The 60948-nt window shown below is 56.4% G+C and overlaps 1 protein-coding gene across 4 annotated transcripts; it reads right to left on the bottom strand.

The window, feature by feature from the left end:
• Window positions 1–24801: 24801 nt before the first annotated feature.
• Window positions 24802–59609, bottom strand: GRM4 (glutamate metabotropic receptor 4). 4 transcript variants are annotated; one of them, XM_058039930.1, is made up of 12 exons: window positions 59533–59609; window positions 52772–53554; window positions 46594–46810; window positions 40412–40547; window positions 37912–38066; window positions 37385–37525; window positions 33932–34132; window positions 33108–33244; window positions 31728–32663; window positions 27268–27300; window positions 27054–27189; window positions 24802–25618 (listed from the first exon to the last, which is right to left on the bottom strand). In XM_058039930.1, exons 2-12 carry the CDS (start codon window positions 53288–53290, stop codon window positions 25569–25571), a joined length of 2661 nt encoding a protein of 886 aa, XP_057895913.1. In that variant the 5' UTR covers window positions 53291–53554; window positions 59533–59609; the 3' UTR covers window positions 24802–25568. The 4 variants fall into 4 exon arrangements, with proteins under 4 accessions (XP_057895913.1, XP_057895910.1, XP_057895911.1 ...); XM_058039927.1 differs by having other exon boundaries at window positions 27054–27300; XM_058039928.1 differs by lacking the exon at window positions 59533–59609 and adding an exon at window positions 58598–58704 and having other exon boundaries at window positions 27054–27300.
• Between the last annotated feature and the right edge of the window lie 1339 nt (window positions 59610–60948).

A 60948-nucleotide genomic window follows, 5' to 3' on the forward strand; every position in this document is an offset into this window, starting at 1 on the left:
TTCCTCCGGGCCTGGTGACTGATGGTGCGGTCGGAGCTGCCCATCTGTTAGGATATAATCCTCACCGAAGGAACAAAGAGGGGCATTAAAATCCAAACCCTGCTCCATTTGAACACAGATTGGAGATTTATGGGCGTTTCACCGGCCCCTTGTTCCTGTGGTGATTGCCCATTCCGGGCGCTCTTTGTTTTCACAAACAACCGCCCATTCTCTCCGCGCCACCGCTTCAGAGGCAGGGAAAGGGACAGGTGCCAAAGACAAAGTTATTTAAAGTGTCGTTCTAGCATCCCCTGGAACGGACAGGAGGGACGGAGCCAGCCTGAGGCCACGGTGCCAGCACAGATGGGATCCACTCCCATGCCCTGGCACGGCCACTCCTGTGCTGGCACAAGCAGGGCTGGCACTGGGCATGGGGAAGGGCTGCCATGGGGGATCCCATCCTGTCCATCCCATTCCATCCCATGGATCCCATCCCATCCCATGGATCCCATCCCATCTCATCTCATCGATCCCATCCCATCCCATGGATCTCATGCCATGCCATGCCATGCCATGCCATCCCATCCCATGCCATGCCATCCCATCCCATCCCATCCCATCCCACCCCACATCCCCTGGGGCTGCTGGGGAATGCAAAGATTCCTCAGGGGACTCTCTGGCCTCATCCCACGGTCATGCCCAGGGCCCTGCAGGAGCAGGACAGGGAAGGAGGAGGCTGAGAGGGATGCAGGAGGGTGGCATCAGTGACTCAGCCACCCCAGCCTGGCCATGCCATCACTGCACAGCTCCAAAACTTCTCCTTCTGGGTGAGACTGAACGAGGCCAGGGAAATGGCCCCATTCCCCCTCATTCCCCTTCTAGGAGGAGGAGGAAGCGCAGGTCAGCTGAAGCTCAGCTCCAAGGCATGAACAGAACTCTCCCGTGCTAGCAGCTGGAGGCAGAGACACACTCAGGGGCACATCCCGGCTTTGTCACCGATCTGCTGTCCCTCAGCTTCGCTCTCATCCTGTGTTTACCCTCCTTGTCCCTCCAGACTGGGGCATCTTTCACACCTGCCGAGAACTCACAGCCTCCCCACCACGGACAGCTCCAGTCCTCCCCGCAGTGGAGTCGGTAACACAAATAAAAAGGAGAATAAAGAGCAAGAACGTTCCCTTGGGGCGGTTTCCTCCCCATGCCCAGGGCCAGCAGCCCCAGGCAGAGCTCAGAGTGCTGCTGCAGGTCTGTCCTGTGCAGGCAGCCAGGAGCAGACAGAATTCCCAGTCCCAGGGCAGCAGCAGCAGCCCAGGCTGGCTCCGAGGGCACGCCAGGATGCAGAGAACACGCTCCTGCCTTCAGATGAATTGGAAGTTAACCACAAACTGCTAAAAGCGTTTGGGGGATGAAAGAGGCTCTGCTGCTGACTAATTGGAGCTCAGGAGCAGCCCAGCTTTGGGTGGTTTTGCCAGAGCTGCCATGGGCATGCCTGCCCTGGCAGCTCCAAGGTGGGTTTGCTTTAAGCCCTGGTGCATTTGCCAGCCTGGCTGCCCCAGCCCTGCCCTCCCGCGGGGAGCTGAGAGCCCAGGGCTGGTGCTGCAGCCACCATGGTCCGTGCCATGCACAGCAATCGCTGCAGCTGCTGTGCCAGGAGCCAGTGCCTCTGCTGGCACCCCCAGCCTGCTCAGCCACGACAGCTCCTGATGCTCCTGAGCACCACGGACATGCCCAGCCCATCCCGGAGTGACCATGTCCCCTGTCTGCTGTCCCCTGTCCACTCTCCTTTGTCCCCTGCCTGCTGTCCCCTGCCCACTGTCCTCTGTTCCCTGTCCCTTGTTCCTTGTCCCTGTCCCCTGTTCCCTGTCCCTGTCCCCTGTCCCCTGTTCACTGTCCCCGGTCCCTGTTCTGTTCCTTGTCCCTGTCCCCTGTCCCTGTCCCTGTCTCTGTCCCTGTCCCTGCCCCCTGTCCCCTCTCCCTGTCCCTGTCCCTGTCCCTGCCCCTGTCCCTGTCCCTGTCCCTGTCCCTGTCCCCTATCCCTGTCCCTGTCCCTGTCTCTGTCCCTGTCCCTGCCCCCTGTCCCCTCTCCCTGTCCCCTGATTCCTCTCCCCTATCCCCTGTCCCTGTCCCTATTCCTATCCCTGTTCCCTGTCCCCTGTCCCCTGTCCCCTGTCCCCTGTTCCCTGTCCCTGCCCCCTTTCCCCTTTCCCCTTTCCCCTTTCCCCTGTCCCTGTCCCTGTTCCTGTCCCTGTCCCTGTCCCTGTCCCCGTCCCCGCTCCAAGGATCGATGGGGATGAATCAGGCATCTCGCATCTCCGTTTTTCTCGAGCGCTGCTGGCGGATCACGGAGCGCATCCTCCCTCTCTCGCTGCCAGCAGAGCACTCCAGAGAGCCTTCGCAAGCAATTAACGTCGCCGGCCCCCCGCGGGCAGCGGGGACATTCGAGGGAACGAGCTCCGCAGCCGCACAAACTCCCGTTAATTTGTTGACACCGCGGATCGGTGTTTTCTCCTCGCTCCCGCTTCCCAGGGAGATCTCCATCACAAGGAGCTGAGTCAAAACCCAAATCTGTTTTTTTTCCTCTCAAGTTCCTCTGAGCTTGCTCCATCCTCAGAGTTGTCTCCTCGCTCCGGTTTTGCCAAGCTGGGGCTGATCGTTGATCCCCAGCCTTGTCCATCACCTCCGGGCCATCCTCGGGGCCTGTGTCCAGCCCCGGAGGGCAGGCGGGACATCCCCACCGCTGGCCCTCAGAAAATCCAGCTGTGCTCCCGGACCTCAGCAAGACACCTGCTCCCATTGCTAGGAAAAGTAATCCACAAACACCAGAGGTTTGTGTCCAAAAAAGAAGACAGAGGAGTCCTTTTTATTTGAATAAAGGGAGAGGCCATGGGAATCTCTCAGTTTTTTGGAGGACACAGCCTCCTTTTTATCTCAATTTCCCGGCCACATTTCCCTTCTCTCTTTCCCCATTTCTGAGATACCTGAGAGGTTCAGACTTCCCAGAATATCTGATACCAGAGATTCCCCTCTAATGTACAACCCTCCCTTTTCATTTTTAATTCTTATGGAATTTAGGGGTTTTTCTTCCCCATTGTTTTATCTCCCAGCGCTGGTTTTATCTACCAGCAGACCCAAAGCTTGTTGCAAAGACAAATCCACGATTCATCTCACCATTGACCCCACACCCTCAACTTCCCTCCTGGCTTTAGGATTTCATAAAGAACCAAGCAATTTGTCCAAGCAGTTGATGGGAAGAGTTGAAACTTCAGTGCCCCCAAGCCCCAGACCATCCTCTCCTCCCCTAAATCCTCTGATTTCTGCCCTCCCTCCATTCCTGGGGAGGTGCCCAGCAGGCACAGGGTGATGCTGCCAGTGCAAACACCAATAATTACAGCATATTTACACCCCACGGCTTGCACTGAGCTGGATGAACTCATTTAAGTCAGCAAGCACGGGTCAAGCCAACAGCAACTTGTCTCCATCAGACCCTCGGCAGGGCCAGGGGAGCTGCGGGAGGGAGAAACCCTTTTATCCTAATTAAAGCATAACCTGGCAGAGCTCAGCTCCCACCTTTCCAACACCTTCCACCAAACTGCTTAATCACAGGCAAATGAGTTGCTGTAATTACAGCAGGAAGGGATTTATCTCGGGATGCAGAGGTGGAGAAGCACGACCTGCAGAGAAAGGCGGTGTCAGCAAAGAGGCTGCTGGACCTGCAGGGGGATCTCCGAGCTCCTAAATCCCTCCCTGATCCATTCCAGAGCCAGAAAACATCAGTTTCTGTGTGCTCAGACTCCGGGGATTGGCTCTGTGTGCTCTCTGGAACTAAAAAACTTCTCCAGGAGGGAGCAGGAGCATCCCTGGGAAGGGAAGGATCCACACCAGGTGGGCACTCACCTGCTCTGTGCTCAGGGAGTTTTGTTCCTGGCTGAGAATCAAACCCCAAATCTGTTCTTTTCCTCTCAAGACAAATGAAGATGTTTTTCCAAGCTGGAATGGGGTTTGATCACTCAACTGGGTTTTTTTTTCCTGCAGCACTGTTCCCTCTCCTCTGGAACTTTACCTGCAAAGCCCTTTGGGAACAAGGGACAGCCAGAATGGAGAGGAGAGGAGAGGAGAGGAGAGGAGAGGAGAGGAGAGGAGAGGAGAGGAGAGGAGAGGAGAGGAGAGGAGAGGAGAGGAGAGGAGAGGAGAGGAGAGGAGAGGAGAGGAGAGGAGAGGAGAGGAGAGGAGAGGAGAGGAGAGGAGAGGAGAGGAGAGGGGCTGCATGGAGCTGTGGGGATATTTCTTCCTTGGCACAGCTCTGTAACATCATGGGCGATGCTTTGAGGGCTCAGGCTGGGCAGGGAAGCCACAGGAACCTTTTGGTTGTTGCACTGAAGCAGAAAAACCAAGGAGTCACAGCCTGAGAGAGCCAGAGGGGCGACGAGGGCACTGGAAAGGGGCTCCTGCAGCAGCTCCCCCTCCTCTGCACCCAAACCCTGCCCCTGCACACAGCTGGAAAAAGGAATTCCTCAAATTCCTTTTTGAGGAATTCCGGGGTCTCATCGCAGCAATTGAGTTTAAATCAATATTTATTCACTGCGTATGGCAACTTCAGTCAGGGACTCGGGAACACAAACACGGCTCAGTGCCTGGGAAAGGCAGGGGTTGGCTTTGCACCATCCCCATCCTGGGGAAAGCTTTGGAGCTGGAGCTGCCCCTGGAAAGCTCTGGAGCATTCCACTGTCACCAGCAGCATGGGGACCTGCCCGAAGCCACCAGGATCAGCACAATGTGTGTTTTTCTGGCAATTGAACCCAGCAGAAGGGGCTGCAGCCCCCGGCCAGCCCGGTCTGATCGATGCTTCTCACATGCAAATAGGCAGCACGGCCTCTCTCTGAAAGCTCAGCAGGATTTTTCCATCTCCGTGGGCTCTCCAAGGAAAACTGCACGGAATTCACTCACGACAGCCATCACCAGCTCCATTGCCCAGAGCCTGGCTGCACGTCCCTCAAAATCAAGAGGAAAAACATTTCCCTCATGCCCTGGCTTTGGAATTAAGTGCATGCAAAGCACTCGGAGCAAGGCAAGGAAGGGGCTGAATGTTCCCAGTGCTGCCCATCCAAGGCTGCCCCCAAAGTCCTGACTGGCAATTGTTTGGGAGCTGCAGATCTCTGCTTGCTTTCTGAGCACATTTCCACAGCAGCACCCTGGCCTTGCCCAGCTCCTTCCCCTTCTTTGGCCACAGATTCTTCCCTTCCCACAGCATTCCCCACCTGAGCAGGGTCTGGGCTGCACCCCCTTGTGCAATCCATGGGCTCGGTGGGGAGCAGCTCCAGCCTTTGGATTAAACAGGCAGGAACATGAATAAAAAACCAAAAAAAACACTCAAAGACCAAAACTGCAACAATAACAACAACAAAAATCAGAAGCTTCTGTTACACCCAGAAGCAGCAGGTTCATGCACTTTTGGAAGCACTTCTGAAAGGCAGATTGGATCAATGCAGAGATGGAAAGCACACAGGCAGCAGTCCCTTGTTTTATTCCACACAGACTCACATTAAAAAAAAAAAAGAAAAAAGAAAAAACCAAAAAAAATCGCCTGAACCAAAAAAAATTACAGTCAGAAAAGCAGAGCAGGAACAATGATTTTTTGATTTCCCATATTTTATTTTCCCCACCAGCGACTTCCAGATCAAACCCACTCACTTTCCAAGCCCCAGCGAGGGCTCTTTGCCCCCCCAGCTCAGGCTGAGCTCTTTGACTTCACAGCCCGACCCCAGCCGGAGCCTGCGATGGCTCCGTGCCCGAACCGGGCAAAAACAGAACCCAAAACCCAGCCAGGTTCATTTTCCTGCCCTGGGACAATGCCCCAGGGTGCCGTTCTGGGGGCTCCGGCAGCACTCGGTGCTTTCCCCATCCATTCACCCCCTCCGTGCCCAGAGCTGGCACCAGCGCGGGACCCTGCGCGTTAATTAAAGGTTAATGAGCGTGCTCAGAGCGCAGACATCAGTGCCCTCTGCTGGGACCAGTCAGAAGGTCTGTGGGGAGCGCTGGGCGCCCTGCGGGGGTGGATGTGCCCTGGCGGGGGTGGATGCCCCGCTGGGTGCGGGGGAGGCGCGGTACCCGCTGGGGGAGTGCTCCTCGCACGGGCTCTTCCATCCTCATCCTCATCCTCATCCTCATCCTCATCCTCATCCTCATCCTCATCCCCATCCCCATCCCCATCCCATCCCCATCACCACCCCTGTCCCCATTCCCCTCCTTGTCCCCATCTCCATCCCATCCCCATTTCCACCCCTATTTCCATCCCCATCTCCATTCCTCTCCTTGTCCCTATTCCCATTCCCATCCCCATCCCCATTCCCTTCCTTGTCCCAATTCCTGTCCCCGACCCCATCCCTGTTCCCATTCCATTCCATCGCCATTCCTCTCCTTGTCCCCATCCCCCTCCCCATCCCTGTCCCCATCCCATCCCCATCCCCATCCCCATCTCCATCCCCATCCCCATCCCCATCTCCATCCCCATTCCCATCCCCATTCCCCTCCTTGTCCCCATTCCCTGTCCCCATCCCCATCCCTGTCCCCATTCCTGTCCCAAACCCCATGCCCATCCCATCCCATCCCATCCCATCCCATCCCATCCCATCCCATCCCACCCTATCCCCATCCCATCCCATCCCCTCCTTGTCCCCATCCCTGTCCGGGTCCCCATGCCCGGCTCTGCCGCCCCTCAGGGCTCCCCCAGCCCCAGCACTCCGTGTCCCAGCCCCGGGCTGGTGGCATTGTCCCTCGGGGAGCGCAGGGAGGAGCTGTCCCTTGTCCCCAAGCCGGGCTCCTCCAGCGCTGGGAGCGGGATGGGCTCTGACAGCGCTCGGGAAAAGCAAATCCCCAGGGCAGGGAGGGAAGGGGAAGGTGGGCTTTACAATTGCTAAATCCACTCTCAGTTTGACTGCATTAGCTTTGCCTTAGGCTCCAAAACACGACGAAAGCCAAGCAGGGAGGGGGGGAAAGGGATTGGGGGGAGAGTGGGGATGGCAACGAAGGAGAAAGCTGTAATTGCAATTGCTGGAATTCACTTTTAATGCTGGCTGCTGAATACAGTAAACACACTCTCAAGTCCAGGGAATAAGCATTGATTTTTTTTTTTTTTTTTTTTTGCAAGTGTTCCAGTGAAAAGCTTCAAATCAATCCTGTTCTGTCAGACACTTTTTTGCCTCTTGGCCTCCAATTACTCACTGCCCACATCCACCCTTCCCAGATCTCACCTTCACAGGCACACCTGATGCTGAAGAACTGTTTGATCCAGAATTCACCCTGCTCAGTGGGGCCGGGGAGGGATTCACAACCTCAGCACAGGAAGGGCTTTGCCTGCAAAGCTCTCTTGGGAACAAGGGACAGCCAGAATGAAGAGGAGAGGAGAAGGGCCGATGGAGATGTGGGGGTATTTCTTCCTTGGCACAGCTCTGTAACATCATGGGTGATGTTTTGAGGTCCTGTTGTCGCACAGAGAGGGAACACAGTCTCCTATAAACTCAAGGCTTACTCAATGATCTTGGAGGTTCTTTCCAACCTTTTTTTTTTTGTGACGATGAGGCAAAGCTGATTCTTTGTCAGGTTTTACTTTCAGGCAAGGCTTAAACAGCTTCTCTGCTCCTGTGGCAGAGGGAAGCTCCAGCTGCCCACACTCGTGACAGAATCCCACACTGGAAGCACAGTGGGACAGGGCTGTGCCAGGGAAATGCCACCCACGAGGGGGACAGAGCTGTCCTGGTCAAACACATCCTGCCAGGGAGCCAGAGCTGACATTTCCTAGCACAAAACTTCCTCCAAAGCAGACACAGATGGAAGCAGACACATCCCACAGCTCCTGCCACACGTTCTCCCGTTTCCTCCCCGTTTCCCCCACATGGATCAAGACCTCCTGGCACAGAGGATTTGCTCTCATTCCCAACACCCAGCACAAGGAAGAGCTACCACTGCAGTGACATGACCTTCAGCTGCTCACAGCCCAGACACTTCCTTCTGACAGCTCCCACATTCACCCTCAAATTATATGTACTGTATATGACTGTTAAGAATAATCACAGTATTTGCAGTGGTGTGTTAGGCACCAAATTATGTATAGGCAAAGCGATTAGAGAGCAGAACAAAGTGGTTGTTCATGCAGCTAATGGCCAAAGTACCACTATTTTCCATCAAGACAATTTGCAGCCAGCGTAGCATCTTCTCACTCCCCAGCCAGGAGCAGCTTTGCATGAAATCTTCAAAAACAACTCTTGTTATCACAAGTCTCAACAGCAGAGCTCGGAGGGGGTTGTAACAGCCTTGATAGTCTTTAATTCTTCTCACCCCACCGCCTTCCCCTCCTGTCCCAAGTGCCTTCCTCTGGGAGATGCGGCTGAGCCTTGTGGCAGCCAAGTTGTGTATCCAGCACTTAATGGCATTAAAACTTGTGCTGACTCCCATCTTTAGATAAAAACCTGCTCTTTAGGTTTGTTTACTAAAAATCAAAATCAATAACCATCTCAGCTTGCTGTCCTACAAGCCTTCAGTCTCAGCCAAGCATCCAGAGCCCTGGGGATGCAAGAATATGCTCAAACCATACACAAAATCTGTGCCCTTCACTGTCACCAAAGTGTTTCCATGGGTAAAATATCCTGGTCCAGCCCCTCCTGATGTCCTCCTTCCTTTTTTCCATGGGTCTTGACCCAAAGCCAAGCACCTGCTTTATAAAGCCTGTCCAAGCCTAGAAGGAACTCTCCTGTGCCAGGCCCTTGGAAAGAGATCCAGCACAGTAATTACTCCAGCCAGACCAACAGGGAGATTATTTTAACAGCAGATTGTCCCGTGGGGTAGGAAGGAAACACCAGAACTTCTAGGGAAAGGAGGAACCTCAGGCTGGGGCTGATGAGAACCTCAGACAAAGGGTGGAGAAGGCGCAGGAGCTGCAGGGAGGGAAGGGATGAGGCTTTGGGAGCAGGAGAACAGGAATGCTGGTGCCCTTGATAGCTCTGGCTCCAAGGTTGATGGAGCTGCCAGGAGGTACAGCATGTTCTCTCCTATTGATCTATCAATGTCTGCTCTCCAGAGGAGGGATTACTCACTTCTGATAACACAGCAAGGTTGCCTCTGATGAAAATCAATGGCTCTGACCAGCCAGCCTTCGTTTAATTACATCACGCTGTAAATCCGGCGGGAGCAGAGCGGGGACATTCTCCACCACCACCACCAGCTCTGCCTCGTGCTCCTCTCCCCAGTTTTTCACCAGTATCTTCCTGGGATTGTCAGGATAAATGGCCTCGACGAGCAGAGCTTTGCTGTCTGTTCTGCAGCCAAGGAAAGGACGCGGGGATTTCTCCATCACCTTGGCCCACAGCTGGCAAAGCTGGCCAGGAGGAGAAGGACACCAGAGATGTGCAGGCGCATTCCTGGCAATTAGCTTGGTGGGAAGGAGGAATGGATTAAGACCGAGTGCGAGATCAGGCAGCTTTTTACAAGCTAAATAAGCAACAAGCAGTTTGAGAGAGATTTCTCCCCCTGTTTACAAGGCCAAGCAAGGCCAGGTTAATTAATCTCTCTTTCCAGCTGCCCTTCTCACTAGGGCTTGTTCTTCACTTTGAGCAAAACACCCGAGACAGCTGCTCAGATCTCTCACATTGCAGGGTGATGAAAACAAAGGCACAGATGAAAATTGCTTTAGAGCTTAGCCTCTCACAGAAAACAAACGTGCCCGTGCTGTAATTAGGAGTAAGCATGCGAAAAAAGCACCAGATCTTTGACCGGTGCTTAACCAGGGATAGCAAATAAAAATAACAACAATCCCTTCCCACACACACAGAGCACACACAGAGGCACTAAACCAGGCAGGGCTGTTTTCCCGGAGCTCACAAAAGAGGCCGGTTCAGTCTCTTGATGTGGCACAAAGGCAGATCCCAGGCTGTGGCTCTGTGCATGCTAAACCCGGCAGCGAGGCCCTATCACAACAAGGCGTTCAAACACACTCTGCTGCCCCTGGGGAGGGTTTATACCGGCACAGACAGCAGCCAGCAGAGCTTCATGAATGGCTCAGAGCTGCTCAGCCAAGGCTGCAGTGCAGAGCATCATCTGAAGCTGTGCCACAGCCCCAGCCAGCAGCTGGACGTGCCAGCATTGCCATTTGGAACTGCCCTGCTGCCTCCTCCTCCTCCTCTTCCTCCTCCCCCAGACATGGTTTAAGGCATTTAGGGGCAGAGATAAATTCTCCCGTGTTTATTTTAGTGGAAAGGCCCCCAAGATGTTTTCTTTCCCTCACCATTAACAGCACAATTAGAGCTGTGAGGCCTCAGCCAGCTCTCCCCACACAAAACCCTCCATCCTCAGCCCATCCCTGCTCCTTTCCCAGCGCTCACGCAGCAAACAGAAGGCAAAGGCACAGCAGGCACCAGCAGCAGACACTTGCACAGCCCTGCAGCCAGCCATGAGCTAAAGCCAGGAGCTGTGGTGCTTTAACACAGCTGGCAAACATCTGTGTGGATCTCCTGTCTGAAACTCCCCCAGCTTATTGGGGTTTGGGTAATGGGGCAGCAAGATCTGTCTGGCTGTCCAGAAATCTCAGTCAGCACCAGGCTTTGCCCTGCCCCAGGCAAACATTTCTGATCTCACCAACCCCACGGACAGCAGCCACAAAAGGCCAAAGAAACAGGTCAGGGAAGTGCAAGAGCTGCCTGGCCGTGGGAGAGCCTGCAGGCCCTGAGCATCCCTCACCAGAGACGTCTCCCTTCCTCCTCTGTCAAGGTCTCCTCTCCAATCTCGTCCTCCCTGCCAGCCGGGCACGGCTCTGCAGCCAGGCTTGGAGCAGGAGGCAGGTGCCAAAGCCTTGAGTCACAGGCTCAGAGCCCTGCCAGAGCCTGGCACGTCCCTGAGAGCTGGGCATGCAGGGAAGGAGCAGTCCCCATGTGTGCTTGCTGCTCCTCAGCATCCAGACGTCATCTGCAGCCCACTTGCTAAGGCTGACGCGTTCCAGGGAGGAATCAGACACCCTTGGGAACAGCTCTTCCTCCTCAGCAAGGGTGTCCTGAAGGAATTGCCAGAAATATGGTTTTCTTTGGGTTTTTCTGAGGGCTCTGCTGGCAAAAGGACAGGCTGCAACTCCAGGGAGAGGGGCTCTGGAGCCAGGCATTCATCCTCCAAACACGGGGGCAAAAGGTTTTCTGGTCAGGAGCTGTCAGCAGCTTTGGGTTGGAAGGATTGTGGCAGGGATTCTCTGGAGAGAGCCCTCTAAGAAAAAATACAGGGGAAAACACCCTTAATTTCTAGATTATCTTATTTCTTAGCCCTTTGCTATCAATTGCTTTGAGATGTGGCCATGGATATCAGCAGACAGCTTGCACTCCTTATCCCCGGCTGTGGAACAACTCCAGACCAGGGAAACTGCTCCTGGCCCAGTGACCTCGGAGATCAACTCCCCTTTCTCTGCTGCCAACAGAAAGACAGGGCTGAGTTACCCACAGCACATTCCCAAGATTCTTTCCTCAATTGTGGCTCAAATTGGCTAATGCATTAGGAGATTACAGGGTGGAAAGGGCAGGGGAGATGGAAGGAATGCAATCACCAGGGCCTCATTGCTCCTGGAAGCTCCATTAATGGACAAGGAGCCTTTTGGCACCCAGATAAACCCCAGGCAGGGGGTAGCAGTGAGGAAGGCAGAAGGAAAATGCCTGCAGGGATTGATGCTTTCCTGTTCCACTGGCACCTTGTCCCAGGCCTTCCCTGCATCAGCATTCAGGGGACAGCTCCCTGTCACACACAGCAGCAGCTGACCGCTAATTAATCCCAATGCCAGCGCTGCCCAACCTTTCCCACTCCTCCCACGTTAATTTATTTAATTTATTGCTGTATTACTGCCAGACCCATGAGTTAACTTCTCTCCAAGCAACTGCAAAGGGGGGAAAGATCTGGAAGTTATCCCAGGGCCGTGTAAGACAGGAAATCATTTCCCACATCAGGTCCTGAGGCTCATTTTGATCATGTAAACACACACAAATCAATTGGCTGCAGGACGGATGCCAGAGGTGGGAGACAGGTATTCCAGGGAGCCACAGCCACGGCTGCTGGAGCCTGTGCTCTGGGAAGAACATCCCTTATCCTGGCTGACTTTGATGGAGGGATGCCAGCTGGCATCAGGGAAGATTTATCCCTTGTCACACAGCTCCTCTGCAGAGCTCCACAGCAGCGCTGGGAACGCTCAGGCCCGGGAGCAAAGCCTCGTTAATGGATTCAGCAGACCCGGGCCAGCTCCCAGCTCCAGCAGCCTCTGGCCTGGCCCGGCGTGGCCCAGAGCGTGGCACAGCCCAGTCTGGCTGGATTTAGTTCGGAGCTGCACGCTCGCACCCTCTGCCACGCCGATCCCTTGCTCCGAGCCCTTCCAGCCCAGCTTGTTAAGCCTCATCACAAACTGTAAAGCTCAACGCTGAGTTCCAGCAGTGCCCCGAGCTCGCCACCCGAGCGTTGGGAGATCTCTGCGGGGCTCCAGCAAATCATTTAGTCTCTGTTCCTCGAGCCCTCCAAGGGATCATTGCTCCTCCTCTGTTTCCCAATCCCCAGATAAAAACCAACCCCAGATTTAATGGCTGGCACTGGGGCCCCCGACCCACACAGATGGGGCCCAGCCATTGATGCCTTAGGATTCTAACTTTTATATATTTCATATATTTGTAATCCTGTAATTCTTTAGTGTATAACTCTAAACTCCATGTACAGTGTCAGCTGCTGCTTTCCCAATATTATTATTATTATTGTTATTATTATTGTTATTTTTTTTATTATTATTATTATTTTTTTTTAAATTAAGTCCACTTAATGAGACTTTGCTCCTGGGCTGTTGAGCTCTGCAGAGGAGCTGTGTGACAAGGGATAAATATATTTATATTTATAATTATAATTATATTTATATTTATATTTATATTTATATTTATATTTATATTTATATTTATATTTATATTTATATTTATATTTATATGATTATTTTTATATTTATATTTATATGATTGTTTCTATTATTTATGTTTATATTTTATTTATATTTATATTTATATTTATATTTACGTAATTATATAAAATTATATATAGTTATTATTAGAAATGAATTAATAATGAATAACGAATAATTAATAATATGTAATAATTATAGCTATTAATAATAATAATTTAAAATAGATATAATAATAGACATAATAATGATAATAAATTAGCAATATAATAATAAAAATAATAACACAAAAATAAAAATAAAATTAGAATAAATTAAAAATAAAAATAAAAATTAAATTAAGAATTAAAATAAAAATAAAAATAAAATAAAATTAAGAATAAAAATAAAAAAATAAAATTAAGAATAAAAATAAAAATAAAATAAAATTAAGAATAAAAATAAAAATAAAAATAAAATAATTAAAAATATAATAAATATCGCCACTTTTTATTTTCCTAATTTTATCTGGTCTCTGTTTTTAGGTAGACCCCAAAAGGCATCCCCCGATGGAGATGCAGCCGGAGCCCACACGCGCACACACAGACAGACAGACAGACAGACAGACACACACACACACACACACGCCCCACACGTGCTGCCGCCGCACGCGGCGCTGACCCCGCCGCTTATCGCCTTCCCCCGGCTCATCACACCTCGGCCGCTTTGTGGCAGCGAGAAAGGAGCGCCGCGAACCCGTCTGGAGCAGGGCTCCGAGAGCAGGGAGCTGAGATAAACACGGGCCCGCATTGTCAGGGGCTCCTTATCAGCGCGGGGCTCTGCGGGCAGGGCAGGAGCCCGCTGGTATCGCAGCAGAACACTCAGGCTCTGTTCTGGCAGCTTTGCGGGAAAAGGAGGTTTTTATTGCCAGGAGAAAAGGCAGGTGTGCAGCAGGAGCGTGAGTGGGGTCAGCAGCCTCTGCCCAGCACCCCCTGGCACCGTGTGCCCGCAGTTTAGGGGAACAGAAGGATTTGGGGGGTGACATTACATCCTCAGCTTCCAGGGAGGTGTGGGAACAAGGGGAGATTCTCCTTACCCTGGAGATCCCAAGGGGAGCATCCCTGAGGGGATGGTGCAGGGACAGCAAGGCTGGGCACAAAGAGACAATCCCTAAAGGGATGGTGCAGGGCAGCAAGGCAGGGCACAAAGAGACAATCCCTGAGGGGATGGTGCAGGGGCAGCAAGGCTGGGCACAAGGGGAGCATCCCTGAGGGGATGGTGCAGGGCAGCAAGGCTGGGCACAGTGGTTCAGCTCTGACTGCTGAGCAGAGGGGGCAGGAGCAGGTCCCTGTCACCCACAGGGCACAAGGCTGGGCTGTGGCAGCTCCCTCCCTGCTCCCAAACCAGCTCCGGTGCCAGCATGGATCAACCCATGGAAATGAGCTCCAATACGGGCACAGTGTTGGAATATGCTCAGAGATGCAGTTTAAGGAAATCAAGGCATCCTGGAGCCCCAGGCAAGCTCCCTGCAGAGAAAACACCAATGTGGTGTAAAACAGATTTTTCCTTTTATTTTGGACCCCCTTGGGCTGAGGTGAGGGCAGGTGGGCACTGCCCCACACTGGCATCACCACCACGGCCTCAAACTGCAGATGAGCTGCCCTGCCTTGTCAGCAGAGAGTGTAAGGGGAGTGTTTCTAATAAAAAAAAAAAAAATCAGAAAGCTGCCTCAGAAAGAAATAATTTAAAGAAAAAAAAACAATTAGGAAAAAGAACCCCGACCATATCTCAATTGCAAAGTTCCTGCCTGAGCGTTTCATTTCCATTTTGCACCACAATAGGAAGAGAGAGCAAACAATGGCTGAGAGGAAGCAGCCTGATTGTGGGGAGGCAAAGTGCCACCAGGCTCGTTTTTCATCTAACGTGGGTGAAGTCGATTTAAAAAAAAATTTAAATATAAATATATATATATATATGTATTCCAATCTGAGCACCGATTGGTTTGACCACAACCTCCCAAAAGACTCACTTCCTTATTAAACCAGGACAATTATAAATTATATATATTATAAACTATATATATTATAAATTGTATATATTAAAATTTATATATATTATAAATTATATCTAAATATTATATATATATGTATGTATGTATGTATGTATGAATATGTATATAAAATATGTAAATATTTTCTCACTTCATTGTCTCCCCCCCAAATAACCCCAGACCCGCAGGACAGCTCATTGCAGCTCCTTCCCAGCCTCAGACCTGCTCAGGCTTCTTCTCTCCCCCCTTCCTCCCCAGACTGGGAGGTTTGGGGAGGAAAGGGACATTCCAGTGCCACCATTCCCAGTGCCACCAAAGTGCCACCTCTGCCAGGCTGGAGCTGGGGGGGACGAGCTCATCCCACCCAAAGAGGAGGAGAAGGAAGAAAATTCCGCCAGCATCACTTGCAGGAGGGCCGTGAGGGCGTCCCTTGGCAGCAGGGCAGCTGCTCGGGGTGACAGCTCCGGGTGACAGCGATGGAGAGGCGCCACCAGCGCGGCATCCAGCGTTCCCATGGCGACGGGCGCTGGGTACCGCCGCTGAAACACTCCATCCGCTTATTGATTGAGCCGCCGTCAAATTCAATCACAAGTGAAAATGGATTTTTTAATGCGACTATTAGCTGCTTTTGAAAGGCAAATTGAGTTCAGTTATACCGAGCCAGCCATCAGAAAACAATTTGCCGTCAGCCAGACGGGCCGGAGAGGAGCGCGGCCGGGAGCAGCCCGCGGGTCGGAGATCCGACGCGGGAGCCATGGGGAAATCCGGCTTTTCCCCCCCAAAAATGCCCTGGATCAGGAAGGTGAGGCAGGTGAGGGGCTGGCATGGACACGGCTGCTTGTGGGATCCATGGCTGGAAGGGAGCAGGGGGAGAAAGAGGAGAAACTCAAGGAGAAATTTTAATGGGTTCATGCCAAAAACCCAAGCAGGGCTTATGGGGAAGCACAATGGGTGCTGTCCCCAAATTCTGGGGTGCACAAGGGGAGCCAGGAGAGAAGGACACATGAACCACAGTGCTGTGGTGAAGCCCAGGCAGTGTCACCCCCTCCCTGTGCCACCCCACTGCCACCACAAGCCAACCGAGCTCATTTCCTTCCAGCCGCTGGAAAATAAGATTTTTCCCTCGCTGATTAGGGACGCAGATTCTCATTACTATGTTAAGTGAGGATCAATATCGCAGCCAAGTTTGAAATCAGCCCTGTCTGGCGAGGTGATGAGCACACCAGTTTCCCCAGTTTGGGGTTGAGTACCATCTCTGGGAGGCATTCACAGCATTGCTCCAGGATGGGGATGGAGGAGGGAGGTGGGACAGGACAGAGCAGTTTTTCACTTTATCTGAATTTGAAGTTCAGATAAAACTCTGTCAGATGTGGGAGGACTTGCCTGTACACACATATTTATAAATAAAACCCTCTATATATTAAAAAATCCATACAAAAATAAATACATTTTTCCCCCCACAGAGCTCAGGGAATGTAATAGACCCTGTTAATTAAAAACCCATCATTTTCACCCCCCCGAGAACCCTCCAATAAAGAATTAAAAGTCCAGCTTCACTTTGGGGTGCCAGCTTTCCCAATCCTCCTCTCAATCCCATGAACGAACTCACAGGCCTTATTAAACACTTGCAGGAGCAGTCCAGGAATTTCTATAGCAGCATAATCCAAAGATCTGCTTTCAAAGAGCCTCTGCTTCCCACAAAGCTCCAGCCTCGGCTAATGAGAGCTTAACCACATGTTTGTGGTGGATGAAATAGTATCATTTTGCAATTATTATCATTCAAACATTATTTATTTAACCCGCAGCCACATTATATTGACTGCAGAATTGCTGTCATTTTTACTTTTGATGGCTCTCTCACTGAGCTGAGTGTGAGGAATTGCGTTCTGTGTTCCCACTGTGGGGGAGGCTCCCCCTGCTCCCTCAGCCTCTCTGCAGGCAGGTCCAGCTCTCTGCCCCAGAGCTGGTGGTGTTTGGTACCAGAATCCCCAAAAAAATGGGCACTTTCCCATCTTTTCCTCTGCTTCGCCTTCCCTCACTGGTCATATTTGGGGAGTTAATCCATTCTGACCACCAACACAAAGCCCTGCGCACCAAAGTGCTCCAGGTAAGGACAGAAGGTGGATGTGGTGTCACCTTGTACCCTCCCCCCCCCCCCCAGCAGCTCTGAAAGCTCCTTTGTAAGAGCTGGAGAGGGAAGGCAGCAGCTGAGGAGCAATGTGCATCCCACAAAGCCCAAATGTGGGCTTGGGCTCGGAACCCTTCTCCAAGGAAGCAGCAGGGTGAGCCCCAGCCAGCATCCCTGGGGTTTGCAGAAAAATAAACACCAAGGGGTGCACAGCTCGAGATCTGAATGTCAGCAGGGTAAAATAAAAAAAAAAAAAAAAAAAAGTCTGGCCTCCCTCTCCCTCCTGGCCCTGGTTCTTCTCTCACACACGTCACTCTCCCGAAGCCTTGCAAGATGTATTCACACAACAGGAAATCCAACATTCCCCTTCGCCTTCTTCTCTCTTCCTCTCCTTTAATTTTCCCCAAATGTAAATGAGGAAGTCATCTCTCCTCCGGTGATGAAACATCTGCCTGGAGAAGCTTGCAGTGCAATGCAACATATTTTGATCACTGCTCCATCTAATTACAGAGAAGAGAAGAGAAAAATCACAAAGCAGAGTTTGGGACTTTTTATTTTTTCCCCCAAAACACAAGGCATCTGGAAAATAATAGAAAAACAGCAGCACTGACAATGAGAGCAGAGGCAGCTTCCCCATCAGCCTTGAAAAACAGCACTGGAATACAGAGCCTGCTTGGAAGGAGAGGGATCTCAGGGCGAGATAGGGGAAGATTAATTGCTGGTGCCAAGGACACGTGGTAATGGAACTGGAATCTCAGAATCCTCAAAGGCAGAGGCTGCTCCAGCCAGGCCACAGGGATCTGGCTGCACATCCATCCCTTGGGGCTCAGCAGCTGCCTCACACCCACTCCAGAGCAAGGGAAAGGAGGGACGCAGGGGAAGAGCCTCAAAGAGCAACTGATGCTCATCAGGACCCACCAAACACTTGATGTTCAGGAGCCAAGATGCAGAAGGAGAAAGGCTGAAGCTCAAAACAGGGGTGGAATGGCTCAGCCAAGACGGGAACAAGAGTTTTTCTCCAGGAGCAAGCCCAGGTTCTTCCATGGAAGCTCTGGAGATGCTCAGACACAGCTTCAACCTGGCAGCAGCAGGGGCAGAGCCCTCGAATCGGCCTCGGCTCCTGAAGTGACAACGGGAGAGGTCTCAAAGGCACAGCAGGCAGCACCACCCACACCCCTCGGCATTCCAGAGGGGCTGATTGCTTCCCTTGTTCATCTCAGAAAAAAAATCCACCGTGCAGCACCGGTGGGGCCCAGCCTCCAGCCGCTGGAGGAGGTTGTTCGCCGCGGGGAACGGAGCGCTCGGGAGCTCCAAATAAAACCCTAATCATAATCGTTGCTGTTTCCCTGTCTTGCTCTTCAAGCTCCGAGGGAGTCCATGGCTAAGCAGCAGCAAACAGCACCTCTAACGAGATCCTGCATGGCAAGGAACCAAGCCCAGCTCCAGGGGAGCCTGTTCAGCAGCCTCACTGGAGGAACGCTGACAGGTTGTTTATAGCAGCTTAGAGAAAGGCAGTGCAAAACAAACAGGAGGCTACCTGCCTTCCACCCCTCTCCCACCTGGATTTCCAAGGGAAAACTTGATTTCTCCTTTCTGAGCGTTTCAAGTTTCCAGAAGAGGAAAAACAAAACGCTGCCTGTGATGAATGGGGGTTGGCAGCTGGTGGGGACAGGTACGGCACTTCAAGCCGTGGGAAGGCGGCCCAAAACGTTCAGGAAACAAAAAGAGCTGATGGGAAGGATGCCCACAGGCAGGCAGGGGGGTCCCAAGCCCCCGTTTTTATTCACAGAGATCTGTCAGCAGCGTTCTGCTGGCAAACAGGGCCCCGTCCATCCTGCCTGCCAGCTCTGCTCCAAAACAGCTCCAAGGGTTGTCCTCGCCGTTTGTCATCCTGCCTGAGCACAGACACACACAAGTGAGCAGCAGGTGCCTGTCTGGAGCCAGCAGAGCACAAGGGTTTAATCCAAGTCCACCTGCACGTGGAGAACAGGGGGGGAAGAGCTGGAGCCTACAGAACTCGTCACTACCACCAGGAAAACAAATGGATCCACTTCAAAATCCTGCCTGCCACGGACACCCCGAGCTGCTCCTGAAAGGTCACATCTCTCCTCATTGTGGGTTTAATCCAAGTCTTGGCTGTCAGAGAGAGAGAGAGAGAAAAACACAGGCCTGGGGCTCTCCAAGGTGGAATTAGAGCTCAGAATTGTCCCCTGTGGGCACAGGCACGTGTGCTCGGAGGGAGTGCTGTTGTCACCTTGGCGAGCGCCGTGTGCTCCTCCGCGGGTACAGCTGGTGCTGACAAGGTCAGCAGCAAGAGGAGAACTCACCCTGGGCTAACGGGAGGCAGAGAGTTGGAAGATTAGTCACCATGCAGAGATCCACGTTTCCTGGCAAATGAACCAGCTGACAAGGAGGACAGCAGAGACGCAGGGCGGTGTGGGACTCTGATGGAATTCAGGCCTTGGCTCTGCCCCAAATCCACACAGCCTCTGCCTCCCTCTCTGCATGTCCTGATTCACCTCCAGCTCCTCTGGGGCACCCGAAGCTCTCTGGGCTTTGCCAAGGGCGAATTCTCGCCAGCACAACCAAAATCCCCCCAGGGTCAGAGGGAGAAGTGGCCCCGACCCCAGGCAGGACAGGCAGAGAGGGGCTCCTCCCCAGATATCCCTGCTGTCTCCCAGGACACAGGAGTGCTCCCAAACGGATCTGCGGGTCTATTTGGAGCACCAATGTTTGCCTAAGCAAATAGCTCGGAAAGCTCCACAAATAGCAGGAGGGCTGGTTAATTGGGAAGAAGGCAGAGAAGCACAGAGCAAAACTCAGGCAGGCAGCACCAGAGGCAGGGCAGAGCACGGCTGAGGGGATCTGGCCACCCCAAGGGCGCGTTCGCCCTCCGTCCATTGCTGTCCCGGTCCCAGCACCACTGTCAACAACACTTTCTGCATATGCAAATAGGACCGTACTCCCGCAATTACACGGCAATCAGAGGCAAATTACATTCTTGCTGTTTACTTTCAGTGTCCTTAATTAATCCGGTTATTAGACGATTAATGAAGCTTGTTGGGTGAAAAACTCATAGCATTTACAGCGTGTGCAGCCGGCTGGCATCTCCAGCGCGTGGGGCTGGGGACAGCGCCTGTCCCCAAGGCCAGCAGGGCAGGGTGACACCGACATGGTCCCCACAGGGCCCAGGGGGTGCTCAGGGTTGGCTTTTCCAGCCGTGCCTCCTCTCAGCGCTCTCCAGGAGCTCCAGCCGAGCATCCCTTCCCACCTCCCTGTCTGGAGTCACAGCCCCCGCATCCCTGCTCCTCTCCAAAGGCAGCAGGACCCACACCAGCGGCTCCCACCGCTCTGGAAGCTGCTGGAGAAGGTTCCCAGGTCCCTGCGGCCGCTGGACCCCCTGCATCCCTGTCCTCAGCCGGCCCCCAAGGCACCCTGCCCTCCCCAAAGGTCACCGCAGCTCGTGTTTGGTTAAGCTGCCGATAATGAAGTGGCGTGTTCATCTAATGATGGAATTGCCGCACCGCGAGCATGAAAGGCTGAGGAGAACTAATTAAGAAGCTCATTTGCATACTCCGGCGTTTCCGGTGCACGCATGGGGTTCCCATAGCAACCGGTACAAAAGCGGGCGATGGTGTGTGGATTTTAGGGGGGTTTGAAGTGCTGTTCCTTCCCTTTGTCATCACCAAGGCTCTGCCATGAAGGTGCGGGGACAGCGGGCTGGGGAGGGACATTTCGGCACACCAGGGGTGGGGGACAAACGAGCTGCGACAGTGGCAGGGGGCTGAGCCTGCTCCCAGTGCCACCAGCTCAGGTATCGCTGAGGGGAGCAGGGATTTGGGGCTTGAGCAGAAATCCTTGGCCTGGAACTGCTCTATCCAAACTTTCCTGAGTCACTTTGGCCTCAGCTCGGTGAGGAGGGGAGGGAAGTTTTTGCAGGGCACTGCGGCAAATCCCGCAGCATCCCAGAGCCCTGAGGGGACACCGGCTGCTCTGGGTGACACCTGCAGGACGTGGGGACACTGCAGGATGGCACCTCAAAGGGAGGAATGCAGGGTGGCCAGGTGAGGGTGGCAGCTCCATCCCGGCGGGTTCCCCGCAGTGCGGCGCAGTCCAGCCCCGGCTCCTTCCATCATGTCACTTTTCCTAAGCACCGAGGTTTCTTTTCTGCTTTGTATTTCTGGCGAGAAACCTTTGCATTTAGATAAGGAATAAAGCCTGGAATCAGATCTGAACTCTGCGGCAGAGATCAACATTTTAATGAATTAAATATATTCCAAACTAAATGTAACCTCTTAGCGCTCGCATTTTCGAGTGAGGCTAACTTAAAGAAAAAGCCAACAATCCAACTCATTCCAGCTCTCCCCGGCTGTGAACTGGCCACAGGCCAATCAATTATCTCGAATTTATTCGTTATTCAACTTCCCTCCGACAGCCAATTTCCAGGCTGTGAATTGCAGGTGAGCGGCTCCTGCGCTCTCCCGCCAGCCCAGTTCGCTGGTTCCACTGGTTCCACTGGTTCCACTGGTTCCACTGGTTCCACTGGGCTGCCCAGGGGCACCGCCTGGCCCGGAGCCACCAGCCAGGCAGGACACTGGGGCTGGCACGTTCGGTGTCACACAGGGATGGAGGGACAGCGGCTGTTTGACACCCAGGGCGGCGTTGGGAGATGCAAACCGAGCCCGAGCATCCCCCGAGGGCCGCGCAGCGCTGCCAGGCCTGGGAAGAAGAGATGTTTAATTAATAACTGGTGGCTGTGCAGGGAGGGCAGAGCTGCCCCGGCTGGATGGAGCCCTGAGTGCTCCAGATGTTTGCTGCGCCGGGAAGGGCAATTTTGGGAGTGGGGAGGGCAGGGATGAGACCTCGGCTGTGCTGCCCCAGGCTCAGCCAGCAGAGCTGAGCGTTTGGGGGCAGGTGAGGGATGCCCAGGAGCAGAGGAAGCCCAGCTGGTCCTTCCTGCAGCCCCCACCACGCTCAGAGCTTGAGGAACACCAGAGTTCTCAGCCCTGCACCACAAACACCTCACCCAAACCTTTTCCTCTGTCCCCAGCCTACCCAGCATCCTGGAACGAGCCCCAAACCCATCAAGGTGGAGCCCCAGAGCTGTCAGCTCCCTTCAATTCAAACACTTCACTATTTCCCACTCAAACCAGGAGCTCTTCCTCTGTCCCCAGCCTACCCAGCATCCTGGAATGAGCTCCAAACCCATCAGGCTGCAAGAAGTCCCCTTGCCCGTCCAAAGCTTTCTCCTCCCCTAACATTGTTTTCGTTTCTCCCCCCCCCCCCGCCATTTTTTATTCTCAATAAAAACATAATTACAGGCTTTTAAAAAAAGCAAATTATAGTGACATACTTTAATTATCTCCAAGCAATGGAGGACTAAATTACACAGTCAGGGAATCGGAGGTTACCTAAAAATAAAAGCAAGAAGCTTCATTAAATGCTAATTGCAGCTTTCACCGCTGAAGTGAGATTTCAACACAGACCACCATTGACTCACTGGGCCCTACAAGAGAACATTGGGGCTGGGGAGAAGCCCTCAGATACACAACTCGTGCCTCCATCCGTGGCTCCAGACACAGGGATTGCTCCAAAGGGAGCTCCAAAGGCTCCACAGCTGCTGGACCTTCCCCAAGGTGCTGCCACCTCCCTCCACTGTCCCCTCAGAGGCATTTCCCACCTTCCAGCAGCACTGAAGGGCTCATCACAGCTCCTCCAATGCTTTGGAGCAGAGAAACCAGCTCCAGTTTGTACCCAGAGCTGCTTCTGCACCGTGGATGGAGCCACAGCAGACTCTGAGCCTGAGTCCCACCTTGCTCTGAGCATCACTCTGCTCTCCTGGGGTGAAAATGGGTGAAAATAGGTGGAAATGGGTGAAAATGGGTCCTTGGGGCTCTCCTGGTGGGAGAGGAGCTGAATGGATGGAGCCCTGTCCTGTCCAAACCATTCTCTGCTCTAACCCTGCTCTCCCCATCCCTTCCTCCAGGTTTCCTCCCCAAGCAGGATCAGGAGATCTCCCCAAGCCCAGAGGGGCTGATTTCCCCCAAGACACAGGAAGGGAGGCAGGAGGTGGCAGGCAGGCTGGAGAATTCGCAGGGAAATTATCTTGTTTTTCCATTTCCCATCGAGCTGGCCTAATTATGCCACCGAAGTCTGTAATTTGCCTCTCACAGAAGAGAGTTAATGACTGGTTCCAGGCTGCTGCTGCTCCAGGCGGGGGCACAGCTCCCACTGCAGCCCCCAGCTGTGCCCTGGGACCCCGAAAATTCCTGTTTGTCCCTGGAGAAGGGAGCTCAGGAGGAGAGCTGGCCACTGGGAGCAGCAGCCAAGGACAACAGAAAGTTCCAGGAGGGAGGAAGAGACACGGGCAGGGCATGGAGGGAGCTGGCACCAGCCCAGGTTTTTTCCTCACTGCTCCTCAAAGTCCCAGGAAAAAAGTGAAAAAATCTGCAGGTCAAGCACTCGGGGAACTCAGGCAATTATCGTTGTTTAAATTCAACAGCCCTTCACAGAAATAAGAGGAAAATCACACAAGGGCTTTTAAAGCTCTGAGGGAGGTGAGGAGGAGGAGGAGGAACGATGGCAACAATTTCCAGATACCTCATTAAAAAAAAAAAAAAAATACCCAAAATACCCAAAACTAGGAATGTGATATCCAGGAATCAGTATCCACTCTGCTCTTCTCCCCAAAAACATGAAGCAAAGCAGAAAAGCAGAATGTGGATCCTCACAGGCCCCTCCTGCAGCACCCACGGCGGAGCCTGGCTGGATCCCCATCCACCTCCATGGCTCACAGGCTGCTCCCTTTGAATTAACTCCTCATCATCAAAGAGCTGCTTGGAATTAAACAGGATAAAACCAACCAGCTGTGCTGGCAGGTCACTGGAAAGGCTTGGGAGGGGCAGCAGCTCAGGTTTGGGGTGACAAAAATGGGGCATTTCCACAGGGTTTGGAGCACCCCCTCACGGGCACGGCGAGGGGAGGCAGGTGGGGGCTGGAATTCAGTCAGAATCTGCCTTTCCACTCATTATCGGGCAGAATTCAGGGCGAGAGCCGCTGGTGACACCCTGAGAGCAGAACCCTGAGGCAGGAGCTGCAGCAGAGCCATCAGCTCGGGTTTCCTCAGAGCCCTCGGAGCCAGGCAGGGCCTCACATCCCGCCCGACAGTGATGGATGCGCTGGGAGCCGGGCAGTTTTTCCTCCTGAGAAGCTCTTTTGACAAGTATGATCTTATCAAAGTTCCCAGCTTTTCATTACGCTGCTTTATTCCTCCCTTTTTTAACTCTTGCCTTCAAGGCAGGCTCCGTCCTCCGTGCGTTTCCCTCTGGCACCAATTCCTGGCTGGGGCTCCTGTGGGGTTCAGGTGCCCCCCAAACAGCCCAAGGGGAGAGCAGGGCTGTGATTAACACACAAACAGCTCTGGAAATGTGCAAAATACAGGGCTGACATCCCACAGGCTCAGAGAGGGGGAAATAGCAGCATTTTGGGGTTGGGGAATAGGCACAAAGGGACAGGGAGCCACCCCAGCACCCCATGCCAGGCCAGGTCCAGCTCCAGCATTTATTGGGCTTTTTATTGAAGCAAAGCCTGTCCAGAAGCTTTGGGCTAGATATATTATTGTGGGCTATATATATTATTGGGCTTTTTACTGAAACAAAGCTTCCCACCAAAACTTCCCCTGGCACCTCCTGAAACCAAGTCACCAAGAGACAGCAAACGCCGAGTGCAAAACCAGGGTCTTTTATTAGAAATTCTCCTCGTATAAAAATGATCATGCTCTACACAGTCATCGAATAATTCATAAACATCCAGGCACTGAACTTTGTTTTTTTGTGTGTTTTTGTTTTTTGACTGGTCAGTACATAAAGCAGACATATTTCAATCCATATGGTCATCACATACATTAAGGAACCACCTATAGAAATCAGCACTTTGAACACAGTCTAGGTTTTATTTTATTTTATTTTGCTGTCTGTTTTTTTTTTTAATGTAAATTTTAAGTATTTTTATTTATTTTTCCTTTTTGCAACATATAGAATTTGGTAGGATATGGGGGGTTGAGAGTGAAGAGGGACGGAGGAAGACAGGAACGAAAGAAAAAGGAGGATTAAAAAAAAATAAAAAGAGAAAACAGAAGGCTCTGCACAACCACAAACAATCTCACAAATTCCAGAAAAGGGAAAATGCTGGGGCTCTTATTTTTTTTTTTTCCTCTTTTTTGCCAAAATACAGGAAAAAACAAAACCCAAAGACTTGCTGAAGTCCGTGCCCTCTTGCCCGTGCTCCGTCCCCCCTCCGTGGGAGCCATGCATCGCCACCGTGGGCGCTGGAAGAGTTTTTGTGTTTCTTTATGGATTTTTTTGCTGCTGTTGATGGCGTTTTTCCCCCAGGATTCTGCCCTGGGGGCTGTCCCCTGGCTGCCACCTGCCTGTGCTGTGGTGCTGTCCCTGCCAGGCCCAGCTCGCTCCTGTTTGCTGCTCCTGGAGCTAAATGGCGTGGTTGCTGTAGCTGACGTAGGTCTGCTTGGTGGCCAGTGCTGGAAGGAGACACAGAGCTCGCGTGGGTCATCGGCAGAGCCACCTTCCCCTCCTGGCTCCTGTCCCACCCCTGATCCAGCTATTGTGCCAGCAGGGATGTGAGAGGGTTTGCTCAGGGATCTGGGCAGTGCTGGCACTTGGGGTCCTTCCCCGAGCCCCGCAGCAGCTGTGGGTGCTCCTCAAGGACACTGCACCCCAAAAACAGCCCCCAGGACGTGCTGTGAGCAGGGGGGATGTGGTCTGAGGCTCCTGTCCACCTCCCACAGCCACCTCCTACAGACAGACCCGGAGGTGCTGCACCTTCCCAAAGCTCAGCTCGTCCCAGCCAGCCCTGCCTGGCACAAATCGTGGGGTCCCAGAGGGTTTTGGGGTCCCACACCCCTGTTCCCCATTCCACAGCAGCAGCAGGGCACAAAATCCACCACCCTGGCTGTCCCCTCACGCACAGGGTGCCACAGGGACACAACCCTGCTGCCACCCCCAGCTTCCCCAGCCCTCTGACGCACCAGGAGAGGAGGCAGCGATGGCTCCAAAGCCACCACACGTCCCAGGGTGGCACTGGGGGCACAGCAAAAGCCACAGAGCAATGAATTCCCCCAATCCCTGCAGAGCTGTGCCACTGCCCTCAGTGGGGACAATGCTCTGCTGATGTCCCCAGGGTCAGCGGGCACAGGGACACCAGCCAAGGGCACGGGCAGGTGCTGGCACAGATGGCACAGCCTGGGACACCCTGAGTAGCACTAAGGGGTCCCCACAGGGAGGGGACACTGGCAGCTCACAGTGCCTGGCTGGCAGTGGAACCTTGCTGCAGGTCTCCAACTGGTGTTCCCAGATAACAATTAGATAGAGCAGAAGGAATTGGAGCTGACAGAGCTATTTGTTAGCCGCGATGTTTTCCTAGCTGATCTGCCCGTATCAAAGCCCCGTGAATTATTTATTCTGTTGTTTATTTAAGGCTACGTGACCCGGCAGTGACAGAGTGAAAAATGTCCCCTCGGTGCCGCGCTGACGTCCCCTGCGCCTCACACCCCCAGCACAAGAAGAGAAAACGAGGAGGGATCAGCCCTTTCCACCCCAAAGCTGCCCCAGTGCCCTGTGCCAGGGAAGTGCCAAGCTCTCCTCTCCCACAGTCTGCAGCTCCCTGCAGTGCCCATTCCTTCCTGACACCACAGGAGCTGCCAGCCCTGCTCAGTGCCAGCTCCCCCAGCCCTCTGCAGCCAGGGGTGTGCAGATGGAGCTCAGCCCTCCCCATTCCCATTTATGATCCTCTCCCTGCTCACTGGGAGCTCCCCCAGCCCTCTGGAGTCTGGGGTGTGCAGATGGAGCTCAGCTCTTCCCATTCCCATGATCTCTCCCCATTCCCATGATCTCTCCCCATTCCCATTTATGATCTCTCCCCATTCCCATTTATGATCCCTGCAGGAGCCACCTCACCTTGCGTCTCCAGGTTCTCGCAGAGCTCCGACTTGGCCTCTCCGTTGGGGCGGAACCCTCCCTTCTGGGAGAACTTGTTGGACATGGTGGCCGCTGTCACCACGGCCTTGAGGCTCCTCTTGCGCTTGGGGACGTTCTGCTCCGGGTGGAAGAGGATGATGTACACCTTGGGCATGTAGAGCATGCCCAGGGACACCGAGGCACTCAGACTCACCGAGATGGTCAGCGTCGTGGTCTGGATGTACATCTGCAAGACACAAGGCCAACCAGCTGAGAGCCCAAAGCCTCTGTGGGATCCAAAAGGGAAAGGAGGAGATGGGGGAACGAGGGGAAGTTGGGGTTAAATGAAAGGAGTGGGGAGGCAGTGCTGGAATGGTGTTCAAGGTGAGGTTTGATGCTCCAGCAGCCTCAGGGCAGGAGCTGCAAGGCACAGCAAGGACACCTGGTCCCAGGGCTCAACCCACTGCCCTTCTCCCTCCAACAGGTAATTCCCATTCCCCAGCTGACTCCTGGGCTCTTGTCATGTCAGTCACATATTACACACCGACGCTGCCTTTTCGCAGTCAAAACTAATTTCACGCTCACTGTCCAGGACTAACAGTGACAGATGTTTTGCAAAATGAAAGCCCATTAATCTGACTGTAGAATAATCCATTTTTCTATGGAGAGCAGTTTGGCAGGCTCCTCTCAAGACGGGGCATCTGAAGCAGGTGGCAACTGGAAGCAGAGACCGCCTCCCTCTGCCCATCCCACCTCTTGGGGAGGCCAGGAGGACAGGTCCCTGCTCCGTGGGCATCCCTGCTCTGCCAGCATCTGGCTCCTTCCTCTCCAGCATCCCCTTCTCTACCAGGCTCTGGGGATGAGCAGGGAGGGGGCTCGGGGTCTCCAGATGCCTTTGCACACACGTGTGTGCAGGACACCCGCAAGGCTTTAAAAGGAGCCTTAAAGCAGTTCCTGAGCTTCAATATCCAGGGGTTCCCCGGGTGGGATTTCATGTCCTCGGAGGAGACAGCACCTGGAGGAGCCAGGGAAGCCTGGGGGCTGCAGCAGCAGCCAGAGCAGGCTCCCCATGTCCCCAGGGGCACACCTGAGGGTTTCTGAAGAGAAAAGGTGATGGAGAGCACCCGCAAGGCAGAGGCTCTGCACGGCTCCCAAGAGTGAGAGCTGGTGGGACACAGCATCTCCAGGACCCACAAGTCCCACTTGTGACCCTGTAATGCCAACCAGCACCTGGCCCAGAGCCCAGAGCGTTCAGACTCAGCCCTGGGGGGAAAATGCCACCAAGCTGGTTCTGAGTCAACTGAAAAACTTCGGTTTGTCCCCAGAATAAAACCTCCTGCTGTCACACGCGCCGGTTTGTTTGTTCCACCTTCTCTCTCTAGGCAGTTTTTGGAAATAAAAATGTCATTTCATCAAGCAAAGTCAAAACACATCTCTGTGCCAGAATGTGTGTGCTTTTTTATTTCTTCCTTTTTTTTCTTTTTTTTTTTTTAATCTACTCCAACTCTCCAGACTCTGCCACGGGCGTCCTGGACCAGCCAGGAATGAGGGAAGCACTGAGAGCCCAACTCCAGGCACCCCCAGCCCTGCCTGGGAACCAGCCCAGCGTGACCCTGGTGGGGCACAGCTCAGCTCAGCACCCTCAGCTCCTCGGCCAAGCCAGCCATTTCCATATTTTGTGTCTCTGCAGAGAGTCCCCATCCCTGTGCCTTGGGGGCGTTTCGGCGAGGAGGGAGGGAGGAACTGAGCCAAGCTGAGCTGAGCTGAGCCGAGCTGAGCCAAGCTCAGATGTCTCCCTGCATGCTCCCTCCTTGCTCCTGGGCCAGTTCTCCCAGTGCTACCAGGGATCCCCTGTGCTGAGACCCCCCGGCCCCAGCTCCCCACCCCACTCTCTGCCTCCTGCAGCGCTTTTGGGGTCTCACAGGGCCACTGTGGCAACCTCTCCCCCATTATCCGTTTGCAGGAAGCGTTTTCTGCCCACTCCAGCCCCCGCAGCCGTGTCTCGCCAAGCAAACCCCTCACCAGCTCAGACAGGAATATTTTTAGCCTGGAGCCTCCACAGCTCTGCTCAGTTAACCTCTTGCCACTGCAAAAAAATGACCATTTCTCACAGTTTCACTTCCCACTCCCTTAATTGGCTTCCAGCCCAGGACCTCGCTTTGCCCCTCCGTTAATGACGCTGGAGCTTCCTCCGGAGCCCTGGGAGTGTGAGCTGTGCTCATTGAGCAAGTTCCAGCTCCTGCTGCCTCCAGGGCTGGATCAAAGAGCACAGGCAGCCCTGGCTCAGGGCAATGACGCTGAGGGACAGCAATAACCCAAAATGACCCCACAGCAGCCCGCAGATCTGTGCTATGTTCAGCTTTGGGTGAGCTCATCCTGCCCAAGGCAGCAGCCCAGGCTTGAGGCACAGCCCAGGCTTGTGCCTGTCCCACAGCAAATCCCTGCATGAATGGGAAGCTTTAAATGGGAATGTGCCTGTCCCACAGCAAATGGGAATGGGATGCATGAATGGGAAGCTGCCCCCACTCTAAATCCACACCTGGCCCCACTCCAAGGGGTTTAGCACCGTGGTGGGTGCTGGGGAAGGGCAAAACCTGCTCAGCATTCTGAACACCACAGGACAGTCCCTCTCACTCCTTCCCTTCTCTCTTTTCCCCGGCTAAAAGCGAATGTGATAAACAGGGAAGCAGACAATGACTCCACTGTTCTGCCGCCACCTTATCAGTGCAGGAAATTGTCTCTTTCTTTAGATGCTCTGTTATTGCTATTCCTGTAATCCGCCGGGATCGGCGGGGATGAGAGGCTCTGCTCAGAAAAGGCTTGGGGGACTTGTTACAATAATGTGCCACCTCCATGCAAAGCTGTGGGCACGAGGTAAAGCAAATAAAAGCAAAAATGGGGATTGTAATCCAACTCCTCCACACCACGAGGAAGCCTTTGCTGCAGCCTCAGCTGGGGTCACGGGTGTGGGTTTGCCCTGTGGTATCCTCACGACCTCAGCCATGAGATAACAGCCCAGATAACACTCCTGGATTTTCTGTTCCCAAGGGTGCAGAAGCTCCACAGAGCCCAGGAGGCCAGCAGTGGGGTGAAGGGGATGGGATTCCTCCCCACAGCGAGCTGGGGGTGCCCCTGGAGCATCCCAGAGCACCACGGGGGTGATGCCAACACCAGAGCCCCCAGCTGTCACCCTCAAAGCCATGCCCTCTGTGCAGGCTGTGTAACAGCTCCTTCTCCACCTTTTTCTCCCCAAGAGTGCAAACCAACAACTAAAGCACTGAGGGAGCCCCAGTCACCTGCTGCTCCCTCCAGCCTCATCTGAGCACATCCATCATCTCTCAGCTGTGGCGCAGGGACACTCGGAGCCCATTCCCACAGCCTGGGGACACTCGGAGCCCATTCCCACGGCCTGGGGACACTCAGAGCCCATTCCCACAGCCTGGGGACACTCGGAGCCCATTCCCACAAGGGCAGAGCAGAACTCCAGCCTGGAATCCCCAAGCCCCTCGAGGGTTGGCTCAGCAGGCTCGAGGCAGGGCCGGGCTGTGAGACAGAGCTCCACGTCCATCCGAGGGGAGTTGGGAACATCACTTTTTCCGCCTCTAATCAGCTTGTTAGCAGCCTAATAACAGAGCAGGCCTGAGCATTACAACCCCCAACGAGAGGCACAGCCTATTGTGGAGCTGCTGCCTGACAGGCAGCGTTCAGCAGCCCTAAATTATCCCGTGACAAGCTGCAGTGAAGAGGTGAGCAACCTTGCGCATAATCTACAATCATTATCATTTCCATCTTTATTACCCACAGTATGCCAAGCACATTAAGGAGGCTTTCAGGGAGCTTTTGTTTTGCAATAATTTCTTTAAAAACCTGCTTTCTTGTTAGTATCTCCCCTGCCATCTCATCAAAATGGAAATGCTGCAAAAGGCTCCATTTATTTCCTTTAATTCTCCTTCACACTTCCAGCCAGAGAAGGCCTGGTGGGACTTTCTGGTTTGAGCCAAGGTCAGAGGTGGCTGGGCAGACTCAGCCTCCTCGAGGGATGTGGATGCTCTGAGAAGAGATGCTCCAAGGCACGACCAACTCAGCAGAAGCTCCCTCAGCAAACCTTTGCAACAGGTGTGTCCGAAAGCCATGGTGTCAGCAGCATGGGGACACACTGGGGGGATCCAGAGAGGAAGCTGGGTGCTGGGACACCCCAGGGATTTCCAGGGAACAGCAGCTCCAAGGTTTGTTCATCAGAGCAGCGCTGGGCTGGCAGGCGGGAGCTGTTTGCGTTCGACAGAAACGCGATGATTCCTGTTTTGGCTGGCAGGCAAAGGGATTTGGGTCTCATTCATGAGATTTTTATTCTTTGTTCTTAATCCCTCGCACTTGAGCACGGAGCCTCATCCAGGCTGGCCTCGGTCCCATGGGAACTCAGCACTGGGAACAGGGGCCAGCTGGGCAGCACCAGGTCCCTTTCCACGCAGAAATTGTGCCCATGACACCCTGGACCTGCCCTGGGGGCTCATCCACCCCCAGCCCACCGGGGGCAGTGGGGCCAACAGGGAAAACTTCCCACCCTAATTCCCAAGCTGACCACGCTGCAGGGAAGTTCTCCTCTTGCTCAAGGCACCACAGCCTCTCCCAGCCCTGAACACCAGACACCAGCCAGGCTCTCCCTTCCTCCCTTACCTTTTCCGCCGACTGCGACGTCCCAAAAAATATCGGGATGAAGGCTAACCACACAATGCAAGTCGTGTACATGGTGAACCCAATGGGCTTGGCTTCGTTAAAGGTCTCCGGGACCCCGCGGGTCTTAATGGCGTACACAGTGCAGGTGACCATGAGGAGCATGCTGTACCCGAGCAAACAGATGAGGGACAGGTCCGAAATGTCACATTTGAGGATGCCCCGGGCAAAGTGGGGGTTTGTAGTCCGCTGGTCCTCGTAGTCAATGACAGAGTGGGACGGGTCCACGATGAACCAGATGCAGACGCCGACGAGCTGCAGGGAGATGAGGCTGAAGGTGATGACCAGCTGCGAGGCGGGGCTGATGAAGCGCGGGGCGCTCACCGACTTCTTGCCCTGCTCGAAGATGCGGTAGATGCGGTTGGTCTTGGTGAGCAGCGCGGCGTAGCTGATGCTCATGCCCAGCCCCAGGAAGATGCGGCGCAGCGAGCAGGTGCTGAGGTCGGGCTCGGCGATCATCAGGAAGGTGGTGGCGTAGCACAGGAAGATGCCCGTGAGCAGGACGTAGCTGAGCTCCCGCCCCGACGCCTTGACGATGGGCGTGTCGTTGTAGCGCACGAAGGTGATCACCACGAACAGCGTGGCGATGATGCCCACGATGGCGATGAACACGGGCACCACGGCCCAGGGCGAGCTCCACTCCAGCTTGATGATGGGGATGGGCGTGCAGCTGGTGTGGTTCTCGTTGGGCCGCTCGTTGAAGTGGCAGCGCTTGCAGTGGAACTCGTCCAGCTGGTACTGGTAGCCGTCGCAGCGCTCGCAGTGCCAGCAGCAGGGGATGCCCTTCACCAGCTTCTTCCTCTCTCCTGGCTTGCAGGGCAGGCTGCAGATGGAGCTGGGCTGCTGGCTCCCGCCCCCCGGCCACAGCATGTTCTCCACCTGTGGGGTAGATGGCACCAGCCATGCTGAGGGCACTGTGGGCACCTGCTGGGCACGCCTGGGCACGGGGGATGTCCTGCTTGGATGTGGACCCTCAACCCATCAGCACATCCCACAAAGGGTCCCAGCCCAGCCTGGCATGGGGCCAGAGAGGCGGTGAAGCTCTCCATTGGCCTTTTGGGAACGTTCAACAACAGGAACCGAAATGAAGCCCCTCTATCCCTGAGGAAACCGCATCTGCTCTGGTCTGGCTCCTGTCTCCTGTCCCACACCCAGAGTCCCTAGGGTGTGGTCACACGTGCTGAAGCACAGGTGTGTACCTGAGGGACACCTTCCCCTCTGCCCCCACACCTTTGGCTGCCTGGCTTTGCTCCCAGGGGCTCCCAGACTGTTCGTGGTGAGAAGAGAAACCTGCGGGACCTTCCCCTTGGGCCACGGCCTTACCTTGAGGTGCAGGTGGTCTGTCCACTGCCCGATGACTTTGTACTCAGGGGTGGAGTTCCTGATCTGGTACTGGTAGATGTCATAACGCCCCGGAGCATCTCCGTTCTCATTGAATGTCACAGGAGTCCCAGCAATGCCTGTGGGAAAGGGGGGGCTCAGCACCCACAGCACCCCCAGCATCCCCACCCTGCTCGCTGGGGTCCAGGGGGGCTCTGGATTGATGCTCCCCCCTCGCTGCTTCTTCTAAGAAAGGGGTAAAAGCAGCTTTAAAAGCTAAATCAAGTGAATTCTGGAGATAAACGCTAATGAAAAGAAGGAAGAGAAGAATCAAGAGGGGAAAATAAATAAAAGAGACACTGTGGAGGAGATCAGAGGGTGGAGATAAATAGAAATAATAAGGGGACCAGACAGAAAATGTTTATTAAGGAGAAAGGGCAGAGGAGAAGATGCGATTCCAGAGGAGATCTGAGACAGACAAGGGCAGAGAAGCAGGAGGCAGTGGGACCCCTGTGCCAGCTGGGAGGGAGGAGCTGGCAGGGGGAGAGGCTGGGCAGGACAGAGGGTGAGGGCAGGGTGAGGGCAGGGTGAGGGCAGGGCAGCAGGTGAGGGCAGGGCAGCAGGTGGGGGCAGGACTGCTGCCGGATTCACGCTCCAAAGGCACTCAGGAGCTGTGGAAGCTCAGACCTCCTCACCTGCTGATCTGCCACCCTCCCTCCACTCTGCGCTCACAGTGCAGCAGCTGCCAGATGGTACCACCAATAAACTGTGGGTGCTGCTGTGCCACCCACACTGGGGACAAGCAGAGACCCCAGGGCACAGCAGACCTGAGAAGTTGACGTTGCGGATGTACTTGAGCAGCTCCGCGCCGTCCACGGGGTCCATGCGGGGGCACAGCCCCACCTTGCCAGGGCACAGGTTCTTGTGCATGTTGTGCAGGGCGTGTCCCATGGCGTAGACGGCGTCGATGACGAACTGCACCTTCCCCTCCTGCTCGTACGAGGAGTCCTGGCCGATCCTCTCCCGGTCTGCGGGGACAGGGGACAGGGGTTCCACCTCCTGTGCCCACCAGGATGTGTCTGCTGCACCCAAAGCCTTGCAAACGATCCCACCCTGGAGTGGAGCAGCTGGAAATTCCAACCCCACTCCCAAACCTGCACATGCAGCCAAGGAACACTCCCTGGGGAATACCCAGCCAACCTCCTCGTTGGGAGGTTCTGGAAATGTGGGTGCTGCAGCCTGCTGTGCTTCCAAGAGCCCTGGGGGTGTCACGTCCCTGTGCCATGGCGCATCTCAGCTCCCAGATCCCCAACAGGATGCATGCTGGGCTGTGACTGACATCCCTCCCTCATCTCCCGGGAGTTTCCACCAGCTCAGGCTCCAGCAGTGTCAAGGACCGCCCAGGACGCATCCATCACTGCCTGCCTGTGCCCATCTCACTCCCAAAGCCTCCTGTCACCGCGCTCCCCTTGTCACCCCTGCCACCCCCCTGCCTTGCTGACCCCACGGCCTCCCCGGCGTGCAGGATCCTGCAGGGATCTGGCAATTACCAGTGACAGCTGCCTTCCCCCCTGTCAGAACCGCCCCTAATGGGACCACAAACATGTTAATCACTTAGCAGAAGACACCGATTAACGCGGCACGCTGTTAATTACAGCTAAGAGAGCGTCTCCCAAGGGGCACCGCTATGGAGAGCCTTGGCCTCTGCCCCTCCATCCCTGCCCGAGGCATGGCCAGGCATCCTGCCAGGCCTCCAGTGGGAGGGAGGGCTTGTCAGGGAGCCGAGGGCACCACCTCCCTCCTCTGGAGAGGCGGCACATCCTAGAAAGCCACGCCAGGGTGCCCAAAATTAACTCCAGCTCCACCACGCAGGGATGCGCCCTCATGCGAGGTGGGACTCGCAGGGACTGCAGGGGACCAAGCACTGTGTGCTGACAGTCCTTCCCTGCTGTGGGGGACTGGGATGAGTTCCAGTGAGAGGGGACAGCCCTGTGAGCTGTGCTGGAGGTCCCTGTGTCGGGACCTGTGCCACTGACATGACACTAAAGCGAACTGATAAGGAACTGACCGACAGGAAAAGATGATATCGCGGAGGTGAATTCATAGCCCATCCTTCAAAGTTATAAAAACGCTTTTGGAATGTGGAGATTACTCATGCAAAGCCCGGCAGGTGATCCCTCCTTCCGCATTATTGACAGGAGCCATTAATCTTCTCCCTCAACTTCAGGCCCTTCCCCATATTCATCTCCAAAGGCGCAGACAGGCCACTCTGTCTTGTCAAGATAATTACCCATTAAAAGAAGAGCTGTAATAGACTGTCCAGGGAGCTGAGCCCACGGGGATGTCACAGCCCTGCCACCATCCTCAGCACTGTGCTGCCCAGGGCACACACAGGACCTGGGGCTTGTCCTTGCAGCTCCTCAGCTTCCCTCGGTCACCTCAATCCTGCGCACATCCCAAAATCCAACCACCGCAATAGCACAGGCTGTGGAGGCTGCATTTCCATCCCTGTGCCAAGGCTGAGCAGTGCAGATAAGGAGCCATCCCTGGGGCTGTCCCTCTGTCTGTCAGCACCTTGCCCCCGGCCCCAGCTGCTTTTTTCCAGACAGGAATTAGGCCAGTGCACAGAGGGGCAATGTGGAGCAGACAGACGATGCTTGTTCCCAACCTGGAGACAATAAATCTCTGCCAAGCTCCAATAGACGAGGGCCACGGAAGGGAGGTGACCTGCTGATTATAATAGCAGGGTCATGCATCGTTTTACAGGGCTGGTAATTAATTTTCAAGAGCGTGACGAGGCTCGGCGGCCCCCTCGGAGGAGGGACGCGGCTCTTGCCCAGCGGCGGATGAGACGGGATCAGAATCAATTCCCAGCACGCCACTGGTGCTGCCTTTTGGCAGGACCTAATCAAAATCACTCCCAGCACATCTGTGGGCAGCTGGGGACAGAGAATCTCCAAATTTTGTGGGTGCTGGTGGCAGCACCCAGCACCCCTTGCCGTGTTTTTGGGCTGGATGAGCCCATCCAGGAGCAGGGATGGTCCCTCCATCTGGGAGGCTTGTGGCAAACATCTGATGGGTGCTAGGGCTGGTCCCAGGGGTAACCATCAGGAATTCCATCAGCTCAGCCTTCCTCCCAGCCCTCCCATCCAGGAAAGGGAACCAGGAGCTGTCTGGTTCAGAGTGGGATCCTTTGGTTTCGTTTTTGGGGTGGAATAAACTAGCCAAGCTGGCATTTCTTGGCCATGTTGGGCTTTACCCAAACCTGAGGGAAACAATCTGGGCATTTGCATCAGCCCAGATGCATGCCCCAATCTGGGCATTTGCATCAGCCCAGCAAGGCAGGAGCTCATGGATCTGCAGGGGCAGGTGATTTGCTTCCCCAGGCGTTAGCTCCCTGCTCTATCTGCCAAGCAATCACTCGGGAGATGGTTTATTTGCTGACAAATTCCGATGATTTACAGACAGCTCCTAGGACATTTGCCACATCGTAGTTTCAGCTGCTTCCACTGACACCATGGCCCTGAAATATCACCTGTTTAAAAGCTACATCACGGTGGAGATGAGGAGATCAGCGCCCACAGGGCCTGCTCATGCATCTCCCGGGGTCGAGGGTTCCGTGATGCTCTGGAGAAGGATGAGGAGCTCTTGGCTACCCAAGGCCATGGCCACAAGCCAGTTTCCTGGCGTGCCCTTGCTGCTTGCTCAGCTCCCACCCACCCAGATCATCAGCTGAACCCTTGGGGAATGCCTGCAAGGACAGGGGAGTGGAAGCACCATCTCACTCATCCTCAGTGGTGAAAGCAGGGGGAAAAACAAAACCTTCACCACCCAGCTTCACAGGCACAGCCAGGTCCCTCTGTCTGATGGCTTCCCTCTGTCTGATCCCTCCCAAGGGGACGAAGGGACGTGCCAATGTCCCCAAGCCCTGCCACGTCGCAGCCCGCGAGCCACGGCGCCGTCATCTGTCTTCAGGCGGTGCCAGGCAGGCAGTAAATCTCTCCCATCTCTCAGTAAACATGTCACCTCCCCGAGCCTCCAACCATCACCTGACAGCAGCGCTGTCAGCAAGACAGATCCCCGGCTGCCTTGTTTACTGCACCAGTCCCCAAAGCCTCTTTTGGCTGGAAATGACTCAAAACGCACACTGGGGCTTGAGGGAGCAGTTAGGAGCCTGGAATGGGGATCCCCACCAGGATCAGAATAACTCCACGCTCAGGAGCAGAACCACACCCGCCCCGTGAGCCCCCAGCCTCCCAGAGCAGCCCCCCAGCTCTCACTGGTGCATTTCTTGATGCTGCTGCCCTTCCTCAGCGCGTGCCGGCTCAGCTTGCAGTGGAAATTCTCCTCCCAGAACTCGGCAAACCAGATGTTCCTGCGGTTGTTGTCCAGGGTCCTGCTGGAGAAGTAGCGGTCGAAACCTGCCCGGGGAGAAAGGGGATGGAGGGGATAAATCCCAGGGATGACAGAGAGATGCATGCAACACTCCCAAATTCCCCAGGCAGAGGGAAAGGGAGTTCATGTGAGCCATGGAGACACCAAAGTGTGGTGGGATTGTGTCCGAAGTGTCACTTGTGCTGAGCTGCAAGTGGAAAGTCCACTCAGGGAAGATCCTCTGCAAAGCAGAGACTTTCTGGGACTCTGAGAGCAGCAGGAAATGCCTCACTTGGTACGTTGGTGGTAAAGGGAGAGTAGGGAAAACACGGCATGTGGAAAATAAGGAGGTGACTGGTGGGCAAATCAGGAGGTCTCTAAAGTCCACAGTGGTTTCATAGCCAAAACCTGCATTCAAGGAGGGCAATCTCACCTCTGACTGAGACCCTCTTGGGCAGGATGGTGACAGAGCCCTCGGCCACCTCCTCCAGGTGCAGGACGGGGGCAATTTTGGAGCCCCAGCTGTCCGAGCCCATCCAGATGAAGTGTCCCGTCTGGTTCGCCCTCTTGGCCGCCTCCAGCACCCTTCTGTGGAGAGAAGCAGCAGAGGCTGGGCCACCAACTCCTTGTCTGGCCCCAGGGCAGTGGGGACACAGCGCTGGTGGCATCTCCTGCTCCAGGCACAACCCAGTGTACACGGACACACAAAATCCAGCGGTGCCACTCAGCTCCCACACCCTCTGTCCTCCCAGCCCAGGCACGCAGGCTGCTTCTCTCACTTCATTTGCATATTTGCTGACTGGTAATTGAATTTCCCCTTAATTACCCAACATTAAGAAAGGAAAAGAATCAGGTTATGCCGCAGCAGGCAGGGAAAGCAGCGGCGTGGAGAGCACGTGCCCCCAGCATGGCCAGACCTGGGAGAGGAGCAGGCAGTGCTGCCAGTGCCCAGCATGGAGCTAAACTGGGCTCTGCTGAGCTAAACTGGGCTCTGCTGGGCTCAGCTGGGCTCTGCTGAGCTAAACTGGGCTCTGCTGGGCTAAACTGGGCTCTGCTGGGCTAAACTGGGCTCTGCTGAGCTAAACTGGGAGCAGAGATGCCATCGGTCCTGCTGAGCATCCCTCCTGGTGCCAGACACTCCTGCACACTCCTGCAGTGCCAGCCAGGCCAGGATCTCGTTGTGAGGATGGGAACGGCGCTGTTCCTGCATCTGACCCTGTGGGCTCTGTCTGCCAGGGCTCGCTGTCCCCTCGGGGGCTCCTGTGGGTCCCCAGCCATGTGGGAGCAGGGCCCAGGGCAGCTCCATCTCCCCGTGCAGAGCCAAGGCAGGTTGTGACTCAGCCCCCACGTCGGAGCTGATCATTTCAAGTCCAGATGGTGTTTGAAACGTGTAATGAGGGAAAAAAGCCCATAGAGATCCAGCAGCGTGCAGAGATGGGAAGAGGCAGGCGTGCAGTGGGAGCCGTGCAGGCTGCTCCATGCTCACCCCAGGCTGCCCTGGGCACATCCATCCCCAGGACAGCCACAGCCCCTGTCCCACTCTGTGACAGCAGCACCTCCAGCTGCCCCTGCTCCCTGTGCAGGGCAGGATCTCCCCAGGGCAAACCCAAGAAATCCCCATGGGAACTGATCCAGGCAAGAATTCCAGCTAGAACCCTCCCAGTCTGTCCTTCCCATCCTCCAGGCTCCACAATGCAGGGTCAGGATCATGGAGGGCCTCACTCCTGGGCTAAAGGAGGCTGCAGAACCCCCTGCCCAGAGCTGCAATCCCATCTGGACGTTTCCAGAGCCCTGACAACAGGACCTGCCATTCATCCTGCAAGGTAAATCCCTTTTCCCTCTCACCCCCACCCGATGTCAGCTCCACAGACATTTCTATTAAGGAAGGAAAAAAGAAACTGGGAGAGTTTGCACATCTGATGTAAACTGATTTAAACTTGCAGTTTACCCACATTTACATAATGTTTGCTGATTAATAAATTAGACACTTAGGAAATCAGGGGTAGCTCCATGTGAATCATTCTGCTCCATAAACAACAGAGCTGCAGCCGCCGCTTCGCCTGCAGAGCAGCTCATCACCCTGAGTGCGGCCACGTCCCCAGCCCTGCTGGGCACAGAGTGCTGGGGACGTCCCCAAAAGGTCCCTCAAAGGTCCCCCAGATCTGTTCCTCTGCCATGCTGGGGCTGGGGCTGCTCTGCACTCTGCAAAGCAGAACCAGTGCCTGGGTCCTGCCCTGGCCAGCTGGGAGCAGCCTCTGCGTGGTGTGAGCAGCAGCTCATGATATCCAGGGCTGCCAAAACCGATGGGAAGAGGGATTTTCCTCTGCTGGCTCTGTGTGGCTGTGGTTGGACAGCAGCCACGCGCCAGGTGTGAGTGGGTCCCCACTGCAGACATTCCCTGCCACGCCACACAGTGCATCCTGTCCCCTCTGCAACTGCAGACACATCCCAGTGCATCCCAGTGCATCCTGTCCCACTGCAGACACATCCCAGTGCATCCCAGTGCATCCTGTCCCACTGCAACTGCAGACACATCCCAGTGCATCCTGTCCCACTCAGACACATCCCAGTGCATCCCAGAGCATCCTGTCCCACTGCAGACACATCCCAGTGCATCCTGTCCCACTCAGACACATCCCAGTGCATCCCAGTGCATCCTGTCCCCACTGCAGGCACATCCCAGTGCATCCCAGTGCATCCTGTCCCACTGCAGGCACATCCCAGTCCATCCCAGTGCATCCCAGTGCATCCTGTCCCACTGCAGACACATCCCAGCACATCCCAGTGCATCCCAGTGCATCCTGTCCCCACTGCAACTGCAGACACATCCCAGTGCATCCTGTCCCCACTGCAGACACATCCCAGTGCATCCTGTCCCACTCAGACACATCCCAGTGCATCCCAGTGCACCCCTGCCCGGAGCCCCTGCACACCTGATGTCGTCCTCGTTGGCGAAGATGATGACGGCGCGGGCGTGCGAGGTCTCCAGCAGCCGGCGGATGATCTTGTCAAACTCCCCCGGCTTGGGCTCCCTCGGGATCTTCACGGACTGGGCCACGCAGACCCCGCCTGTGGCAGAGAGAGCCCTGGCACTGAGGCACGCCACGAGTCCCTGCCCCCTGGGCATGGCCCCTCTCACCATCCAGGGCTCCTCAGCCCAGCAGGCCAAGCTGGGTCTCTCCAGCGCTCCCACTGAGGGGCTGAGCACCTCACCACCCCCTGGCCGCCACCCAACCCTCTGGGACATGTCCCCCAGCCCTGCCCTGAGCCCTCCTCTCACAGGTCACTGCCTTCACCCCTCCTCTTCCCCCAGCTCAGCCCTTCTGCACCGCATTCCCTCCTACCCTGTATCTCCACAGCTCCTCTCTGCCTCCATCCGCTCCTCTGGTATCTGTCGCCTTCAGCCACCACCACATTACACTCCAGATGTCCCCAGGACAGACACACAGTCCATCCCAGCAGCTCAGTGAGGACTTTCCAGCCATTTCCAAGCACCAGTCCCTCCCCAGCCCAGGATTTGCAAAGGGTTATGCACACAGAATGGCCAAACCCTGGCAGAACCACCCCATGGAAGAGCAGACAAGCCCTTCACCACCGAGCAGAAGGGTTTGCTCCATCCCTGTGGCACTGGCCAAGTTCCAGACCAGCTTTCCAAGGAGCCAATCCAAAAGCAGGTAATTAAAATTAAAAGAGACAATTGGAAGAGCCCCCACACTTCACTGCTGGGCTCCCAACCTCCAGCTCCTAAAAGGCAGAGCCCTCCTGCTCCTGCATTTCTGCAGATGCCAATAAAGAGAGAGATGGGAGAGAGAATTAAACATTGTGGGACCTTCTGGATGTAATTGATGGGCTCAATTTGCATAGTAAATGACACTGCTGATGCCTCCTGCCACTAACAGATCGCAGCTCAAGCAAAGGTCAGCATAATTACCACTGTGGCTGGGAGAGACTCCCAGAGCAGGGCCCTGGAGAGGAGCAGGACAGGACAGGGTGGGGACAGGCTCCAGGAGACTTCACTGCCTCCCAGGGCTGCAGGAAAACTGGGAAAATTTGGCAAAACCCAAGAGAAGGGCGATGTGCTGGGTGCTGAGCAGGCAGGGAGAGCTGCAGGGATGGGGCACAGCATCCCCCACCTGGCTGGGGCTTTCCAGGGGTTTTCTGGGGGTTTGTTTTCCTGTGGTAAGAAAATTGGGCCAATTTGCTGCTTGTTTCCCATATGGGGAGCCAGATGGATGGAGAGGAGGGAGTTGGATAAACAGACAGATCAGCCAGGCGAGGCGGGCAGCAGCCGGCAGCGCCAGCAGGACAGGAACGTCCCAGCCTGGGGACACTCACCCTGGCCACCACAGAGCCCCCAGCCAGGCCAGGGTGTCACAGCACACTGCCAGGGGCCACCAGGCAGCTTAATTACAGTTTCCATGGCAATCAGTGGAGAAAATCCAACAAAAGCAGCAGTTTGCAAACACCGAGAGCCTTCCCAAAGCCCTGGCACGGCCAGGCAGGAGCGTGCACACAGGAGTGGCAGCTGGGGGCTGGCACAGGCACACACCTGAGTGCCACCAGCCTCTTGTGCTAGGGAACATCTCCCTGCACACGTGGAAGAGGAGATGGGACCATAAATAAACAAGAGGTTAAATCGATGGCAGTTCAGAAATGACCGTGATGTTACTCGGCTGCTTCGTTAAATCAAACTAACGAGGAACACAGCTCCTCCAGGTGACAGCCTGCAGGGCCAGGGAGCCCCTGCTTCCCACAGCAGATGCTGGCAATGTTTTCATCTCCTTAATTAATGAAAATGTAATCACCAACAGCAAGAAGTCCAGGGTGTCAGGGGGGCAGTGGCTGCGTGGTTTGGGAAGGGGATTTGCCCAGTGATGCTCCCACTGTCTTTGCACAAAAATCCATTTAGTCAAAACACTCCTCAAAAGCCAGAAATCAAAGCGAGGGGTGGCAGCAATGGCGAGGAGGTGACCACTCTCCCTTCTCCAGCAGGGTGGCACAGCATTCTCCCTGACTTGGGACAAGGTGTGACGCAGGGCGAAGGCAGCAGGTGAGGCATGGGGACCCCTCTCCTCCTCCCCCAGCTCGGGAAAGGAACAAAGAGGAGCAGGAATATTGGGGATGGGGGGAACACCCCACAGGCAGCTGCTGGAGGCAGTTTGGGGCCAGGCAGTTGGACGATGCTCAGATGAGATCCCATGGGTTTCACCACTGGTGCCACAGGACACGGGGCAAAAAACAGCCTGGAAAACCCAGCCTGAGGCCACTTCAAACCTCCCCTTCCCACGCTGCCTGTGCCATCCTCCATCCCTCCAGTCCTCCCCCGGGGCTGCAGGGACTCTCCTGGGAACTCCTGTTGTCAAACACGGGTCAGGGTTTAATCTCCACCATTAAAGCTCGGTGGGAGCGCAGCCACTCCGGCTTCCCCTCTTGATTGCCGGTGCTTAATTAGCTCCTGGCTCAGGGGGCTCTGCCAGCAGAGCCTGCCAAGCTTGCAGCAAGCAGGGACCTGGCTCAGGGGGTAAAGCAGGGATGGGCTCAGCCGTGCAGATGTGGATGTTGGATGTTCCCCCCACCCTGGGCACCTCAGGGAGGGATCAGCCCAGCAGTGATGGCATTCCCACCCCCAGCTCCCCTCCTAATTCCAGCCTTCCCATGAAATTCTGATTCACTGGGAGCGGTTCACTGCTCCCCTGCCCCGGGACTCGTTGCCTCAAAGCCTCCAGGAAGCAAATGATCACAGAAGAAGCCATCAGGGCCCTCTACTGCAGACTGAAATGCTGAGCTCAAAGCTCCTGCCTCAAGATCTGGGAGTGGCTTTTTGGGGGCGACCTCCTGGTGCAGCCACCGCGAGTAATGAGCCCGGCTGGAACCAGAGAGAGACAGCCAGGGATGTCACATGGGGATGAGCAAACGCATCACAAATGTACAGCAGGCTCCTCACTAGAAATATGGAAAACTTAGTGAAGGGTGAAACAATAGAGGGGGGGAAATGGCACCAAAATTGATCCAGGTATGTGACTAAGGAGTTGGGCTGGGAATATCCCCCTCTTCCCAGAGCCAAGGTGTGGCACAGGCCACCTCCATTACACAGGCATCCATCCCAGCCCTCATCTCCAAGGGCTTGGAGACAGCAGAGACCTCAACAACACAGAGCCAGAGGGTCCTGGGTGGGCCTGAGCACCAAAGCGATGCCACAGGTCAGGGGCATAGGGAAATGCTGGACAGAGGAGCTGGAGGTGAGGACACCAGGGACACCCCAATGCTGTCCCTGCCATCCAGCTGACAGCCACTGCCAGTGCAGCATGCTCTGGGGGAGCAGGATGGATACTGGGAGCAGAATGCACTCAAAACACTTTAAAATGGCCGAAGAAAACGCGTCCTTTGCAGACTGAACATCTCTGCAATGCTAAAAACCCGAAAAGCAGCGCTCTGGTGAATAAGGACTCTCCAGCCACCAGCACAGCCACCAGCAACCACCAGGGGCCAACAGCTCCATCACCAGAGCGACCGCAAACACGGATAAAGATAAAAAGATAAATGAATAAAGATGTAACAGCCACCCAGGTCAGTGTGCTGTGGTAGCCCAGGGCCAGCCCCAGCTGCAAGAATAACCCATCTCCAGGGCGAGTTTCCTCCCCGCATCGCTGTCGGAGGTCGCTTTGTGCCTCAAGCAGAACCGCTTTCCACCGCGCCGCGAAGCTTCAACGCGAGGCTCTGCTAAAAATTGAAACTGAAGGTCAAGTTGATAATGCATCAGAAAGCAAACAGCTTGAGTGCGAGCTGCTAACGACAGCAATGAGCATTATTGCCTGATGGAAATAAAACCCGACTCTGAAGGCTCGGGCTCGGCATGAGAAATGAAGCAGAGCGCTGTGGGGAGGAGAGCGGGAGCTGCTCACCCTGAGCCCAGTGGGTGAGGGACCCCCGGGCACAGCCAGCGTGGGGGGCTGGGAACAGGGCTGGGGTTGTTCCCCTGGCATAAACGCCCCCATGGGGAATCTCCAGCACTTGACAGAGCCTGGCACAGGCCAGATCCTCGCTCAGCTGGCAGCCCTGTCCGTCCCTCTGACAGGCCCCTGGGAGCTGTGACAAACCACAGGGTCCTTTAGGCTGATGGAGAAATGCAACTGAGAGCCAGGAATGTCCCAGAGATCTTTCACCCCCCTCCCAATGGCTCTGTGCTTGTGTAAAAGTGTCTGGTGCCAGCAGAGCCCTTTGCACAGGGGGAGACAGAGAGGTGAAGTGGGCAGAGCCTGCTCTTTCTCCAGCCTGGCATGGCCACCACAGATGGCACGGCTTGGGGGGGTTAAATACATAAAATAAAGCAGAAAAAAAAGAAAAAGCGCAGTTTTGGTCCAGCCTCACCATTATTCATGTCTGTGGCTCTATTTCCATGGGCAAAGCAGTGTGGCTGACACCCCACACTCTCTCCCAAGGGAGATGCTCCAGCGAGCAGCTCAGGGCCCATCCAGGGCCCCACAGACGGCTCCCACAAATCTCCACATTCCTGCAGCATGTCAGGGCTGCAGCATCACCACTGGCACCACACGGGCTGCCCTCACACTGCAGACACCGTGGAAATCTGCTTTTTGATAACTAAATTATCACTAATGCACATAATCGCCAGGTTATGTGGATACCCAAATTACAGGACTGCAGCAGCCCCGGATTAACACGTGGCTGCTCCGGCTCCCTGTGCACTCCTTTACTCTGCAATTACGCTGTCAGATCGTTAACATCTGGCTAGAGGAGCTCGTGGTAACCACAGGTACCTCAAAGGAGAGGAGCTCACACCGCAGCAGGACCACCAGTCACAACCACCACTCCTTGCTGCTGCTTAGTGGAGGAGGAGCGTGGGTTTGAATCTGTGCAGACCCTCAGCTGTCCCACAGATCCCCTGGGTGGGGGCTGCACCCACGGATGGGGCAGCAGAGCATCCCCAAACCTGCCAGCACAGCCCCTTTGCACCCGCAGCCCCACACATCCCCTGCAGCCGCCGCTCCAGAGCATCCCCACACGCTGCTCCTCGAGAAGCCACAGCCCCGTGAAAAATATTCCACTTCTCAAGTGAGAATCCTGAAGAGCAGCTCCCGGGCTGGATCCCCAGATGGGTTCCTCCGCATGCTAAAAGCACAGCCGGCTCCGGTGCCAGACGGAATTAACGCCGCTCCTATTTATAGGGCTTTGATTAGGAGCTCGTCACCTCCAAGTTTTTATTCCCTTTATCCATTTATAAGGCCATAACGCAGTTTGACTGGCTCTGGATAGGCCGGTGTCCCACCGACTTTGCCAGAACCTAATGTGCCATTCAGACACACTTAAGCCTGTAATAAGCAGCAGCCTGCGCCCTGCAGGGGTTTAACTGTCTCAAAAAACACCCTTTAGCTCCCGTCCCACCCCGTGCTGGGGGGCTGAGGTGATGCCAGAGCCAGGAGGGACCCCAGGGCTGTGCCAGCCCCTCTGTGGGGTCCCTGGGCACCTCTGGTTTGCGGTAGCAGCACCCACAGCAGCCATTCCCAGGGCTCCTCACCCATCCTGGGGTTGGTGTTCAGGTCCCCACAAGCTCCTGCGCTGCTCCCAAGGCTGCTAATCCCCCCTAAGCATCCCAGAGCTCCCGTCAGCAAAACGCTTTCTGCCTCCAGACAAATCCTCCCAAAGAGTTTTGCTGAGCACGGACTTTCTGCCTGTCCAAAGCCCATAGACAAATTAAAGCACCTGTCCTGGGGGATAATTCCACTAAAATTGGGCGCAGCTCGTGCTGGTGCCAACTTGATTTTCTGTTAAAACCTGGGAGTATTTGTAAAAATCTTGTCTTCTGGAAGGCGCCCAGCGCCGTGGCTCAGGCACAGAGGGAGGGGTGAGACCAGCTCGGCAGAGCTGGGGAGCAAAGCGTGGGATCTGGAGATGCTTCCCCAAAGCAGCCTGCAGGGCTGGAGGCAGCCCGGGATTGCTGGTCCCAAGCCTTGCTGGAAAATCTGGATCCTTGTTTGGGCAGCCCCAAAACCCACATTGCTTCGGGGCCATCCCCCAAAGCACAGCACCCATCCCAGCTCAGCCCAAGGAGCCCAACCAGACACATCCCTCCATCCCATCCTGGGAGAGATCCACTCACCATCCTCCCTGGACTTCTGGATGAAGGCCTCCACCCCGCTTTCACCATAGCTGCCCTCAGAGGCCAAGGTGGAGACGTAATTCCACTTGAGGGCTTTGACAATGTCCACCATGGCCTGGGCCTGGTAGGTGTCCGAGGGGACGACGCGCGAGAAGAAGTCGTAGCGGCTGTTGTCGCTCAGGTCCGGCGCCGTGGAGGCGTAGCTGATCTGGGGGATCTGGGATGGAGGAGGCAAAGGCACAGAATCAGGGCAGGGAGGTGATGATCTCCACCCCACAGCCGTGCCCACGGTCCCAAAGCCTTGCTCTGGGGCAGAGAACTCAGGATGAGCACGGGGTAGGTGGGTATGTGCCACCACCAGGTGCTCCAGGGGCTTGGGGAACACCTGCAGCTCAGGAACACCCAGCAGGACCCCAAAAGGGTTTCTGGAGAATCCAGTGTGGGAGAGACCAAATAAAAAAAAATATAATTCTGCCCTGGCCAGCACTGCCAGGGTCCCCCTTTGGCTTCTTCCCCAGGAGGGACAGATCCAACCCATCCTGCCCCTGCCAGCCCTAAATAAGCCCCTTAAATTAACCAGAGCCCCTGCACCTCTCCCAGCACACTGGAATGATTTAGCACCGTGGGATCAGGCAATGTTTAACACTTACACAGCAGTTTCCATTTCCAAAACGCACCACACATCCTCATTTATCTTAAAGATGGAAAAGGCTTATTAAATTATCAAGCCCAGGTTCTCCCCACCAGCTGTTGGAATCAGAGCTGGTGTAATAAGCCCCAGCCACCTCACTGGGAGCCCAGCTGGGAGCTGCGGCCCAGGGATGAGGTGTGCACCAGGGCTGGGTGTCCCAACCCTCCTGGCCCCACTCCATTCCCCTCCAGTCCTGCATCTCCCAGTTTCTCCTTTGTTTCTCTGTGATTTCCCCTCTCCCACTCCTGCCTCTCTCTATTAAATGCGATTCTGGCGTTGTAAACCCACGACTCCACCTGAATGCTAAAAGGCCCCTGGAAAGGAGCAGCCACCCTTCTACCTGCCTGCAAAACAGGAGATGAAAAAAAGGGAGAGATGAAGCAGGAGTGGGAGAGGGAGAGGAAGGAATCTTTATCAAGGCACAAATAGGATTACTCCCCGTGACAATCTGCTTTGTGCTCCGTTCCGAGGGGCTCTGATCCGCTCGTTGGGGATCTCTGGCTGGAGCCGGTGCATGAGACTCCATTAAAATTCTGCTCAGCAGGTGAGGAGCTCGCCTGGCAATGGCTCGTCCCGGGGGGAGCAGGGGGGCTGCTCCCAGCACAGCCCCTTCCCTTCCCTGCCCAGCCTGCAGGAGGGACACGGGCTCGGGATGGAGGCAGTGCCCACATCAAAGGTGATTTGGGGGCAGAGATGCACCCCTGCCCTTCCAGAGGCTCCTTTCCCAATGATTTTTCCCCTGCCAAGTGTTTTGGTTTCACCTCTTCCACAGAGCACAGCGGAAGGAGGTGGAGAGGTCCCAGCTATTCCCCACGCCACTGCCATCCCACCCAAGCTCCAACAGCCTGGATTAACCCCTGGCCTGCCCATCCTGCTGCAGCCTCAGCTGGAAAGCAAAGCCCAGAAAATACCTGTTGATCCACAGGCTGTGGAGTGGAAGCTGCATTTTAATAAACAAAAGGAAAGGGCTTTTTCCCCTCGCTCCTCTGCCTTGGATGAAAGTGAAAATAAAATACCAGTTCCCAAATGGCCATTTCATAGATTTCTTCTGCCTTTTCCCCCCTCTGCCTTTTTGATAGCCCAACTCCTGGCACCAGCTATTTTCTCAGATAAAAGACAAAAGTCCTTTTAGGTACATAAAAGCAAAATGCAGGCAGGGAATTCAAGGTTCTTAGAAAGAAGGATGCAGTGGAAGAGGGAGCTGGAAACATCTCTCAACTGCAAATTTGCTGCACTGGTGGTCCCTTGTCTGGCTCATCTCCAGCCTGGGACAAACACTCCTGTGTTGAGGAAATTAGTAGGACCAGTTCTCCTGCACCCCAAGAGTTCCTTGTCCCACCAAGAGTAGGGAGCAATCCCAGGGCAGGGGGAAAACCTCCTTTCCTCTATTGTTTTGAGTCAAAAATCATCACCCAAAGCGCCCTGAGACTGGAGAAACATCCCTTGGGATGGTGGGAGCCGGGGCTGGAGATGTCATCCTGCTCCTCCAGGGTCAATGGGCTGGTGTGACTGACCTCAAATGCACTGGGAAAGCTGCATTTGGTGCCCTCCATTATCACCCATCATTAATGGGGCTCAGGAGCTGCTGTGGTGTTTCCTCCACCGGCAAGAGACAGAATCCCCCCAGGTTGGGAAGAATTAGGCAAAAGTGGTGATTTCAGCACATCCCAGCTCAGGCTTAAACCATTGATGCCAACATCAGCCTGAGCAGGCAGGAAGAACCAAAAACCAACCAAAAAACCAACCAAAAAACCAACCAAAAAACCAACCAAAAAACCAACCAAAAACCAACCAAAAACCAACCAAAAAACCAACCAAAAAACCAACCAAAAACCAACCAAAAACCACTGCAGAGCCAGAGCTGAGCACACTGGTCAGGAGCACCCCACAAGCAGGGGCTCCTGCGCCAACCCCCCCATGCCAGATACAGGGTCAGGAGCAGCTAATTCCCTCCCCATAATTATTAATTTCATGCATATCTTATGCAAAGCCCTGCTTCGCCGACAAGATGGAATTGATTTAATTAGAATTTCCATCATCGAGCCATTTGGATGGCAGCTTTTAATTAGGGAGAGCGTAAAGCACCGCAGGGGCTGGGGCAGGGAGGGGCTGCTCAGAACTCAGTGCTGGGATGGAAGGAGCTGCAGCCCCATCCTGCTGCCCCTTCCCTGGGCACAGGGTCAGGCCCAGGATGCAGCCCTTGGCATCTCCCCGGAGAGGGAAAAGGCAGAGCTGAAACTCCAGGCAGCACAGCAGGCGCAGGAGGATGCTGTCCCTGATCCCTGCCATCACCTGTCCCACCCCTCCTCAACAAGCTGTGCCCAGGGACCCCTCAGGGCTGGGGGCAGCCCAGGGGAGCCAGGCAGCTGCGATTTGTTTCAATAAGCCCAGTGAAGAGCAAGGAAATGAAGTGGCAGCGGCGGGTGATTGATTAATCAGAGCGTCCCCCTTCCCGCTCGGTGAAGGTTTTTTACCTGCTAAGTGGGGATGTCCTGAATCCCTCCATCCCACTGCCCCACAGCCTCGGGGCGCCCTGCCATGAGCCAGGAGGGGCTCAGCGCTGCCAGGAGGGGCTCAGCGCTGCCAGGAGGGGCTCAGAGCCAGGGCCTGACCCAGCTCTGCACCTGGCAGCCCAGGCAGCGCAGCCTCGCGGGGCTGCGGGTGCCGAGTGCCCGGCTGCAGCGCGGGCAGCGCCGTGCCCAGGTGAATTATTCATGTTGTACAACAGCCCTGCGCTGCAGAGAGCGCCTGCACTCGCTGCCACGGAGAGGAAACAGCCGCCTCAAAGTGCCTGGCACGTGTCAAAGCCATCCTCTGGCTGCTCACCCCACGCTGAGCGCTCGCGCTCCGACTTGTCACAGCTCTTTCTGGATGGGGAGGAAAAATGCACCTCAGATCCCTTTTAGGGCATCCCATTTGCAGGAGAAGGGGCTGGATTCCTTGACACCATCACCGCTGTGGTGGTTCAGCAGCCAGTGGGTAGAGCTGGGGCTGGAGAGGCAGCAGCAAGGGGTGAGGAGGAGCTGGAAGGAGCCAGAGCGCTCCGGCAGTGACGCCAGGGAGATGCTATCACACAGAGCCCAGAGCACGGATTTGGGGAGAGGATTTTCTGCAGGCAGAGCGACGAGGAGTGATGAAACCAGCTTGGACAGAGGATGCCGCATCTGCAAGTTGTTCCACTGATGTACAGCTTTAATTAGGAGGCGGCAGCTAACGAAGGACCCGTTATTTATTTATGTAGCGCAGGAGCGACAAAAGCCCTGGCAGGGAGGAGCAAGGCCAGCCGAGCAGGGAGGGCTGTGCAGGGGCTGGAGCAGGGAGAGGTGCACAGGAGGGAGTGTGGGATGGGACAACAGCAGGGAGAGCATCATTCTGAGACAGGAACAGCACCTGCAGAGTGCTCATGGCCACAGGAGAGAAGGGGGAAAACTGGGGGGGCTGCTGTGCTGGACTTGTGTGGGCTCCTCACCTTGGTGGACTCTGATTCACTCTATGCTGCTTGCTGGATATCCTGGGGCCCTTCCAGATGTGCCAGAGCCTTCCCAGATGTGCTGAAGCCTTCCCCAAGAACCACCTGAGCTCTCCAGAAACCAGAGCACTCAGAGGGCATTTGCAACACCCCGCAGGGAGGGACCCCCTGTGCCAGCTCCCAGCACTTTCTGTCAATGTCCCCGTCCTGGGGGAGCACCGAGGGGGACAGGAGGGACACAGCAACACAGGCCCAAGCGGGAGCAGAGCTCCAGCAAGTGCCATGCCCCAGAGGCAGCTGCCTGTGCCCGAGGCAGTCAGTGCTTTGCTGAACCTCGGAGCAGAGTCACCCACGCTTAAAGGTCAGCGGCGGCGTGAAATGGAAGTCGCCTTATTCTCATTTTAAGCATGTCCCTGCCATAAAAGCAGTGTTTGAATAACAAAGAGCAGCAGCCGCACTCGGGTCATGGCGGGGGGAAGAGCCTCCAGACCCCCCAAACCCCCAGCCCCTGCCTGCTGCAGGAATGGCTGTGCCCAGACATGACCCCAGTCCCATGGGAATGGTGTCCCTGTGCTGGGACCACCGAGGAGGGCACCAACCCCCCCACTGGGATTCCCTGCTGTCTAGGAAGGGCTGAGATTTTCCTTATTCTCCTCTCCCAAGGGGTTTTGAAGTCTCCATCGTCTACCTGCTCATCCCTTCATTTGCATTTCTTCCCTGCCCTATTGGGCTGGGATCAGCTCTGGATTAAAGTTCTCAGTGCTCAGGATGCACCAGCAGCAGCACCAGTGCCTGGCTGCTCAGCTGGGGCAGGGCTGCACCTGAGCTCAGTGACATCCTTCTGAACAGGTCACACCTCTTTGCCCAAAGATCAAAACTGGAGGAGAAGGCTGAGGGAAAAAAACAAAAGAACCTAGAAAGACTTCAGTTGCCCCCAACTATTCTGACTGTCACTCTCCTGCCTCCTTCCCCACTTCCAGCCTCCCTCCTCCTCCTCTCCAGAACAAGTATTCAATCTTTTTTGTCTTGGCAAATAGCTTTTAAGTTCCTCCCACTCCCTCTAATTTATATTATTTTAATTATTGAATAGCCCTCTCACTCGTCGCCTGGAACATTAACACGTTTTAAAAAAAAAAGGGACCCAGAAAAATCAAACTCCATCAGCGATCTGGTTCTTCCGTCTTCACTTAACAGCTCCCAGCCCTCCCAGGAGGGGACCCAGCTCTCAGCACGCTGGGCTGGCAGAGGAAGAGGAGGGGAAAGACAGGGGGAAACAGCACCAATCCTGCAGAACACAGGGGTTTAAAGGTGCTGGGAGAAGGCCAAGATGGGATGGGGCCCCCATTGCCACTGGAGGCGCAGAATATTTACATTTCTCCCTCATTTCTGCAGAGGCACCCTTGTTCACACACTCTGCAGCCCAGGGACGTGGTTGTGGATAAGTGAATGTACAGCAAGGGGGAAAGGAATTATCAACTCCTCAGCATTCCTGCAGCTCGCACAGAGCAAGAGGAAGAGCCCTACTCATCCCACCACAGCCTGAGCACTTCTGGGGCTGGTGGCACAGGACAAATGTCCCCAGCCTGGTTGATGTCCTCTTGGACTGGAGCACAGCAGCCCCAGCTGTCCCTTGCCATCAGCCATCGCTGCCTCCAGCCCTCTGGCTCAGGTGGGATTTACATTTTGGGGTATAACCCACACCCCCAAAGGAGCATCCCCCAGAATCAGCTCCACACCCACCCTCAGCCCACCTCCCATCCAGCCCCCACCACAGAGCGGGAGCACCAGCGCCACAAAGCCGGGGGAGATGAGACAAAAATCCTCCTGCTCCGAGTGTCGTCAGCGGAGAGGGATGGAGGAAGGGATCCCCAGGGACCCGGGGGAGGCAGGAGAAGCATTTTAACAGCGCCAGCTCTGCCTCCCCCCGGCTGTGGAGGAAGAGGCACACGTGCAGAAACGCTGCCAAAGCACCCGCGGGGGTTTTGCCGAGGGGTTCCCTTCACCTGGCCGAGCCCTACCTTGAAGAGCCGCAGGATGTTGGCCACCATGATGGACACGGAGCTGCCCGAGGCGCCGATGACGCCCACCACCCGCTCGGGCTTGGTGATGATGGGGGGTCCCCCGCTGACACAGCGCACCTCGGTGCTGTCCTTCTCGATGAGGGCCTGCACGAAGGTCAGCGACTGCTCCAGGGCGTGCGTGTCCCGCGAGCACGTGTCCAGGATGCGCGCGCCCAGCGTGATGTTGGGCAGCAGGTCGGGGTCGTTGTTGATGCGGTCCAGGGCGAAGAGCATGGCCTCCAGGCGGTGGATGCCCTTCTCCTTCTTCAGCTCCCCGCAGGCTTTGCCCTCGGCGCCCCGGCCGTGCACGGGGAAGAGCCCCCCGAGCGTGATGTCGCCGTCGATGCGGATGGAGTTCATGTGCGGGTAGCCCTGGCCTTTGGGCTTGGCAGCGCCGCCGGGCGCCCACCCCCAGCTCCAGGCACTCAGGAGGAGGCAGAAGGACAAACGCTCCATGCAAAAGTGACCCCCGCTCATCGCCAAGGCCGTGCTGGGGCAGAGCTCGGGCCGGGAAGGCGGCGCTCAGGGGGCCGGGCTGGGCTGGGCGGGCGGCATGGCTCCGGAGGGATCCCGCTCCGGCTCCGGCTCCGTCAGCGGCGCCCCACGCTGCTGCCGGCCCCGGGGGAGCAGCGGGAGGTCGGGATGCAGGAGGGTGCTGGGGTCTGCATGGCTACACCGGAGAGGAGAGGCAGCAGCAGAGCCACGAGCCCACGCAAAGCTTCGGGTCCTTCCTCCGGAGACCTTGGAGGGATGGGGAAAAGGGGAGAGAGAAAATTAGGCAGGAGCGGGAAAAGGACATTGGCTGTTCCAGGCTTTCATCAGGGAGATGGTGGAAATAAGCACTGGGGATTATTGCAAAAAATAGATCTGGGGCCTCGGGGACATTGCCCCACAGAGCAGCACAGGTCAGTGACCAGCTCAGAGGGGGGTCTGAGACCCTGTCCCTTCTTAAGGGAACTGAGAGGGTGTCCCAAGACAGCGCTCAGAGTGCAGCAAACCCCACACACACCCCCAGCCCTGGTCCCTGCCTATCCTAAAACACCCCTACTTTTCCCAGCTGGTTTTTCAGTCACCTTCCACAATCCCACTTGTCCGGAGCCCACAGACTGAGGTCTGCATCCTCAGCTAGAGCCAGGCACTGCCGAAACCCAGCGTTCCAGATCCCAGTCACAACCCAAAGCCCCGCGCTCCTGTCGCTCTCCCTTCAGGGCACTGATTCCTGCACCAGCAGCTGCTTCCCTTATCCACGGCTTCCAGCAGCAGATATCGACAGTACCTGAGCTGTCCCTGCCCCAGCAGCACAGCCCCTGCCTCAGTTTCCCCCCGAGGCCGGCTCGCCCTCATGCCCATCCCCGCCGTCATCTCCCAGCAGCCGCTGATGGATGCTGAGGGCAGCGCATGATTAATGCAGGCTCCAAAAGCAGCGAGGAGCCGAGCAGGCAAATGCATTCCCCAGGCAGGACGAGCAGCAACAGTGAGACCAAGGAAACAGCTTAAATTAATCTCAGCTCAAGCCCAGAGTCGGCACCCAGGCTGGACAGAGTCTCACCAGCCCCAAGGAGCTCCCGCTCCGCAGCCATCCCAGCCAGCAGGACCCAGGCTTCAACTCACCTCCATAAATTATGCACCTCCCCACCCGCCGCAGCCGCTTGAAGGCCCATCTCCAAAGCGATTCTGACAGCCGGGGCTTTTAAGGAACCAGAATTACCCGGTGCCCAGCTCCGTGCTTCCAAAGGCAGGAGGTTGGGAATGCTGCTGCGGCAAAACCCCCGCCCCAGCCTGCCGGGAGAGCCCAGCTCGGATGGGGATCAGGGACAGGGATCAGACCTCTGCACGGTCCTGCTCCCCTGCAAGGACCACCCCACGCATCACCAGTGGGCACGGAGCAGGGGAATGTGGCTCCTGCACGGTCTGGGAGCGGGTCAGGCTCTGCCCGTGCTGAGGAGGAGGATGGGGAGATGAAGGGATGCTCAGACACCACAGCTGCCTTCAGAGCCCCGCACCAGGCAAAAGCAGGTCAGCTCTCCCACCCTCCTCCCTGGAGCTGCAACACTTGTGCCCATCAAAGGTGGGATGCTCACACCATGGAGCTGCTCCCAGGAAAACCCTCAGAGCCCACGGCAGCTCCCGCAGAGCTGGCAGTGCCCCCAGAGCCCACTGCCTCTCCCTTTCTTCTTTTAAGCTTTTTCCCTCTCTGTTCTCTCCCCTTTGTGGCTCCTTTGATCATATAATCTGAACGAACTGAAGGTAAAAATATCACGGCAGGCAAGAAGAAAGCACAAATAATGGGGAGAGGAGGAGGGAGCTGGTTCGGATCCCTCACGGGGGAGATGGAGCCGGAGTTACCCGATGAGCCCCTGCTCCAAGGGGTGACAGATGAGCCCCCCTGTCCCCCCCACCTGTCCCCAGCAGCTCCTCAGCCACACACAGCTCACTGCTCCCACACAGCCCAGACCTTGGTTCCACCGTGCCTGAGCCTCCCCAAAGCAGCTGCTCCACCAGGGGCACATCTGGAGGGAGGTGCACATCTGGAGGAAGACACCTGCCCACAGCAGGTGCTCACGGAGCAGGGAACATCCTTACCCACACACACTGGGCAGCGAGGGGTCACAGCCACCCTCCTGTTCCACCTGCACGGCTCCACAGGGGCACCACGAGGGTGACAATAACAGGGTGGGATCATCACTCAGCGTGGTGCTTACCCCAGCCTGAAGGAAGGAGAAATTCTGTTTTCTCCCACTTCCACCAGCACAGCATCGGGGAGGACAGAGCCCTCCCATCACCCTCATCCCGGCTGTGCCACAGCCCGACCTGGGAGGCGGCACAAGCACCAAGCAAACCGAGATGTCCCGGGTGTGGGTCATCCCCTGCCCGAGCCAGGGTGGGCTGGGCAGCGCCAGGGTGGGCTGGGCAGTGCCAGGGCGGAGGGAGCCGGTGCTGCTGCCCCAGGACAGGCAGAGCCCTGCGGGTCCCGGCGCCCCGGACACGGGCCGGGTGGCACGGTGGCATCCTGCTCCCCTCTAGTGGTGGCCACCGGGCCACCGGCACCGTCAGCCTCGGAGGGCCCTGCAAGGAACAGGAGAGGGCTCAGCTGGGCAGGCGAGCCCCTCTTGGGCCACCTGGTCTAGTGGAAAGTGTCCGTGCCCATTTCAAGGGCTGGAACTGGGTGAGCGTTAAGGTCCCTTCCAGCCCGAACCATTCTGTGGTTCCATTAAATCAAACTCTGATTAAAAATTCCCCCACATCACAGAGATCTCCTGCTGCAAAACCCTCTCCAGTGCCTGGAGGAGCAACCAGCCACCCCAGGCATCCCCTCGGTGGCTCCTTCCCGCAGCTCCTCCTGCACGTCCTGGCAAGCACTGCCCGGGCTGGACTGAGGGGGACACACTCCGGGCAGACCCCACTCCCCAGAGCTCTGCTGCAGCAGGATCCATCATCTCCAGTTCAAAGCCAGAGCATTTCCTGGGGCTCGTTAAACCCAGCAGAAGCTGAGCTGGTCACAGCCCAGGAGATGCAGCAATAATCGGCCAAGAGCACCCAGCGCTCACCTGCACCCATCCCCAGCTGCCAACGAGCCCAGCTCCACCAGCACCAGAGAATCCAGCCCAGCCCTGGCACTGGGAGGGCTGTGCCAGCTTAAGCCACGCTGGTTCCTACCAGCTCCACAGCATCTTTTTGAAAATCAAGGCTATTTCTTTCCCCACCTGCTCTTCCTCCAGCAAGCAGGGCCAGCCAGCAGGCAGCACAATATCCCAATTAGTGTACACTCACTCTTCCCGCTTGCAAGCAGCTACAGGGTACTTTGCTTGGCTCCTGGTCTTTTTAATTGCAAAAGCTCCATGAAGTAGAGCAGAATTGAGACGTGGACAGAGGGAGGGGATGCCAGGTTAAGTTCTCTCCCGACAGGCAAAACCTTAAGTATTCAGGTCCAGTACCCCGGCATCCGCTCGGAGAAGCAAGGCCACGGCTCAGCAGGCAGCAGAGAGCAGAGACCCCAGATTGTGCCCTCCAAACAGCCCCAGCGAGCTCCAAAACACAGCCCCAGCCCCAGCAACCCCTCAATCGATGCATGAACCAATAGCACAACGCTCGCACAAGCCCGAGCTCATCATCAAAGTGCCAAACTCGCCCTCTCTGCAACCAGGTCCTGCCAGCACCTGTGGTGGGGAAAAGCTGGGTATGGCCACCCACCTCAGTGCCCCGGAGCATCTCCTGAAGGATGCTGAAGTCCAACCAAAAGTGCTCCCGTAGAGTGCAGACGAGACCCAGGGAACATTCATCACCCCATACTTCTACATGTCCTTAACTGCAGCAAGCCCTCTCCTTCCGCCTCCCTCCCGCTGCCAAGCAGGTCAGGGCTAATCCCTCACTTTGAAGGATGGGCTGGCGCGGCAGGGGGGGAAGGCGAGCAGGATCCAGCCCCGGAGCAAGCGGAGAAGGAGCAGCAGCAGCTCACAGCTCACCTTGCGGGCAGGAGCGCGAGGTGTCCGCGGGCAGCCAGCACAGAGCTCCAGCTGGCAGGGAAGGAGAGAGGGAGGGAGGGAGGGAGGGAAGGAGCCGCCGCTGGTCCCCGCTCCTGCCACGTGCAGCAGAATCCCGCAATTAATTTTTTATCGCCATCTGCAATTTGGGACGGCGCTGGCTCTGAGCGAGAGCGCGGCCCGAGTGCCCGGCAGCGCCCGCGGCAGCGCGCGGGGTCCCCGCTCCCCATCACGCCCACGCCCCAACACTGCGGCCGGGCAGTGCCAGCCCCTGCCCACACCCCCCCGGCGGTGACTCCTGAGACCCCCATCCTCAGCCGGGCTCTGTGCGGGGCCATCCAGGGAACTGCAGGGAGGAAAACCTTCTGTGAGATGCAGTGCCCGGGAGGAAGAGCCGGTGCCCGCAGCGGGCACGCAGCCGGGGAGGGCGGCGGGCGCGGGTTCACGTATGTTATAATTAGGACCTGCCACTTCTTCAAGCCGTTGCCTTTCTGGGAAGAGCTGGAAGGGGGTGGCTGAGCTGACAAATCCATCCTCCTCCTGCCTGATGCCAAAGTTGAAGCACGTGATGCTCTTTCTCGGGGAGCCGTTAGGCCGCTCCGCAGGGCGATGCTGCCCCTGGCATGCGGGGCCAGGCCACGGTTCCAGTCGAGCTTGGATTCCCATGGGAAAATGCCCTGGATGCTGCTCTGACACCCCGGGGTGCAGCTCAGCACCACTAAGCCAGCGCCTGATGGCATCCTCAGAAGGGCTCTGCCTGCAGCCCCCCAGCCTGGGGCAGCTGGAGCCGCCACTGCCCATGGGGACCCTCTGCCATCACCGAGGGACCACCCCCAGCAGGAGCACTGTCCCTCCAGCCCGGCCAGGCTGGCCACGGTCAGGAGGGATCTCTGCACATCCCATCGGACCGAGCCCCCCAGCACAGAGGTGGCAGGTGGCAGGGGAAAGGGTCTTGTCCCAGCTCTCCCCCTCAGCCTAGCCCGGCACATCCCCAGAGCATCCCCCGCTGCTGATGCAGATAAACGCCGCTTACAGGGCACAAACGCGGCGAAGGAAACGAGCTTTTTCTTTTGGCAGTTCTCGTGGTGTTTTCCCGAGCTCCTCGCTGCATTCAACAGATCAGCTCTGCTCCTTCTCTTCCATCCTTCCATCCCTCCGCCCCTCCCCGAGCCCTGCCCGGGGCACACGGCCACTGCCCGTGGGCTCCTGCGGTGACCGCCAGCCCTGCCCGGTGCCACCCCCGCCGAGCCCCGAGCCACAGGTCACCTGCAGCGCGATGGCGATGGCAAAGGCGGTGACTCACCCGCAGCCTCTCCGTCGCAGCCGCCGCCGAAGGCAGCGGGCATCCCCCAGCGCCGGAGCAGCCCACGGAAAATCACCCGGCTGGCAGAGCACGGCAAAACTCATCACACCGAGGGGAGGAGGAGGAGGAGGAGGAGGAGGAGGAGGAGGAGGAGGACGGCTGGCGGGGCTGCACCCGGGCACGCAGTGGGAGAGTTCTCCGCTTTTTTCTCACGGTTGCCAACTTCCCCAGCGGCTCCCGACGCCTCAGATCCGCTCGCCCGGAGAGCGCCAAGGAGCGGGAGAACGCTCGGGAGAGGAACCGGCCCCGGGCCAAGGGGGGCTCCGAGGGGTCGCTCCGGTACCGAGGAAGGCTCGTACCCCCACAGCCCCTCCGAGCTGGCAGGGGAAGCGCCCTCGGCCCCTCGCCGCTCTGCTGTCCCCCCTGCCCTGCCCTGCGGCGGCTCTGCGGGCGCTGCCCGCTGCGGCGAGGCGAGGGCAGCCCCCGGTCACGGGCACCCCCCCCTGCCCGCTGCTCCTGCCCCGACCCCTGCCAGCCCCCTCCGGCCGGACCAGCCCCCCGGCTCCCCTCGCGGGGCCCTCGCCGGGCAGCGGGCACCTCTGGGGACAAAGGTGGCAGGTTGGGGACCGGGGCAGGGGGTGCCCTCCGTGCCCCTGGCGGGGGGAGCGGCGGGGCGAGGAGGGGGCAGCGCTCCGCAGTGCCCAGCGATGAAAAACGCGATGAGTGGGAGCGGGGGGAGCGCTGGGGGTTCCGGGCTGCAGCCCCCGCTGTCGCAGCCCCCCCTGCCCAAAAATAGAAGGAAAGGCGGAAAATTCTCCGGAGCGTTGTGGAGGGGGGCAGCGGCGAGGCTGCGGGGAGGGGGAGCGGGGGGCACTCCAGCCGCGGGGGAAGGTGCGGGGACACCGGGACGCGCCCCCCGCGCCGCCCGCACTTACCCGCGGGCAGTGCCAAGTTGGCGGCGCCGCCGGCCCCGTCTCCGCCCGGTGCCCGGTGCCCGGTGCCGCGATCCGCCCCCGGCCCGGGGGCGCGGGCAGCCCGGGGGGGCCCTGCGGCGTGCGGCGGGGGCGGCCCCGGCCCCCCCAGCCCCGGCCCGGCCCGGGAGCCGAGCGAGCCGCAGCCGGGCGGGACCCGCCGCGCTCCGCGCACCGCAGCCGCGGCGAGGAGGAGGAGGAGGAGGAGGAAGAGGTGGAGAAGGGGGAGGAGGAGGGGGGAAAAGGGGGAGGAGGAGGAGAGCCGGGGCCGGGGAAGTTTTGCATGAAGAGGAGCTGGGAAGCCCGCCGCCGGCTTTGCCAGCCTCTTAAAGCACTAGCGCAGCGCGGGGACCCCCGGCTGCTGGGGGAAGGGTCTCCCCGCCAGGCTGCTCCCTGCAGCGCCAGCCATCCTCCGGTTCCCTTCTCCAGGTGGGAGCATCTCCCGCAAGCAGCGACAGGGAGGATGCTGTCACCCCAAGCGTTGCCCTTCTCTTCTCCCTCCCATCAAACGCTGCCAGCCCCCCGCCCGCTTTCCCCGTCTGTCCCCCCCGCTTGGCCCCGCGGCCCCGAGGAGCCCGGCGTGCGGTGTCGATTCATTAATCCAGCGAAAACACGAGCCCCCGGTAATGGCCATTGACACGTTAACTGCTGCCATCCATCACGGTAATGACACGGCGGCGATCGCTCGGTCACCGGAGCAATTAGGGCACACCTGGGGGTACGTGGGGCTGCCGGAGCTCCCAGCCCCTCCTGCGGGACCCACCCGCAGGGTCTGGCTGTGGGGAGGGGGCTCTGCCCTCTCCCAGCACGAAAGAACCGAGCACGGACCACAAACGCGCAATTCCAGCCCCATCTACCCCGAGGGGTGACTTGTGTTGCTCGTTTGTAACAGAGAAATCGCAGCCCTGGTGAGGGTCAGCCAGGGCCCAGGTGGGCCGGCTGCCCTCGGAAAAGGCTCCTTTTCACCCAAATCCCGGTTAGCAGGGTGGGGAGGAGCCCGTTTTGCCGAAGCACTGGGGATTGCCCGGCGCCGGGCTGGGATTTGAAAGAGCCCTGGCCTCCCCAGGGAGACGCAGCTCCTGAAAAGCTGCCCAGCCACGCTCCTGCCACTGGAACATTCCCGTGGATCCAGGTGCTCAGAGCTGCAGAGCCACCAGGCTGTTGCAGTGGTTTTGTTTACAGCGGGAGCAAGAGTGGTGCTTGCTGTTACTCTGCCTCAGTGGGACACAGGAGGGGGCACAGCCCCCCGTGTGAGCACCCCCAGCCACGGCAGTGCTGAACCCAAAGGAAATCTGCACTGTGCTCACTGGGGAGGGGACACAGAGACCAAGCCCCTGGGAGGACAGGACCCCCTGCCTGGCCCAGGCCAGGGCTGAGGGG

The sequence above is a fragment of the Melospiza georgiana genome, chromosome 23, assembly GCF_028018845.1.
Source record: "Melospiza georgiana isolate bMelGeo1 chromosome 23, bMelGeo1.pri, whole genome shotgun sequence".
In the NCBI taxonomy this organism is placed as follows: Eukaryota; Metazoa; Chordata; class Aves; order Passeriformes; family Passerellidae; genus Melospiza; species Melospiza georgiana.

Excerpts from the sequence above, each read along its gene's own strand:
- GRM4 (XM_058039927.1), bottom strand. The coding sequence starts at position 53,290 with ATGAGCGGGGGTCACTTTTGCATGGAGCGTTTGTCCTTCTGCCTCCTC. Across the intron at positions 37,526-37,911 it reads CAAGAGGGTCTCAGTCAGAG|GTTTCGACCGCTACTTCTCC; the intron begins GTGAGATTGCCC and ends CTCCCCGGGCAG. Across the intron at positions 34,133-37,384 it reads CAGCATCAAGAAATGCACCA|ACCGGGAGAGGATCGGCCAG; the intron begins GTGAGAGCTGGG and ends CTGTCCCCGCAG.